Source organism: Papio anubis, chromosome 14 (assembly GCF_008728515.1).
Source record: "Papio anubis isolate 15944 chromosome 14, Panubis1.0, whole genome shotgun sequence".
Classification (NCBI taxonomy): Eukaryota; Metazoa; Chordata; class Mammalia; order Primates; family Cercopithecidae; genus Papio; species Papio anubis.
The window spans coordinates 79,227,110-79,299,198 of NC_044989.1; the positions used below are offsets into that span (position 1 = coordinate 79,227,110).

The 72,089-nt window shown below is 36.5% G+C and overlaps 2 non-coding genes across 2 annotated transcripts; both read left to right on the forward strand.

The window, feature by feature from the left end:
* The first annotated feature begins 41,178 nt into the window (after positions 1 to 41,178).
* LOC116270489 lies at positions 41,179 to 41,284 on the forward strand. Its single transcript, XR_004178516.1, has one exon. It is a non-coding gene; the product is annotated as a U6 spliceosomal RNA (small nuclear RNA).
* Positions 41,285 to 41,366: 82 nt separating this feature from the next.
* LOC116270478 lies at positions 41,367 to 41,473 on the forward strand. The gene has a single exon (XR_004178505.1). It is a non-coding gene; the product is annotated as a U6 spliceosomal RNA (small nuclear RNA).
* The last annotated feature ends 30,616 nt before the right edge of the window (positions 41,474 to 72,089 follow it).

Sequence of the window (72,089 nt, forward strand, 5' to 3'; positions counted from 1 at the left end):
CAATAACCACAATATTGTTCATCAGTATGAACAAATATATAACATAAATCCATCATGCAAATAAAAACTTGTTTGCTTGAAGAAAAAAACAGGACAAGTATTTTACCAAAAAAGAAATAAAGTTTTATTAATATATTGAAGAAAACTAACTAGGTGTTCAGCTATAGAAAGACATGCTATGTTGTAAATGTCAGTTATCTTGACATTGCTCTACAGATTCAACACAATTTTAGTTTTTTAGAGGCATTTTTTTCATGGAACTTAATATTTATTTAAATTATTTGTAAATAAATATAGAAATTCAAAGGGCCAGGAAAAATTATGATACCCCTGAAGAAGAAGAATAAATGGTACTTACTCTGTCAGACATGACAACATATTACACTGCTATAATACACTATAATAATCAAGACAGTGGCAGATTTAAGTAGACCAATGTAACTGAATGTTAAGCCAAAGCACCACTTGGTAAGTGAGACTGGTGTTATTTGCAGATCACATCATGCTCCTAGGACAAATGATTATTCATAAAAATCAGTTTCATTTCCATATTGGCCTTAACTATGTAAAGCAAAACTAAAAACTTTTATCTGGAAATATAGGAGCTATCATACAAGAATTTCAGGACTGTCATAATGATGCAAAGTAATTCTTCTATCCAATATAATAGCGATAGATATTCTGACTCAAATATAGAATATCCTGTATTTGGCTTTTAATGCTTATCCCAAAATTTTACAAATGGTATAGAAGAGCAACATAGGCTTTTCCAGGTAAATTAGAGTAAGCACATTCCCATTCTATCTCTTATATGAAATGCAACTATATTAAACGTGGAGAGAATTCAGGCAACAGCGATTTGAGGATTCTATAAAGTGAATAGGATCAGACAGAGGGAAAAAGACCAGAATTCAAATTACCACCAAATCAGTGGTGAGTTTACCATTGTTTTTTTCCTCTGGCATCCTTCAGCCTTGACATATACCAGCCTTAGATTAATGTTCAGCCAATGTTCTTGTATACAAACATTTTTAGAAAGGTCTGTGGGTCAGGGTTAGGATTATTTTTCTCTGTGTGGGTGTTTTGTTTTTTGTTTGTTTGGTTTGGTTTGGTTTTTTTGTCTTTGTTTTTGTTTTGTTTTTGTTTTTTTGTTGAGAGACAGTCTCGCTCTGTCACCCAGGCTAGAATGCAGTGGCGCGATCTCGGTTCACTGCACGCTCCGCCTCCTGGGTTCACACCATTCTCCTGCCTCAGCCTCCAGAGTAGCTGGGACTACAGGTGCCTGCCACCATGCCCGGCTACATTTTTGTGTTTTTAGTAGAGATGGGGTTTCACCGTGTTAGCCAGGATGGTCTTGATCTCCTGACCTCGTGATCTGCCCGCCTCAGCCTCCCACAGTGCTGGATTACAGGCGTGAGCCACCGCGCCTGGCTGTTTGTTTGTTTTTTGGAGACACGGTCTCACTCTGTTGCTCAGACTGCAGTGCAGTGGTGCAATCTCAGCTCACTGCAACCTTGACCTCCCAGGCTTAAAGCAATCCTACCACTCAGCCTCCTGAACGGCTGGGACTACAGATGTAGGCCACCACACCCAACTAATTTTTGTGGTTTTTTGTAGAGACAGAATTTTGCCATGTCCCCAAGATGGTCTGGAACTTCTGGGCTCAATGGAGCCTCCTGCCTCAGCTTCCTGAGTAGCTAGGACTATAGGCACATGCCACCACACCTGGCTAATTTTTTCCTATTTTGTAGAGATGGGGTTCACCATGTTGTCCAGGCTGATCTTGAACTCCTGAACTCAAATGATTCTCCTGCCTCAACCTCCCAAAGTGCTGAGATTACAGGTGTGATCTACCACTCTCAGCCTAAAATTCTTAGTTACATATTTCTCCATCAGGAAGCATCTTTCATCTGTATAGTAAAAACAGGACTTGGTGGAATTCTCAAAATAAAACATACTTGAGATCGAGGTATTAGAGATTTATAAAATCTTTGATTCCCCTATTGTGAAGGTCAGAAACTTATTAAATTTGATGCTTTTTATACGAGTATTTAAAAATACTTATGTAAGAACTTTGTGTATTTTCTAGTTACTATTGAAGTTATATAACATGACTTTCAATAAATATTATTTTTATTACCATGTAGTCCTAAGTAATTTCTTTTCCCTCTCAGGTTCTCTTCTGTGATGAATTGAGAAGACTGCTTTAAATATTTCTCCCAAAAATAATGTCCCCTTCACAGTTTTTGCTGCTCTTGTCCTTTAATTATGCTGTGATGAAACTGAACATTTGGTATTTAAGAATTGTTTTGCAACTTAGAGTGTGAACATTATTTTTAAGTGTTCCGTATGTGTTTGGGAAAAATGCATATTCTCTAATTGTTTGGTAAGGATTTCTAAATATCTATTAAATTAGTCCTAATTGTGCTGTGCAGATCTTCCGTGTGTGTGTGTGTGTGTGTGTGTGTGTGTGTGTTTTCTTCTGTCTAATCTCTCAATTATTGAGAAAGAAGTGTGGCTCATTGGTAGTTTTATAAATTTTTACATTATATGTTTTGAGGCTACTTTTTAAATCCCCTAATATGAAACTGTTAATTTCCTGGTGAATTAAATATTTTTCATTTTACAGTAACCCTCTTTCTTCTATGCATCATTTGATTCTAAAATCTAAATTGTCTGATATTAAAATAGCCACTCTGACTTCTGTTTGGCTTATATGAGATTTGTGACCTTTCCATTATTTGACTTCTAATCGGTCTGTGTCTGTTTTCCTTACAGAGAGCATAGAGTTAGATTTTTAAAAACCTAAACTTACAGCCTTTACTTTTATATGTATTATCATTGCTGATGTGTTTGTTTTATCTTTTGAGCTTTTGTCTTTTCTATTAATGTCTCCCCCACTTTTTAAATACTTCATTTTTATTTCTATTTAAATAAACTTCTGTTGGATTAACTGAGTCCCTATTTTCTTACTCTAAGTTTTACTTCTACAGTTTTGAAAGCTACATATATCAATATTTAGTCTTTTAGTGGATACTTTGGCATACTTAAATGTATAAAGTTTCAATTAAATGAATATTTTATGTCTTTCTCTTAGAAAATAAAAGATTATCATATTTTAACTCTACTCAACCCTTCTCAGGATATATTCTACAGACACCAATAGACATTTTCTTATGTTTACCGATTTCTTTATTTACTCTTGCATCTCAAAACTTCCTGTTAGTTAGGAATTGCATTTGGCTCCTAGAATTAGGTTGGTGCGAAAGTAATTGCAGTTTTTGCTATTACCTTTAAATTATTGCCATTATACTTTCAATTTTAAAAGTAAATTTGCAATTACTTTTCTAGTGACATAAAAATGTATATTATCATGTCACAGAAGATTGGTGATAAGCAGTTCAGAGATGTGCTATGACCTCACAAACTCATTAGGAATTGAAAAAGAAAAATCAGACAAGGCAAGATGAACAGATGAAAAGAAATTTTATTCCGATACTTTTGCCAGCCACAGGAGAGAAAGCACAGACCAAGTCTGGATTCTTACTCCACTGAAACAAAGAGCAGGGGAGTTTTTGAAGAGTAGGGTGGGGGTTGTCATAGGCCTCATGTGTTTGTTAATTAGCTTTTCTCAGAGGAAAAGTCGACTTTCTTCTGTCTTCATGACAAGGCTTGTAGCCAGGAAGAAGCCTGTCTAGAATTTAGTCAATTTGGGGGAAATATTAACGCCATCTTTTTCAAGATCCAGAATTTGTTCTCTTTTTGCCAACCTCTCTTTCGTGTGTTGTTTCCATTTTCAAAGTCACAAGAGAGCTGTAGTACTCAACCCACAGTGTTTGTTTTCCAGGCTGGAAAGAAAAGGGCAAAAAGAAAATGGCAGCCCCTATGACTGATCAGCCATCTTAAAAATAATTACCAAAAGCCCTACCCAGCAACTTCTCTTGACATGCCCTAGTCCACTTTAACCTTCAAAAGAGACGGAAAAATGTGTGCTTTTAGCTATGAATGAAATCAGACCAGAGTAACGTTAGAATTCTACGTTAAGGAGGAAAACGAAATAGAAATTTGGTGGTCAAGATAGTCTCCATGACAGCCCTATTTAACTACTCACATCTCTACATACCCTTCTTCCACTCGTGAAATAGACTTATTTCCATTTCGAAAGGTAAGAAGCAGTTTCTGCATCTGTACCCAGCTCAAAGTCCAGATAATGTACAGCCCTTTCAGTCATGTCTACAGGCAGCTTCTGTGGTCCACCTAACCATAAATTGAGGATATTTTGGGGATCCTCCACCCTGGGACACTTAATACAAGAGGAAAAAAGTATGAGAGCAAAACAAGTAGCTACAGTAAAAACTTCCATGTGGAAAAGAGAAAAATGGGAACCATACAACCATCAGTGTGCCAGAGCAATTAACCCAACCTGACTGGAAGGAATAGTGAGAACTCCTGTTCTTGGCAATGGAGTGCTTTCTATGATTAACCCATCTGACAATCTCTAGTTCCATTTTCCACTTCCCTCCATGGCCTCTGGCCCTTCCATCTGAGAGGTACGTCTGTCCGTTTTCTCTCATGCTCTCAAAAAGGTGGGCATTGGCAAAGTTGCCCTTCCTGGGGGCTGCAAAGCTTTACAGATTTATTCCTATTAGTGGAAATCTGGAGGCCTGGGATTGTTCAGGTAATGAGGCCGTGAGAAGATATTATACGCCTGGCTTGGAGAATCTTCAGAAATATTATTTTCTCAAAACTTGGTAAGTTCTCAGTGTATTTATTTCTGGTTGGGCCCATCTTCAAGTAAATATAGCCCACGGTCTTGACTAAACATGGCTTTTAAGTCTCAGAATTCATCTTTAACTCATTGGCCCTATGCTTGGCCAATTTCCTAAGCTCCTAAATTAATGGTGACTACTTCAAGATCATTGAAAATGAAAGGCTGCATAAGGAAGCAATACCGTTAATCTGACCATTGACCCTGTGCTGTGTGTGATTATGCTACCAGAAATTTTCCCACTTGATCTATTAGACTCTGAAGTATTTATATGTTAAGATTATTCCTGTTATATTGCCAATGTCCTTGAGAGGTGTTATGGAGCCCCAGGTTCTTCATCTGTGAAATGCAAATAATCCCCCAAATACTGCTGCATTTGCATGCTTTGAAGCAACACACAAACAAAAAAATTATTTATTAGAAGATGCTGGAAAGTCAAGAGAGCAGTGATGAAAGAAACAAACAAAAAAACCACAGAAAATAGTAACTTTCTTTTAGAAATTTCTCTTTTATTTGTACTTCTCAAGGTAAGTGAAAAAGTACAACATTGAATTTAGGCGTTTTTTTTTTCCCAAAAATTTATACTAATATAGTGATGATGACAATGACAATAATGATATCAATGGTAAATAAGTCTTATAGCTGGGCACCATGCTAAGATCTTCACATGAAATACATCAATTCATTTTTAGGAAAATCTGCTGTCTCATGTTTTGGAAGCTTGCTACCAGAGTCTCTGATGTAGTCTAGGAATAACATATTTAAATTATTTTATGTTTGAACAGTTCCTATGCATTTACATGGAAATGAGATCTATAGTAAAGAAACAAAAGGCATGTATATATAGTTGACACATACTGAAATGTGTACAATCTCTTTTTGTTTTTATTATTTTAATTTTGGGTGTTTATGCAGCACTTTGAGACCTCATGATTCTCCAAGCACTTTTTACAAAATCCATCTACTGTTGATCCTTTTATATATGGACGACTCTGCCTGTTCCAGCTGTCACTGTAGCAACGAGATGTGTATTAACCATGACTTTCAAGCCAGAAAGTTTCGCATTTGTTTTGACAGCCTACAGTGAATTCTCTACCAAAAGCAATTTCTTGCGAGAATATTACAAGCAAGTCCTTGCAAAGTGGAAAGTCTGGGGACCTTTGGATGTGAGAACTTGCATTCTCTGTAGGGAAAGGCATTGCATTGTCGACCAAGGCTGTGTCTACCAAATTTACCATTTTATAAATCCAGTTGGTTTTCAAGATGATGAGCTTAGCTTTCAAAATATCTTTTTCAAGTTGAGACAGTGAAAATGTAGAAAAGATGAACAGAATTCTGTCACTTGTAAAATGTAACCTGTGTCAATGATTTTCTTGTCACAGAATTTTTTTGCAATAGGAAATAAAATAGAGGCTGGTAAAAAAGAGGTATACATTACCCTCTTTATGTGGAGAAACATACTATGATGATGTCAAAGGTAGAAAGCACACAAAATAAAAAATGTAAGTAATTGGCTACATAAAAAGTAAAAGAGTGAACTCCTTTGTGAGTATGTGTATGTGTGTGTGAGAGATAAAGAGAAAATGCTGACAATAAACAGATAAAACTACATGTAACATTTGACATAAATACCAGGTACTTTTTACAGCAATGCTAAATATTGGACTAAATACTTTACACAAACTATTTTACTGAGTCTTCCTTCACAACAGTCCAATGATACAGTGTTATGGTTGCATTTGTGTCCCCTCAAAATGTATATGTTGAAGTACTAACCCTCAGTATATCAAAATCTGACCTTATTTGAAAATAAAGTCATTAAATATGTAATTAAACAAAAGTTAATATTAGTTAAGTTGAGGTCACACCTGAGTAGAATGGGCCCCTAATCCAATATGACTGTGTCCTTCTAAAAAAAAATTTTTGGAATCAGGGCTAGATAAACAAGGAGAACATCCTGTGAAGCTTAGAGATATGCTGCCAGGAGCCAAGGAATGCCAAAGGTTGGTGGAAAACCAGCAGAAGCTAGTACAGAGGAATGGAGCAGATTCTTCCTCATAGCCCATAGAAGGAACCAACCTGGCTGACATCTTGATTTTGGACTTCTAGCCCCTGGAACTGTGAGACAATACATTTCTATTGTTTAAGCCATCCAGCTTGTAGTAGTTTGTTATGGCAGCACTAGCAAAGCAATACTCTAGAAATCACCATTACTCCCACTTACAAAGATGAGGAAACACATGCTCAAGAAGTCTGAATAATTGTTTTATTGTCATGCAATTATTAAGTGGATATTATAACTAAGCCTTTCTAATGACAATCCAGGTGTTTTTTACAACTTTAGAATAGGGAAGAGAATATTCCAGGCAGAAGGAACAGCCAGTGAAAAACATATGGAGCCAAGAAATGCACATCACTGGGTGGAAATGAAGGATAATTTCATTATAGGTAAAGATTAAAGTCCAGGATTAGGGAGGTAAACAGAGAGCGGAAAGAGCAATAGATCTACTTGACATAACTCTTGTAAATAATATTGAAAGTTGGATTATGCACTATTTCTTTCCACGGCTGCATAGCTGGCAATGATTTCCTCCTCCTCCTCCTCCTCCTGCTCCTCCTCCTCCTCCTCCTTCATCTTTGTCTTCATCTTCAAGTTCTTCTTCTCCTTCTTTCTTCTTCTTCTTTTGTTTGTTTGTTTGTTTTGTTTTTGTTTTAGAAAGGGTTTTGCCCTGTTGCTCAGGCTGATCTTGAGATCCTGAGCTCAGGTGATCCTCCCACCTTGGCCTCTGAAATGTTAGGATTATAGGCATGAGCTACCATGCTCAACCCTAATTTTCTTCATATTACTTCATGTTTTCAGGAAAATTTCCCAAGTAATTTCCTTTGTGACACATTAACAAACTGATCTGAGTGCTGTTATGGACCTTGTTCAGAATGTCCCATGGCCAGTGACCTCCATTTACCCAGTAGGGAATCTAACTGTTCCATAGTGAAAACATCAAATGATGAGTGAGTGTAACTATTTATTCCCAATCCTTCATCCGTACTCTTCATGGAAACTCTCGCCTCAATTTTGTCTGCTGGAATTATTATACCACTGACTTCTAGGCATGGACACATCACTCTGGTATTCGGCCTTCAGTATGTGTTTGGTTAGCCCCATTCATTACATTTAAAAAGACATTTTTAATTTTTATAGTCAGTATAAAAGACATAACATTCTATTGTTTTGTTTAGAATGTTTCCAGCTTGTCTCGAATGTGAATTTGTATAATTTTATATTCTTTGAAGTTAACTACCCAAGATTTCTTTCTTTCTGAACACTATTCTAAATACAGCACAATATTTCATTTCTGATATAAGCAACTCTTTGTATGTTTACCCATTTTCATAAATTAAAATAAATTGTAACATTTATTTTGTGTATATATCATGTATCTGAAAGAGTGGACTGACAACAGGAAAAACCAGGAAGCCCCTCCTTCTACATAAATAAAGGCAAATATCACGTTACAGCTAAATTATTTATGGAAGAAAATATTAAATGGTCACTAAAAAGTTAAGAAAAGATCGAGGAGATAATCATGGTTTTTCAGAATCGACTTAATTGCCAAAACATTTAAAAAGTATAACTGATCATTACAACACAACTTAGAATAGTAGAATCTATGCTTCAATATACTTCAAATTATTCCGAAGTTTATTTATTTAATGTAGATATCAAATTACTGAAAGCAATGTTTATTCACTCAAATCAACAAATAAAGACGAGGTCTACTAGGCTGAGGGGTATAGCAAGAAAAATAAGATCCTTTCTGCAGAGATTTTAAAATCTACTCAGGGATAAATCAACAAATAATCTTCTTACAGATTGACATTGTGATAAGCACTATGCCCAAATAAAAAGAGTGATAAAATAGCGAGTAAGTGGAAGATATCTCTTTAATTGCATGGTCAGGAACTTAAGGAATGAAGCTGGCTCAGTCATCCAAAGAGGTGGGAAAAAAAAAAAAAGAATTTGTAATCGTTTTCTATCTCTGCCTAACAAATTAGCATAATCTTAGTGCCTTAAACAACAACTTCCATTAATTAACCTCAGTTCAGTTGGTCAGACAAGAGGCAAGCTCCACAGAGTTCTCTGCTTAAGTATCACAAGTTCTTAATTAAGGTGCTGGCTGACTGGGCTTTTATCTACAGATACTTGAAGAATCAGCTTCCAAGTTCATATTCAGACTGCTGGCAGAATCCAGTTCCTTATGACAATATGTTTAAGGTCCCAGGTTTCTTGCGGGAGCAGACTTTGGCTATTCTCAACTTCAGGGATACCCCTCTATCTTCAATCCATCAATAGTGCATGGAATCTTACTCATTTGTCAAACATCTTTGACCACTCCTTCTGCCTTTCTTATCTACTGCTATTAGAGAAAGTTCTCTGTTTTTACACACTTATGTGATTAGATCACATTTCCCAAGATAATCTTTCTTTTTTTAAAGTCAACCATACCATATAGCATAAAACAATAATGGGAGTGATATTTCATCACTTTCTTAAGATCTGTGAATTTAGAAGATTGAAAGCTTTGCAGGAATTTTTAGAATTATGCCTGCTACAGAATTCTAAACACTAACGGGCACACATAAAAACCTAGTTTGATTTGCAGTTATCTTTGCAGATAGAAGGTTGTAAATACAAAGCCCATGAATGGGTTAAGAGTTGCCATGTATAAGATCATAATTGTTCTCCCAGTACTGAGGATATCTGTAAACAGAGAGTTATGCTGTGTTGCAAAAGTTTGGTCTGATTAGGCACCTTGCCTTGGACTATAAACAAGGGTCAGATATTTCATTTGGTTTCATTGTATTCCAACTTGATCAGCATAGCAGGACTCTAGTCCATTGTCACAACTACTAAGCTTCTCTCCAAGAAAAGCAAATGGGAATTTGGCTCTGTAGATATTACAGCAGAGGAAGGAATGATCTTCTCTACAGGTACAATAAAATAAAATAAAATTGACTGGTTTATTTATGAAACTACTATTGAATATTACAGCATATGTAGAAATGACGATACTTTTGCTAATTATAGAAGAGAAAATATAGAGCTCCTGGGTGAACGAGAAGTTGGAACTTCTTTGTAAATAATATGAAAAGCCAAACATTATTTTTTCTGTATGTTGTCTATTTTTCCACTTTCTTATCTGTAGAACAAAATAATATCTACCTATTAAGATTCTAGAATCTAACCCATAAAACATGGGCTAATATACGTACCTCTGCATTGCATCATGCCTACCATATAGTTTTTACTCCAAATGCTAAGTCCTGATTTTTTCTCTCTGTATGAACCCAAGGCCTTCTTAACTATAGCAAAATAAAAATGAACTGCTGTCCCTTGTCCCTCTTTGTCAAGTATTGTATAAATCTGCATGATTTTAATGTCAAAATGTATTTAAAAATATGGCTTGACATTTACAGGTTGTGTTATATTTTTCTGCGTTGTGCTCTCCAATTAAAGCATTCTAGGTAGGAGTCTGTAATTGACTGCCTGGTTCTTTAAATACTTTCCAGCACCAAAAAAAGAAGTGCTGTAGGGAAAACTCATCGCGAAACCAGTTCTCTTAATGCTGAGTGGCAGCTAGAATGGCGGTTCATGTACAGTAGGGTAGAAAATGAGAAAAGCTGGCTTGTACATTGGTTTTCTGGAAGTAATGCTCAGATATTGAGCTTGAAATGATTAAAACGTGGCCACAACAAACAAGAGAGGCTTAATTGTATTCTACGTGAGGTGTCATCATTGGGTGTAGTTTCTACCCTGAATTCAAGCTGGAAGTGACTCTTCTCACAAGCATGGAGATAAGTGACTTTTCTACCACTGCAGTTAATCAGAGAACCTTAATAGCTGGCCAGGAAAACCAAAACCTCAGAGCGGCAGTTCCAACTTCAGTCTCCTCCTCAGCATGTCACAAAAAGGAAAACTATTCCAGAATGTGGCTCTTAACAATCGTAGGTATTATGAAACAGATACTATATGAATTAAAAGCTAATGTTAATATAAAAATTAAAATATTTATGCAAATTACATTTCTTTCTGTGTAATGATATATTTTATCAAATATTTTGATTTACTCATTGTAAATCTCTCCCCCTTTTTCACTTAATTGAAGACAGCGTATCTCACAGTCTATATAACTTGTAAACTATCTGGCAAGAGAATTGAGACAGGAAAAATAAAATATTGGGATTTATGAATCTATTATTGTGATATTATAAAGCAAAATTGCAAGTATTCCCAGATCTCCCTAACAAGGAACATTCTAACTGCCCCTGGATTCTGAAGAAATCAACAGCGAAGTAAAATTTGTTCCTTGGCCCATAGCACATCCTCGTTCATAAGAAAATTCTATCTTAGGTCTATTATAAAAATGACTTAATGATTTAGTCCAAAATAATGCATATTTTTGGAAGCCACAATAGAAGGAAAGTCAAAAGTGATGAGGAAAATAAAACAATTAACAAAGTGAAGAGACAATACACAGAATGGGTGAAAACATCTGCAAACCAAACATCTGATGAGGAGTTAATACACAAAATATATAAGGAACTCAAATAACTAAACAGCAAGAAAACAAATAACCCAATTAAAAATGAGCAAAGAAGCTGAACAGACATTTTTCAAATGAAGACATACAAATGGCACACAGATCTGTAAAAAATAAATGGCTCAACATCTCTAATCATTAGAGAAATGCAAACTAAAACCACAGTGAGATGTCCCCTCACATCTGTTAGAATGGCTACTATAAAAAAAAAGATGAACAATAACATGTATTGAGTGAGGGCGTGGAGAAAATAGAACCCTTGTATACTGTTGGTGGGAATGCAAATTTCCCCAAACTTTACATTGTATTCCCATATTTATTACAGCATGATTCACAATAGTCAACATATGGAATCAACCTAAGGATCCATTAATCGATGTATGAATAAAGAAAATGTAGCATATGTACAAAATGGAATATTATTCAGCCTCAAAAAGGAGAGAAATTATGTCATTTGTGATGACATGGCTGAGCCCTGGAGGACATTATGCTACATGAAATAAGCCAGGCACAGAGAGAGAAATACTGCACGATCTCACTTAGATGTGGAATCTAACAAAGTTGAACTCATAGAAGTAGTGAGTAGAACGGTGGTTACCAGGGGCTTGTTGTGGGAGGACGGACTGAGGAGTTGTTGGTCAAAGGGTACAAAATTTCAGTTAGAAAAGAGGGATACGTTTTTGAGAGCAACAGCACAGCAGAATGACCATAGTCAATAATTTCAAAGTAGATAAGAGTACAAGTTTCACAGGTTGCGCTACAAAAAATGATTTTAAAAAAGTGAGGTATGGATATGCTCATTAGCTTTATTTAATTATTTTGTATTGTCTACATGCATATGTAAAACATCAGATTGTACCTCATAAACTTATACAATTGTAATTTGTCTGTTAAAATAATATTAAGAATATAGAAAGAGGAAATTATTAAAATACAAACTAGAACTAATTCCAGAGATGATTAATTCTCTAACATTAGTCATAATATCCCTGATACCCAGAAATAAATCAGTGCAAGAAAGCATGAAGCAAAAATAGCCAGAAAAACATAAGAGTCTCAGCAGAAAGGAAAAAATTGAGACCCAGATCTCACCAGTGTAAGGATCATTGTCCAGTTATATTTGGCTTTGTTGGCTTTGGGTCTTGACTGAAGAACAATTGTTACTTCCAAAGGTTAAAATGTAGCCAATGTCTCTGCAAGTGCCTATCACTTGCTCCTTGATACACCACCCTCCACACACACCTTCCCAGTCTTATATTGTACTCTTTTCTCTCTCACACAGTCTCCTTCACTCTTACCTGGTGAGTTGTAACCGTAGGGGCTTTGCCTGCTTCACTTTTCTCCATAGCATTGATTATAATGTAATATAGTACATATTTCAATTGTGTTTTGCTGACTCTTTTTTTTTTTTTGAGATGGAGTCTTGCTCTTCTTGCTCAGGCTGGAGTGCAGTGGCAAGATCTCGGCTCACTGCAACCTTCACCTCCCGGGTTCAAGCAATTCTCCTGCCTCAGTCTCCTGAGTAGCTGGGATTACAGGTGACCACCACCATGCCTGGCTAATTTTTGTACTTTTAGTAGAGACAGGGTTTTGCCATGTTGGCCAGGCTGGTCTTGAACTCCCGACCTCAGGTGATCTACCCACCTCGGCATCCCAAAGTGTTGGGATTACAGGCGTGAACCACTATGCCCAGCCATTTTGTTGACTCTTTATCTCATCCAACTAGAATATGAACTCCATGGGAGCTGGGAGTTTTATCCTAGTCTGCAACACTAAGCACAGCGAACACAGGGGGCCCTTCGTAATCATTTTTCACATGAATGAATTAATCTTAAAACAACAGCGATGTAATCATTCTAAATTATTCTTTCTCCATCTTCTTCTATAAAGATACACAGTAAACAACAACCCCAGAAATTGTTCTAGATAGAAAGATAAGCCATATCAACTTTCAACAAACCTTTGAATCAAGACTGTGGTTTTCTCAGCAAGCGAACTGCACAGAAGTCACTCATTCCATGATACTTAACCAGCATTATTTCCCTCTGAGTTTCTTTCCAGTCAATCCTTATCCCACAGAACGATTTTAAATAAAAATTACATATGCTTGAAAAAGTTCTACAATTCTGTTCTATTATCTTTGTATTATCTTTCATAATAACATTGTCCTTGTCTTTATTTTCAATTAAGAAATAGAAAAATTATCACACAATTTTTAAATGTATAAATTTCCGGTTGTAAATAACCCTTCATGGGAACATCATGGAGTTGGGATGTGCCTGTGTATATAACCAGGAGATAAAAAGAGTGAAATTTATTTTTCTTTTCAGAGCTATTAAGCCTATTGTTCTTTTGTTCTGGTTCTCTGTTGCATCTTGCAATCTATCAGCCTACTTGACTATGAACCGTTTTTATGTCCCTCACAAAGCATGCCTTGGAGTTGATTATTGTGAGGAGGAAGTAATATACAGGGTTTTATGTGTAGATTCAAAAGTGTCCAGTGTTTTATTATTTAGTCCTTATAGTACAAAAACTAGAAAATTCCAGGTTAAACCTGGAAGGAAGGTAGAGAATATGAACAACATTGAACATCATTTACTCACAGTTTCACAATTACTCTAGCTCTGAAGTCCTGAAATCTAATGCATGCAACAATAATTCAGTATCGTTTGATACTTACTTAGGTTAGTTTAAATATCCAGATTTATTTAGTGTTTGTTTTTCCTACCAGAGAGAGTCTTAAATGGAGCACCTAAAGTTGGGCAGTTTCCCACTATACCTACTCAGAGACGCTTATGCCCCCTTGTGGTGGTTGGTTACATTACACTAAAACTCAACGTTATTAATTCAATGACCTATTGCCAGTGTAGCTGTATCGATTTCATCAATGGAATGTACCATTGCAATATAATCCAAAATTACTGCTTAGGTTTCCTTTTTTCAGAAATGCTTATGGGCTGAGCAGACAGTATTTCATTACATACCATCCATTTCAAGAAAGTCCTCAGTAACTTTTGGAAGTGAAAGTATATTTTCAAGGAATAGAGTAAATGTGACTATCATACACTTGTGAATGAGGGGAAGACAGAGAAAGAGGGACCATCATGAAGGAGCTAAATTGCCAAGGCAGTATTCCGCCAAAAGTTACTCCTAGTTGGGACTGGGCGCGGTGGCTCATGCCTGTAATCCCAGCACTTCCGGAGGCCGAGGCGGGTGGATCACGAAGTCAGGAGATAGAGATCATCCTGGCTAACACAGTGAAACCCTATCTCTACTAAGTATACAAAAAATTAGCCCGGCGTGGCGGCACGTGCCTGGAATCCCAGCCTCTCGGGAGGCTGAGGCAGAAGAATCGCTTGAACGCGGGAGGCAGAGGTTGCAATGAGCCGAGATCATGTTATTGCTCTCCAGCTTGGGCAAAAAGAGCGAAATTCCGACCCCCTCCCCCCCAAAAAAATTACTCCTAGCTGGGTTACTTGCAGAGAGAACCGTAATCAGCGTTCTATAGTTAGCTGACAGTCCATTTGGTCTTTTTAACTAGAACATTATGGGTGCTATTGTTTACCTTATGACACTATCAACAATGAAAAAGAGGGAGAAGAATTAATTCAGAAGGATTGAGCCCACACTTTGCTGTGATTCACGTATGCAATAAATATCTATTGAGGGCCTGCTATTTGCTTAGGTGAAGACATGTGTTTCTAGTTGTCACATAGAATAAGACACAATTCTCTGGCCTAGAGGTGTGAACTGCCAAACAGCGATGGACGTTAAATTTGGAGTTTGGAGGAATCTTTCTTTCTGAAAAGAAATGGCTTAACATGAACTTTTTCTGCATGTAAATGGAAATACTGGCGAAAAGAGTACTTGGAGCATCCTTTGCTAAAACCAGCAACCCTGAAAGCAGAGAGATAGTCATCCTCCTAGTTTTTCAAAGTAGCACTTCAGTATTTGCACAAATTTACATCCTGCTTTCTTCTAAGCTAGTATTGTGCAACTGAGAGTCCCTTACCAGGTTGTAGGGTGAATGAGCAAATGCACCACAGTATGCCTACAGTGAATCTTCTGGTTATAAGAATCTATAGGTTGTAATTCAGCATTAGATTTTTTCATAATAATAAGTAATGATAAAATCTAGACCAGCTTTTGGACAATCCTTAAGTAAAAAAGAAGATTATTGACATTGTCCCTTCCATGGTTGAATTGTTGGAAAACAGTCCACTTTTACTATGGCACCAAATTAGATAAAATTAATCAAAATTGCTTGCACCACAGTTATACCAGAGTTGCTTAACTAATAACAAATAAATTCACATATAATACAGCAATAAAATAAGCACTAATTAAAGTTTTAGAGAGACCTAGGAAAATAGGTTTAAAATTGTCGTATGGCTAGCAGCCCCCAGAACCATCATGATTTTGGGATGGTATCTCACAAAAGCACCATCAAAAATATATAATAAGAAGAAACCACAAAACATCACCAACAATAGCAAGATACGGCATGGCAAAATTTTGGAGTAATTGTAGAAAGTATATGACAGGCGGAATTGACATGTTTAAAACCTATTCAATCTTCAATCTAGCTCTGGCTAAAGTCTGTGAAACATGAATCTCTTTTAAAAAATCAGGCCTTGGCCAGGCGCGATGGCTCATGCCTGTAATCCCAGCACTTTGGAAGGCTGAGGCAGGTGGATCACAAGGTCAGGAGTTAAGACCAGCCTGGCCAAGATGGTGAAACCCTGTCTCTACTAAAAATACAAAAAAAGTTAGCTGGGCGTGGTGGCGGGTGCCTGTAATCTCAGCTACTCAGGAGACTGAGGCAGGAGAATGGCTTGAACCCGGGGGCACAGGTTGCAGTGAGCCAAGATCGCGCCACTGCACCCCAACCTGGTCGACAGAGCAAGACTCCCTCGGAAAAAAAAAAAAAAGTCAGTCCTTTCATTCAGGCCTGAATTCACTGTGGGCCCCTATGTTCTTCATCATTGCTATGCATGCCTCTACATGGTAAATACCTCCTTATTTGAACTAACTTGATGGAATTTCTGTATTTCACAACCCAAATACTAACAAAAGCACATTTTTATTGTCTTTTTATTTTCCTGTCTTTCATGGCTCTCACTTAATGTTATAAAAATTCTGATTTTCAAACTTTCAGCATGTTATTTGCGCACAATTACACACAACATTTACAGTAGTAAAGCTGCCAGCCTCGTTCTAAAGGCCTGTCCTACTGCCTCACCCAGGAATTAAACATTCAGAGACAAGACATTGTATAAATCCTACAGGTAGAAGTTGTGTGGGAGAATTGAACGCACCAGAATGCCTTATCTCCATCTTTTTCACTTGTCAGACAGCGCTTCATTCTTCAAATCACCTTGCATATTGTATTTTCTAGGAAGATTGCTTTGACAGCCTCTCTCCTACCGCAACAGATGTGTCACTCACTGAATCAGCTGCCGTGAGTTTGCACCGTGAAAACAGCAATGGCAGCAACAAGATCAATAGCGAACAATTTTGAGTGCTTAACATGTGCCAAGCAATGTACTAAGTGCTTACACACATTGCCTCACTCAGGCTTCACCAAAACCTCAAGAAATGACAGCATTTTACAGATGAAAAAAAAACACTATTATTTTACAGATTAGAAAACTCAGGTTTCAAGCACTGCGGTTAGTACTTTACATTTATTGCTTCATTTTATCACCACAGCGATAGTGTGGAGCTATTGTGAGCCCCACTCTACAGGTGAGAAAATAAATGCTCATAGCAGTTAATTGTCTAATCCCTTATTTTATCTCCACTGTATCTATTATGGCATTTATTTAAGTGGAAATGATCTGCTATGTGTCCACTTCCCCTGTGAAACAGTAAGTTCAAGGGAAAGACTCTTCTCTACTCATCTTTAAATATCAAATGATGTACTTAGTAAATATCCACTTGCCAATGCAGTATATATAAATTAACAGGTAATGCATTGATCTTTGCTCATTACTTCTTTGACAAATCTCTTTAGTAAGTTATCTGCATACCCATCCTGGAAAGACAGCCTTCCATGTCTGGAGTCTGGCTCTTTTCATAGTGAAGCAGTCAACATCATTGTGAAACGGATCATGATAGACCTTTCTGTCCTTGGAATAAAGAATCCTAAAATCTCTTCACACATTTGTCTCATTATTTCTAGGCCACTCCTCCCTGATGTGAGCTCTACAATTCTTAAGTTTTCAATATGTTTTCGTAAATGAGTAAACACACATGTACTCTTTCTGAAAAAGGCTCTAGCATTTTTATTTTACCACCACATTGCTGTCTCCCCTGAAAACGACCACCAAGGGATCATTCTTCTAGAGGACCCAGCCAAAGTCATGGTTGGCTATTGTTGATGACCCTGTCAGGCTTAAGGACAGAAATTCTGCTCTTCTGGAGCCTAAAGCATCAATCCTTGTTGCTCTTAAGCCTACTAAAAGACTCAAGAACTATGGCCACAAATGCTAGTTGTCCCCAACAATCCATGCGCAACTCTGCACTACTGCAGTGAAAGCTGCAGCAAATAGTAAAAGGCTTGTGTTACTGACCACTTCAAACCTGCCTCTCCGGGACTAGGGAACACTTAACCCTGGGTGCTGGACCTCCTCAGGTCTTTGCAAGCCTTACCCTGAGCTTCCTCTTCCAAGAATGCAAATGGAAAGAAAATAAATGCAAAGGTAAGCCTCATCGGTGTCCTCAGATAAGTTCCTTGAGAACATGAGGAGTCGGGGCACCCTTTCCCTCCAGGACAAAAAGATGCAACATCGCCCAATGATCTCCAAAAGGGAACTACAAAAATATCAACATAGTCTTCAATTCTTTCATTTTATCCCTGGTCGCCTTGATGGTAATATAACATTAGTGAAAATGAAGGTAAAACGGCTATGTGTTACCTAAAAAGCATATCATGAAAGTTAACATGAAGAACATGTCAACAGACATCTAACGACACTGCTGTAATGAAGAAAAGCCCTTTCCCTGTAAAGCACCAATGTGGCTGATAAACCGCAGAGGCTCTGCAGTGTGGCGGAGTGATTCAATTTCGCCACCGATGCCAGACAGCATTACTCCTACTGCTTTCATGGCAGAAAACACGTCATCAAACTGTCGGAACGTCACTGAATTTTCCCCAGGTGCTTTTCCGCTCATCTCGATTGAACATCTAAATCTTTTCTCTACGTGATAAACAAAAATGAATGGATGAAAAATGGCTTTAAATCTCTGCAGCAACAGTGAGCTTTATAATCTTATGAATGAAACCAGGCCTCTTCCATATTGTCTCAGGCTCTAGGGACTGGTTATAGGTAAACAGGTAATGCACTGATCTTTTGCTCATTACTTCTTTGACAAATCTCTTTAGTAAGTTATCCTGCATACCCATCCTGGAAGAGACAGGCTTGCATGTCTGGGGTCAGCTCTTTTTCATAGTGCAGCAGTCAACATCATTGTGGAACGGATCATGATAGACCTTTCTGTCCTTGGAATAAAGAATCCTAAAATCTCTTCACACATTTGTCTCATTATTTCTAGGCCATCAGTAGATGATTTCGTTGACATCAGAAAATAAGGTTTTAAGTAGATTTTATTCATGTATTGAAATATATTTTATAATAGATTTTTTATTTGAAGAACTGAGATGTGCTTAACTAACCACATCATTTCATTTCTGAAGTAAATTGTGTAGGGACTTAAACAGATATAAAATTAAAGATACTACTACTTGACAATTATGCAAATGGAAAATCCAGAGGGATAGATGTTCAGATTTAGGTTGAATATATTCCTTGAAGAAGTATATTTACACTTTATGGCACTACTAGAAAATTCTTCTGGAAAAGAACATTTTCTTCTTTCTTCTCTGGGAGAGTTAAGGGTTTTCTTCGTTTTTATTTTCTTTATTATTATTATTTGGCTTTGTGTTAAGATGCTTTGATCTGATGTTGGAAATGAATGCTAGATACTTTTGTTGACTTCCACAAAATAAGATTGAGGAAATACAGCAGTTCTTGGGAAAGTCCTTTATCATAATGGTAGGATGTTACCTTTTAAGCTATCAAAAGTGTAAAGACTTAATTTCTTTTAGTAAGTAACTTACCTAGTTGGAAAGAGATCAATTAAAGGATCTCTTACATTTTTTCCTATAAGGCCTAAATTGACACTGTTAACCAAGGAAACAGGGTCAGCCTTGAAAAATCAAGGAATTCATTATACCTGCTGAACTGAAGTCAAAATTACTAGTTGTTCAACATTAACTTTTCCTAAACTCAAATCTATTTTTATAAACTAATGTAAATAATGTTTATATTAGAATTTAACTGGTTTTCATTTTTATAACTGGTAGACGAAACTTTCCTTAAACTTTTAGAAATAAAATGAAGGCTTAACTGGATTTGTGAAGATAAAATACATTTCCTTTAACTATCCTAGAGCAAAGTAGATTAGTCACTCTGTGTTTTTTGTAACAATGCAAATTGTAATTTATCAAAGAAAAATACATACATTGCTTGGTCTTGCAGAAAAGTTCCATTGAAAGAACTTTTCCAATAAATAAAACTTCCTAAATTAAATAATAATAATAATAATGTTTTGATTTTTCTTCCTGTGGGAATCTTGTTTTGTTTTGTTTCTAATGCTTTTATTTTATTTTTCCTTTTTCCCTAGTTGTTTATCATTTGCTGTAGATGACTTATTTTGCATTTATGCAGACTAGGGTGCAAGTTTTGTTTCATTCAGTGAACTAAAAATTATTAATTGAAAAAATAAGGTTTGAAAGAAGCGCCCTAGTGGATACAGGTTACTCACTGTTGTTGTTTGCTGTGTTGTTTTTTAATTCAAAGACGCTAGCAGGATCAGTCTTACTACCAGGCCCAGTCTGGTTCATGGGGCTGCAAACCATTTTAGGCAGATGAATAAGGGAGGCCTCATGTTGACATCAGCACACAACATGGATACTTAGCAACACCTATAGGAAAAAGTGGCAGCTTGAACATTTATGTTTGTTTCTTCTTCTCCTTGCCTTATCTCCATTTTTCATCTTACAGATACAACTGAAATTATCTAGGAAGTGAAAAGGTGAAGGAAAAATGTAGAAATTAATTTTTTTTTAAAAAAAGAAACCAATCACAAAATTTAAAACAGGATGTAAACACTCTTGTTAAAAATTAGAGTCAGCTCAGGGTGATGTAAAATTGTAATGAAAGAAACCAAGAACCTTGGAATTTTTGCCTTACCTCTAAGGATGTGCATGTACACACTGTTATGTTCCGTCAAAATGAGAAACCCCTGGATGTGATTTGGAGGGTTTGCCAGGGTGGGGAAGGAGGGAAGAGGAACAGGGAGAGAGTTACTTAGTCATGATTTATTAACAATTACATAATTTTTTAGAGGTAAGAACTGGAATTTAGAGCAAAAATTCTACTTAATAATGTATATATATGCATTTGTGCCTTTCTTCTTGTGTACTTGTATCCATGATGACACTTACCAGGGAAAAGATAACCACGGCCTTGGATACGAACAAGGATATTGCCACCACTGCTTAGAGCTGACATGCCTAGGGGCCACATGAGCCTTTTCTAGGCACAGGAAAAGACAAATGAACTTATTATATTCATTCATTCAGCCCAGAATGACTTGTTGGGACTCACTGTGAATTAGGGACTGTTCTAGGCATTGAAGACACCTGGAGAACCAAAAGGAGACATGATCTCTGCCCAAGTGTGCTACTCTACTCCTACCTTCTACTCTGGGGACAGCTCCAATCACTACAAAATTAACTATGTCAACGTTGTCATTATTCCTCACCCTTAGACAGAATGCCAGGGTTGGAATAAAAAATAAGAGCAGACATGCAATGCACTTCCTCAGCACCCATTAGAACCCCACATTTCCAAAGCAGTAGGGAGAAAACAAGAAAAAGAGTGATGACAGAAAATAAGATGCTGCAAGGAACCAAGAATAGCATTAATGACAACAAATGCAAACAGGCCAAACTCTTTTCTAAATTTGCAAATTCATCCAAAATATGCAATTAAATCATATGGCATCTACAGAATGTATTATGAAGTAAGAGACAAAGATGGGAAGAGAAGTATTAAATAAAAGCCAAAGTGAAAATATTAATTTCAAATAGAGTTGAGTTCAAACAACTTTGCCTTACCTCAAAGAACGTGCATTTACATAATATTATTGCATGATTACTAGAGGACTATGAGAGGTATTTGCTCACATAGTTGGTAATGACACTAGTGAGAGGAGAGTTACTGGGATAAGCATGTTGGAGTTGGAGAATCAGGGATTCACTTTTGAACATCTTTTGAGATGTCTGCTATGATCTAAATGTCTGTGCTTCCCCACAAAATTCATATTTTGAAACTTAATCCCCATTAAGGGTCAGGGGCTGCTTTTAGGAAGTGATTAGGTCATGAGGGCAAAGCCCTCATGAGTGGGACTAATTCTCTTATAAAAGAGGCCTAAGAGAGCTTAATCACTCCTTCCACCACATGAAAATGCAGCAGGAAGGCACCATCTATGAAGCAAAGAATAAGTCCTCACCAGATACCAATTCTGCGGATGCTTTGATTTTGGACTTCCCAGCCTTTAGAACTATGGACAATGAATTCTTGTAATTTAAAAATTGCCAGTCTTAGGTATTTTGTTACAACAGCCAGAACAGACAAATATAATGCCTAATGAGTTGACAACTGAAATATGACTTAAATATAAGGAAGAGCTGTGCAGTGAAGATGAAAATGTCTATATCATCAGCATATATTTCATATTTACAGACATGAAAAGCAATCACCAAGGAGGGAAATGATACAAGAAGATATTCCAGAATGGAGACTGAGATGCCTGTTCCAACATTTAGAATTTAAGTAAAGATAGAAACGGAAAAAGAAATTGAGAAAGATAGCCAAGGAGGTTAAAAGAAAGCTGAGAGAGAAGAGTATTTTAAGGGGAAGAGATGGTCAACTCTGTAGAATGGATTGTGGGAAATCAAATGGATTCATGATAGAAAATTACTCACTTGCCACATGGAAGCTGATGATCATTCTGACAAGAGATGCTGCATATGAATACTGAAGATGAAGTTGCCATCTGTGGGCCAAAATTATAATAAATCTCTTAAAGAGAGAAACCATATAGAGTTAAGTTGAAAGAGAAAAAAAAAACTGAAGTCCAAAACTTGCATGGAAATGAATCAATACAAATGGTAGGTGAGTTTTCTGGAATTCTATAACCTTGAAGGTGATGGACAGCTGAAGCTAATCTTAGAGCAACCCAAAATCTAGCTATTAGTTTGGATATCGTATTAATATAGTTGGGTGAGGATCCATCTCCCCTTCCTCCCACTCCCCTTGTTCCAAGAAGCAGGAAGCAGAGGCATCTATCTCACAGAGCAATAATGACCATGGGTGCTCTGCTTTGGTCATTAGAAATTCTAAAAATGGCCCCAATGTTCCACACTCACCACCAGAACCTGTGATATGATAGGATATCACTCCTGTGATCGTGTTATGTTACACATCACGACTTTTTTAAAAAATTATTTTTTCATTTCAGTAGATTTTTGGAGAACAGGTGGTATTTGGTTACATGAATAAGTTATTTAGTGTTGATTTCTGAGAATGTGGTGCACCCATTACTCTAGCAGTGTGCACTGTACCTTATGTGTAGTCTTTTATCCCTTGCCACTCCCTTGTCCTTTCTCCCGAGTTCTCAAAGTCCAATGTATCATTCTTATATCTTTGCGTTCTCATAGCTTAGGTCCTACATATGAGTGAGAACATAATAATGTTTGGTTTTCCATTCCTAAGTTGCTTTGCTTAGAATAATAGCCTCCAGTTCCATCCAAGCTGCTGTGAATGCCATTATTTCATTCCTTTTTATGGCTGAGTAGTATTCCACGGTATACATATACCACATTTTCTTTATCCACTCATTGACTGATGGACATTTGGACTGGTTGCATTTTTGCAATTTAAACTGTGCGGCTGTACATATGGGTGACATAGCACAATTGACCTTAAAATTGGGAGATTATCCTAGATTATCCAGAGAAGGCTAAGTGTAATCACACTTCCCTGAATGGCAAGAGAAAGGCAAGCTAGAAAGATGTGAAAAAGACTCACACACACCCCCTTCTTAATTTGAAGGTAGAAAAGGCTTTGTGAGAAAGCATGTGAGAATCTCTGAAACAAAAACCTTAGACCTATAGTCACAGGAAGCAGATCCTACAACAACCTGAATTAGTTTGAAGCCAATGCTTCCCCTGAGCCTAAACATAAAAGTCAAACCCAGATGACTCGTTGAGTGTGGTCTTGTGAGACCTTGAGCAAAAAACCTGGTCGAGCTAATGTGGATTTCTGTCCTAAAGAACTGAGAAGTAATTATGGGTATTGTTTGAAGCCACTAAATTTGTGATAATTGATTACACAGCAATAGAAAAGTAATGTAACTGGGAAACCCCGACCTCATCTGCTGAGCAGATCTGCTCCCTCCTTATTGCATGCAGACTGCTGTAAACCAGACCAATAAGACAATCAGGCCAATTGGGAATACTAAATATAAAACGAGCACACACAGGAAATATCAACTATGTTACACAAGGCATCAGGAAAGAATGATACCACTCTTGAAAATTAATAGTAATAGCGGCTGAGAAGAAAGCTGACTGAAGAGAAAAAGCAAAAGGAGATTTAAAGATCAGTATAATTGAAAAAAGCTCAGAAGTGTAGGAGAGGACAGCACAGCCGTTACACAAGAAATTATCTTAGAAATACAGATTACACGTCTTGGCAATGAAAATATGAGACTTGGAAATAAATTCAACAGTTGGACTCAATGGGTGAATATGTACATTTGAGAACTCATTAATCAAATGGAGGAGAAGGCCAAGGAATTCTTCTGAATTCTGTGATGTAGGAAAAAGTCATGGGAAATAAGAAAGAAAAATTAAAAGACAGTGAAACTTACTTTAGAAGTTTTAATGAAGAAAATAGGGAATGAACAGAAAGAAAACACAGAAAGAAATTATGAATAAAATGTCCAAGCATTAAAGAAATATGTATGACCTACAAAATCAGCCACAAAATGTAAGAAACACACACACATATAATGCGTGTGTGTGTATATGTGTGTGTGTGTATATATATATACACACACACACACCCCTAGGTATACACACCTATATATGTTTTCTAGGTATATATACATATGTATGAAAGAATTGAAAACTCATTCATTCATTTGTAATGAAAAATATATATGTATATATACCTAGAAACATTATAACAAAACTTCAAAACTTCAAAATAACAAAGATGATGAAAAAGGCTAAAAAACTTTCATAAGCTCCAAATCAGACTAGAAACAGACGTTTCAGCCACAACACTGGTTGTAAGAAAATATTGAATGAAGTACATAATAATGTTTATGAAAGTAATTTTTGAAGCTACAATTATTCGATACCTACTTAATAAGTTGTTCAGATTGTTCAAGTAATTAGTCTAAGTAAAGACATGTCCAGGCCTGCAATCATTCAAACATTCCAGTCCAGGATATTCTATGCTGGATAGGAGTCACGTTGTTCACAGAAAGCTGCTGGATACAAGTTCCAGTAAAACACCTGGGCCCTGCAGCATAAATGCAGGCAAGGGGACCTTCCTTCCAGCAGGGCTAGTAAAATAAAAGTTAGAGGAAAAGAGACATTCCTTGTGGGTGGTGTGACCACTCTGGGTGGTATTCCCTCAGTTGTAGAATTACTAATTTATATGGCTGTCCCAATTAGAAATCGCATTCACTTGCTAGTAACAGATATCCCCAAGACAGTGGTTTATCCAAATTAGTCTCTGTCTCTCTCCTTCCTTTCCCTGTCTCCTGCTCCCTCCCTTCCTCTCCTCTCTTATTTTTTTCTTCTTTTTACATCTCCCCTCCCAAAGCATCTTTTTTTAAACTTCTCTTACACAAAAGAAATCTGGAAATACTTCTAGCTTCTCAATATGGTATCCTTAGGTTGTGACCCCTGTTCTTCTTATGCTATCAGATGCCAGCCAAAAGTCCAGTACCAAGAGATACACAGCAGCTGAATCAAACACTTTTTATAAAGACTTTTCCCAAAGCCCCCCAAGTAAATTTTGTCTTCCCCACTCCCATGAGCTAAAGTTGTTTCATGTATAACATCAAAGGAGACTGAAAGGGTAAGTTTAACCTGAAACATTGTCAACTCAAGTAAAATTGGGATTATCTTATTGAGGAACATGAGAGGATGGATGTAGGGTACCCCAGAATAATGGTAAAGTTTTTTGGTTACTGATGATTTTCAGAATAAAAACAGCAAGGAATTCAGGCTTTTTATGATCTTTCTCTCTGGAAAGCATTTCATTCCACGTGGGCTATTAAAGAGCACTGAACTTAGGAAAAGCCTGTGTGAAATATGAAAAAGAAAATGCGGTGCTGCATCTATCCACTTAGATTCTTGCCTTATTGGTATTCTTTGCACTTCTTGTTTGCTACTTCAGGGTAAAACACAGTTAAAACAAGCCTGAACTATCTAAGTCATCTTTTTCATTCAACCTTGAGCCTAAACTCCATTTTCTAACTGAGCGCTTCCTCTCTAACAGAATTACCTAAGGATGAAATCTAACTTAATGAAAATTAAAAAGTTTGGATATAAGAAGCATTAATACCAAAAAAAACTAGTAAAACTTAGAGTTTTGTCATTTAGACACATGCTCATTATTTAAAATCTAATGTTAAAAAAAACCACCTGGAGTTAAAATATGGACTGGAATGATGTACAGCAAATCTGTGACGTGTGGTTGTGTCTGGAGAGGAAAGTGGAGAAATAGGATTTAAGAGAACAAGGGAAACATGAGCTTTATATGTGAGATTTGATGTCATGTACACATATACACAAACAGATATGACTGCACAACTATAACCAAAATAACTGATAACTTTTCTGTTTTTATCACATAAATATTGTCATTCTAATCTCTATACATTTATAAACAATTTTATTTATATATGATTGACATAAAAAAGCAATACCTATTTGATGTATACTACCTGATGAGTTTGGAGATAAGTAAACACCTATGAAACCATCACCACAATGTATACATAATCCTATCCATCACCTTTAAAAGTTTTCTCCCGTCATCTTATCATTTGTGATAAAAACACTTAATATGAGATCTACCTTCATGGTAAATTTTTAAGTATGCAGTATAGTATTGCTAATTATAAGCTCTGTGCTTCACAGTAGATCTCTGGGACTTATCCATCTTTTATAACCAAAACTGCATAGGATTTGACTAATATATCTTCATTTCTCCTTTTCCCTAGATCCTGGCAACCATGATTTCATTCTCTTTTTATGGGTTTGACTATGTTACTTTCCTCGTATAAGTGGTACCATGTAGTATTAGTCCATCTGTGTTTGACTTATTTTACTTAGCATAATGTCTTCCAGATTCATCCACGTTTTTGCAAATGGCAGGATTTCCTTGTAAATTGTATTTCTTTGTGTTTATATATCACACTTTCTTTATTAATTCAACTACTGATGGACATTTAGAATGCTTCCATGTCTTGGTTAGTGTGAATAATGCTGAAATGAACATGATAGTGCAGGTATCTCTTCAAGATATTGATTTCATTTCCTTTGGATATGTATCCAGAAGTGGGATTGCTGGATCATATAGTATTTCTGTGTTTAAGTTTTTGAAGGCCCTCCATACTGTTTTCCATGTTGGTTGCATCAATTTACATTTCCACTAACAGTGTTCAAGGGTTTTAACTTCTCCACATCTTCACCAGCAGTTACCTTTTGAAAAAATATTTGTTAATAGGCATCAGAACAGGAATGAAGTGGTATCTCATTGTGGTTTTGATTTATATTTCTCTAATAATTGGTGATACATCCATTTTCTAATACACCTGCTGGCCCTTTGTAGTCTTCCTTAGAGAAAGGTCCATTCAGTTCCTGAGCCCAGGGGTCACCAGTCTCCAGGCTGCAGACAGGTACTGGTCCGAGACCTGTTAGAAACTGGGCCACACAGCAGGAGGTGAGCAGCAGGTGAAGGAACATTACTACCTGAACTCTGCCTCCTGTCAGATCAGCCCTGTTGTTAGATTCTCATAGAAATGTGGACCCTACTCTGAACTGCGCTTGCAAGGAAACTGGGTTGTACGTTCCTTATGAGAATCTAACTGATGTCTGATGATCTGAGATGGAACAGTTTCATCCTGAAACCATTCCTCTCTCCACCCCATTCATGAAAAAATTGTCCTCCACAAAACCAGTCCCTAGTGCCAAAAAGGTTAGGACCACTGCCTTAGACCATTTTAAAATCAGTTTGTTTTCTCTGCTATTCAGTTGTTGGAGTTCCTTATAGATTTTGAATACTAATCTCTAAATTTTGATTTTTCAATTTAAATATTAGTTTTAAATACTCTGCATTTTGAATTTTTAAAATATTTTAACAAAATATTTTAACAAAAAATATAAATTATGAGTAATTTAAAACAAAAAGTCAAACTTCATGGCTACCTTTTTTTCTATCACATCAGCAAAGATGTGAGCAGGTATTCAGAGTTTTAGGTCATGTAGAGGAAGAAAGCATCTTTGGTACATTTGATATAGTCTTTTTAGAGGGTAATATATAATGTTTATCCAATGATTTATTAATACAGAAAGCTTTTAATCTAAACAATCCAATTCTGGTAATCTATCCTAAGCAAATAATTAGAAGGGTGTGCAAATGAACAAGAATAAAAATGTTTATCAAAATTGTTAATACCAGTGAAAAACAGAAACATTCTAAATGCCCCAAAAGAAGAAAACATTTAACCATGGCTTGTTGATTCAATATAATACAACATAACTTTTAACAATGAAGTTTTGGAAGTTTATATTCTCACTGAAACTTTTATCCAGAAAAGATACACAAAAGTGTTTATGAAAATTATCTCTGGATAGTGGAATTGCAAGAACATTCTTTTTTAAATTTTAGTATATTTTTGTATTTTCTAAATTTCTAGCAAAAATTAACTATTTCTTTATTTTCAACTTTTATTTTAGAATCAGGGGTATGCATGCCATATTTTTACAAAGCTACATTGCATAATACTGAGGTTTGGAGTACGAATGAGTCCCTCACCTAGGTAGTAAGCATAGTACCCATTAGGTAGTTTTTTTAACAGTTACTTTTCCTTCATCTCTTCTCCCTCTTATATTCCTTAGTTTGTATTGTTTCCATCTTTATAGCCATGCGAATGCAATGAAATTAACTTTAAAGTCAAACTCACTTTGGAATAAAGCAGTCAGTTCCAGAAGTTTTAAACGTGCAAAAGTCCACAGCCTACAAAAGCTGATTTAAATCCAGATGCCTTATGTTAATAATTTATTTTAAACAATTCCATTTTACACATTTGCTGACCTTTCATTTAACTTTTGATTTTTAAAACTGTGAAGTCATAGAAATCGCCTTAACCCAATAATATGTTATTAGCTTTGCTATATTGTAAGAAAAAAAGTATAATATTATCCTGTATTTTTAGAATTATTACGTCAATTCCAAGGACCTGTCCATTATTAAAGCTCATGCAGCCCAAATTAAGTAAGGCTCACATATATCAGCTATCCATTCTTTTGCTAGCATATAACCAAGTATTTGCAGGCAGGTATTAAATTCTACCCCTTAAGGACTCAGAGAGCTCCATAAATGTGTGCAAATTCCCTATATGTATATTTTAAATGCAAATTTCTGTGACAATTTTATGAACAGCTGTAGAGTTCAAAAAAAGTGCATTTCCTAATTCATACTATCTATATGCAAACTCACGAAAAATATCAGATGTGATATGCTATAGCTTGTTTTAGTAGAATATAACCATTTATATTTATGGCACACAGCACCCCTCTTTCACAAGCACTTCCTAAACTCCAACAGAAAAGTTTGTTAGCCTGCCATTACAAAAGAACCATCTTCAGGATGAAATAGTGACTTCCTCTCAAACATGAAGCAATAAGCTGCTTCAAACTGAAGGAATAAAATTATGGCTGATCAACTGCAAGAATTTTGAAAAGACTGAAATAAGCTTAAATTTCACTTGGAAACCAGTGGCAGTGTAATCGAATGAGTATCAAACTGGAAATCAGAGCTATGTATATGTTCCAGCTGTGAAAATAGGAATCTAAGTGGCCATGAGCAAAGCCCTCAATTTTTAAGTTCTTTCTTAAAAAAAAAAAAAAAAACCATGAAGGGAGGAACCTAAGCAGTCTCTAAGATCCCATCCAGTTCTGCATTCTACAGTCATAAGCAAAACTCTTCTGGCAATTAAGCTGGCCTTAGCTACAAGGATGGACACATCTTGATCACAAGGGAAAAAACAAAGAAAGACCAATGATGGAGAGGGAACACTGTCTCTTCCGTCTTCCACATCAGTGGAGTGATAACAGAAAATTAGAAAGCAAAAAAAACCCCACTTTATTATAAAGAAAAACTTACTGATCACACACATCCTAGATCTTCTTTATCTACATAAGCTATATTATACAACAAATACATGTCCACCAGAAAGTACTTATTGAGAGAGTACTGTGCTGGGGGCTGAAGGTCATGGTAGGCTTTTACTGAAATACTACAGGCTACCAAGCAGAGTCTTATCAGAGCAGCCAGCCAGTGTGAACTCTGAATGATGCTACCGAACTGACCATGCTTCAGACACCGTTGTTCATGGTTAGCCTGCTGGACCTTTGGGAAAGAGACCAAAGCTAGACAAGTTTACACCAAAGAAAAAGGCATAAATGAGACTGTTAATGTAATGCAGATGTGCAGATATCCCCAATCTTTCTTGTTTCATGGTGCCCTTTAGTGCCTCATTAATTGCTTCATGTAAACCTTAGGTCAAAAGAAATACCTAACAGTTTTAGGTATTAAGAAGTTAGGAATGTTAACCTTAATAACAGAGACCGAGTCTCTAAAAGAAAAGAATATTTTTCCAAAATAGGTCATTGCAATGAGAATACATGTGCCATAATAAACTATGTGCATATTCAGGGAGATAAACAAAGACAAAAAATAGAAGAATTAAATAATTATTTTGAGATAAATATCCTTGGCTATAAGGGTCAATAACAAGAGTAATGCCAGTTTGAAGCTGTAAAGACAGTGGCTGAACAGATGTCCTCACAAAAGTTGTTAGTTTGTTTCTTTGGGTTTTTTGTTGTTGTTGTTGTTGTTGTTGTTGTTTTTTTTGAGACAGGTTCTCATTTTGTTGCTCAGGCTGGTCTCAAATTCCTGGGCTCAAGTGATCTTCTCACCTCAACTTCCCAAAGTCTACAGTATGAACAACCATGCCCAGCTTCCTTGCAGAAGTACTTTTTTTGTGTAAAGTTGCAGTTGTCTTTGTGCAACGTTGTGGTTTCAGTAGAGTTTTTTGTGATAGTTCCTGTTATTAGGTGCTTATGCATGAGAACCCTCTCTTCATGACCTTTTCTTACTCTATTTGTCAGGGCTGTTGTTGTTAACACAAGTGACTCCATTTTTATTCTGACAACTTTCACATTTCCCCCTTTTGATAAAAATCTTTCCCTGAAAGCATCATTGGCCAATGACCCTGTGGTAAGGTTTTCATTTCTTTAGTATCAGGATGGACCTGTCTCAGGTTTCTCCTCTGGTCCCGTGTTGGAGGGAGTAATTGGAGGCTATGAGTCAATGTCAAAACACTTTTATCCACATTTGAGCCACAATGAAAGTTTGAAGGAAGAAATGCACTGGCCATCAGTCCACTTCTCATCTGGATAGTTGGATGAAGAGAAAAAAAGCTTCATTACCTGACCAAGTTAGGACCAAACAGAATTATTAAAAATTGTCCTCTGATCCATGAGAGCAGTGAACAGAACACCCTGATTAATTTTATTCTTTAAATTTTGCGGATGGGGTGGGTAGGTGGCTGATTTGTTTTTGTGGAACAGAACACTCATATTTTCTTCCTTTAGTATCATTTCTCCAAGCAAGTTAGTACCTGAGAAGCCAACATTAGTCACATGATTGCTTGTGGAGCAAAGAAAACAAGTTGGTTGAAGAGTGAGGCTAGACCTAAGAGATTCATATAATCTAGGCCATGGACATTCTCTTTGACTCATTGCAAATTTTACCTCTATGGAAAGTTAGCAAAGACGTAGTTCATGTACAATCCCTCCCCTTACACTCTGGGAGTATCACTAATCAATCGGGGCATGCTTTCTCAGTGAGCCTGGGAGGAGCCTGACAATCATCTCCAATACCCTCTGCCAACTGAACACTGCTCCTCAACAGATTGTATTTAGAAACGAAATCTGTTTTCCAACTTAGGCCTACAATGACTGTATTGCTTACTTTTATGAGATTCAGCGTCTCTCCCTCAATACAATTTGACATATAAAATACTATTCGTTCCTTCCCAAAACCTTTTTTTTTTTTTTTTTTACATATTTGCTCTTTTTACTGTAACTGCAATCTCTATTTATATGAAATAATTCACTGATTATCATTAAATCAAGGTGGTATGCTAGTGGTTTATAATGGGTGCTAGAAACTTTTACCCATTAAGTGTTGACTTAATAATAACTCTGAAAAAGTGATCTTCATTTTACATTCTGGAATGACAACACATTTTTCCCCTATGCACTGACTACATCTTAATGATCATGAACACTTTAGACTGTGATTAACTTCAGCCCCAGGGATTGATCCTCCCCTCCTCAATTCTCAAACTCAATACCCTCAGAAAAACGAAATCACTCTCAAAACTCACATGAGATTATTGCAATCTGCCTACCATTGTTCATAATGCGGAATATAATAACCGTATGGAACATTAGGCTGTCAGTCCATCTTCTTACCATTGGAGAGCTTCCCTTAGGAATTTAAGAAACGACAGCATGACCACTTAGGAAAGGATTTGGAACAAGAGTAATTGATGTAACTAACAAGCATAATCTAGCCCAAATCAACCAGATGCTATTCTTGGCTAGTATCTATTTTCTCTTGCCAGGCAATGCTATAATATAAAACTCTTCAAGTTGCCATCTCAGATCTTTTGGTGTCTGCATAAAATTCAGATCTCTTCAAAAGAAAATCTTCTATAGATAGCAACCTCAAAAACATCTTGACCTCAGAGGCAACTCTCTATCACAAGCATTAAGACAATCCGATATTTTGAAAACAAAAATATTTTTAAATAAAACTGAGATAATATATGTTCTGTTCCTCAAAAACACATCATCTCCATGAATTTTTTGCAAATGGTACTTCTATTAAACACATGAAGCTAGAACTACAAAGTTTTGTTGTTGCTGCTGCAGCTGTTTACATGACACATATGGTTATAAAACTCCAAAACACATTTTCATTGTGAATTAGTACATGCATAAAACCAAGTAGAAATTTTTTCAATTTTGTAAAAATTAAATTATAGCAGTCTTTCTCATTCTAAATGAATGATAGTTAGCTAGTTATTATTCATTTTTAAAAGTTATTATCCAAGAAAATTATCTACATATAAATTGTGTTATACATAAGAAAAAAGAAAAGAATTTAATCATTTGAAATCTCATCACCATAGTCACAACATTCTGGTTTTATAATACAGGTTGGCATTTTCTGTTTGCCAAAGGTCCAGATAGTAAATATTTTACTGTTTTGCAGGCATGCAATCTCTGTCTCAACAACTTAACTTTGCCACTGTAGCATGAAAGCAACTGAAGATAATACATAAACAAATGAATATGACTGTGTTCCAATATTTGCAAAATCAGGTAGTGGGCTGGATTTGGACTAAAAGAAGTAGTTTACCAACCCCTGGTATATGCTTTTACAAAATTATTCTCTATGTAAATACACATAATGTACAAACACTCACATACCCACATATATGTATGTATATGTAGATATGTTATGTATATGTTTAAATATATATTTGATAGTCATATGTATGCATGTGTATTCATTTATGTGTCCGTGTGTGTTTGCACATATGTATTCACAGACAATTTAGAGAAATCTATTTTTCATAGGGTCTTCTAAGATCAGGTTTGCCTTTGAAAGTATACTAAATTATTTACAAATCAGAGTCTCATATTTAAAGCTGCAAAATATTCACAGAATACATCACAATTTTTTAATTCAATGGTTTTAAATATTCGATTTGTTGTTTTACTTTATAAATGATACTGTAGGGACTATTCTCGTTTAGCCTCTTCTGAGCATCTTATTTCTCTGGAGTGATTCCTCAAAAGTGGAATTATCTGGTGAGAAAACGCTACATGCGCAGGCTAATTTCCCTATCCCCTAATCAACATAAGTGTTAGTCTGTAGATTGTTTTCCAATTTGATATTTAAAAAGTAAGATGGCATTTTTATTTCTCATTGCTTTCATTAAATATTATTAACCTGTATCTATATTGTCCTCCTTTTGCTAAGTATGTACATTTGGGGTGGGCAGAGGGCTCATCTTTTTAAAATTGATTTGTAAAAATTACCAGCTTTCTCCAATGCAAGAAATAGAAATTCTATTCAATTTGGCTCAAAGAAGCTTTCTGTAGATGGTAGAAAAAGAAGAAGTTGTTATTATAGTGATACATTCAATGCATTATCCTATTTCTTCACTGGCCACATAGCAGAACTTACAAGACTTCAAGAAACCTCTCTCTCACAGTGTAAGAATCCCTTTTTGTGTATGTTTTTCCACGTTTTCTCTCTGAAGATTAATTTTCTTGGCAAGTCTTTGTTCCTCCACCTACAATGGTAATAATAACAACATTATAGTAGGAATACTTATATCATGGTTAAAAGTGTTGCTAGGCACATTTACATTCTTTTCATAAAGCAATTTATTTAATCCACACAACTGTCCTATGAGGTAGGGACTATTAGGATCCCCAAAGATGAGGAAACAAGTTTTTTATTTAAGGTTATACCAGTCATAAGTAGTAGAGATGCGATTCAGAACTAGGCAGTCTGGATCCAGAATATTGCACTTTCTTCACAAACCAAATCTTCATCTCTTGTACGGTTGGGGTTGCCAAGATATAAATTTTGGCTTCAACTCTGAATAGTCCTATAGCTTGTGAGTCCTTGAAGTTTGTTGCTTGGATTAATCTCTAATTCTCAATTCCAAATTTCCACAAAAAGATAATATGATGTTGGCTCAGTTTGATTCAAAAGTTGACACAAACCCAGTCATCTGTGATCAAGGGAACAAAATCAGATGTTTTTTAGAGCTATAAATGTCAGGCTGTGAGCAGTATTTTCTTTTCTTTTCTTTTCTTTCTTTTTTTTTTTTTTTTTAAAGACAGAGTCTCGCTCTGTCACCCAGGCTGGAGCGCAGGGGCGCGATCTCGGCTCACTGCAAGCTCCGCCTCCCGGGTTCACGCCATTCTCCTGTCTCAGCCTCCCGCCTAGCTGGGACTACAGGCGCCCGCCACCGCGCCCGGCTAATTTTTTTGTAATGTTAGTAGGGACCGGGTTTCACCATGTTAGCCAGGATGGTCTCGATCTTCTGACCTTGTGATCCGCCCGCCTCGGCCTCTCCAAAGTGCTGGGATTACAGGAGTGAGCCACCGCGCCCGGCCGTTGAGCAGGATTTTCTAATCCTGCAGTATTCCTTACTCTTTTTCACATAATGGCACACAAAGAAATCATAATACTCCTACAAACTATGAGGTAAAATATGAAACTCTTTGCAGTTGGCTACTTCAGACCCTGCTCAGTGTCCTGGGAAATCAATATCACAGTCTACTGGTAAACCCATCATGACACATCAGAGCTCCAGAGAACACTGAGTAGGAAGATTTGCTCCAAGGATGTGGGGAGGATTAGGGGAAGAATTATTGCAATTATTAGAATAAAATATGAATCCTCTATTAAATATGTAGCAAATATGTGTTCTGGGATTGTTACGTTTTGAATTTACTTTGTATATTTATACTTCACGTGGAAATTTTTATTTTATGTTACAAAATCTATTAGTTTTTCCCCATATAGATTAGAAGCTAAAGATCTTTCATTAGTTATCTAACTATTTTCTAATATGCTTAAGTTTTGATGATATATTTAATCTATTTCAATTTCAAATATATTTTGTAGAGATACACAAAATAATAATTTAATGTATTTACCCCCCAAAATACTAGGCTGACAGTCTTGTCACCATTTCTTTAACCACAAATTTTAAATGTTATCTATTTTATATGGCAAAGTTGACAGAAACAGAAATTTAAGTATCTGTATTTTCATTTTCAATTCTGATTCATTGATTCACCTATTTATTATGTCATCAAAAGCATACCTTTACATTTATTGTGGTTTTATAATATATTTTGATCTTTTAAAGTCAATCTCTAACCATTACTATTCTTCTCTTCTAATATTTTCTGACAATTCTCATCCCTTTGTAGTTATAAGTAGTCACACAGTAATTTGGGGTAATTTTCTAAAATTACTCTACTTTATAATAAAATATAAGTTCATTTCACAAGGACCAACTTCTTTAATGTAGTGAGGATTCCCATAGAAAGATATGATTTGTCTCTCCATTTACTCAATTCTTATTTTGTATCCTTCAATAAAGTGTGGTGATTTGGATAATATATTATGGTTGGACTCATCTTTTACGTGTATTTATTACTTTGTTTTGTTTTGTTTTGATGGATTATCTGGCTATAGGCACAGATGATTTTGCTCTGGTTTTTTTATTGTCAAGGTTGGGAATAAGTGCCACACTATCTCCTGTAAAAGAATTTTTGCACGTTCTTTCTGAATATTTGTGAATTATTTTGAATAGAATATGACATTTTTTTCCATGAAATTATATGGGCTTGGAACTTTGGGAACTAGAAGATTCATTACTTAGCAACTTTCTTAATTACTTCCATAATTACTGGCTGCTTCAGGATTTTTATCAAAGAAAACTTCTACAGTGCTTAGAAAATCATCCATGTCATCCAGATTTTGAAAAATATTAGCTTAGGTATAAAGTACATGTCTAAATAGTTATTAAATTCATAAATATTTGTTATTGTAATCCTTTTTCAGTTACAATTTTGTAAATTTTTGTGTATTTTCACGCGCACACACACACACCCTTCATTATTTATTTTATTTTACTGTTTTTTTTAGTCAGGCTATTTGGTGATGTATGAGCTTCAGTATGTGCTTCATTTGTCTGCTAAACAATTTACTATGGGATCTTGGGTTTTGTTTTTGAATAATATTTTTTATTTATAAAACTTCTTTCTCTTTTTTCTTTGTCTTATTTTAAATAGGTTTTATTTTGTCTTTGAATATAATGCCTTGATTCAATATTTTAACATTTATTTTTGTTGCCTTTTAGTAGGAAAACTTTTATACTTATTCTTTTACTTACTATTTGGCCAAAGTCTTAGTTATAATAAGTGTTGTGAACATTATTATCCTTTTGTAAATCACTGAGACGATTTCAGATTCGATTTAATAATTATTTAGATGTGTTTTTATCTAGTTGAAGTTTTTATTTTTACTTTTACATTTTGATAGGATTCTTCTTAGAATGCATTGGGAATTTCTCTGTGAATGGATCCTTAGCAAATTTTTATAAGTATCCCATAGCAGGTGATAGGCAGAATTTATTTTCCATTGTACAGTACAAAGCAGTCCTTCCCATTGATGAGGGACTTGGTTGAAATGTTTCCTAGCCTTTCCACAGCATACACTGGCAAGTTGTGCACTCATCAAAACAGCAACAATAGCAAGAAAGACTCAAAATTTTTAAATTAAAATAAAAATCCCAGCAAAGTGCTATATTCCCATACACGTTAGCAGTTTGGTTCTCAGCTTGAGAAACTAGGTAAGAGCAGAGTCATTTTGTACACTCAATTAATTTGTTTCAAAACGAAGTCTGTCAGTTTTAAAAATCCTTTATTTAAGTCATACTAATTAGGTGATTTTTATCACCTTAAAAAGAGAACCATAATGAGAAACAGCCACCGTCATACTTTCTTGACTTGGAAGCCAGCTGAGGCATTTGAATCTCTCTTGTCATTTTAGAAACCCCAGTCGAACTGGTCACCGTGAGCTGAAAATGAACTGATGCCTTTATGCTTATTTCATATTAAGCCTGATTGACTTAATTGGCCCACGGGCAAATTTTTCTTTAGAATTTCTTTTTTCCCCTGGCAAACAGTACTCATTTTAAATTAACTTAAGTTCTCACTATCTCTTTCTTGGATTAATAAAACTACCTCTTAACTGATTTCCCTGGTTCCACTCACCCTTTCCCACAGTCTCCTCTCAACAAACAACTACAATGACACTTTTGACCAGAAGATAAACACTTTTTAAAGATACAAGCCTGTTTTTCAGTTTTTAAATTATTTATTATGTCTGCCTAAAATGTTTTTCTCCTCCGGTGTTCACATGCCTAATTTCCTTATACCTCTGACGTCTTTGCTCAAATCTACCCTTTGCAATGAGGCCCACTCTGACCTTTTAATACTATACCCTGCTCCCTGATGCTAACTTTTCCAATATCCTCTGCTTTATGTCATCGCTTTTCTACAGCATATAGTACCTTCTAATGTATTATATATATTCATGATGTATTGACTCAGCCTCCTTGCTTAAACGTAAGCAGCAGATCAGGGATGTTTATCATTTGTGTTCACTGAGGAATCCCAAGCACTAGACCAGTTTCCTCCACATAGTATGCATTCAACACATATTAGTTGAGTAACTAAACAATGGTAAGATTTTCAATTCATCTGAAAAAACACATTCTTAAAATGCAACACTAGGAAAAGAATCAATCAAAACTCAGTATCATAACCTAAAAGTCCGAGCACAAACATTTAAGCATGTAAAAAAAAAAAAGTGTTAAACAAACTTTGGTCTTATGAGACATGAGTAAACATGTTATACATTTATGTGCTGTCTCATGAGGGTGATGGCATGAGTCTCAAGCATGCTCCTCAGCCCTATCTGGGATTGAGCTGAGCACAGAGAAGTCATAATACAGAAGTGCACTCAACTGTACAGTTTTACATAAGTAGACATTCATGAGCCTGCATTTAAAACAAACAAATATAAACACAGCAGAGCTACACATTTCCTAATCAAGGGAACATTTTCACCTATTCAGGTTTAGACATGGAGATTGCAGGTAAGTTTTTCTTCTGAGGTCTTCACAAAACCAAATTCACTCTGGTATACTGATACACAGATTATGTAACTCCAATGTGTTAAAATATGGCAAATGATGTATTTGAGAGTGTTTATTCTAAAATTACAGACTGTCAAAAATATGAAAACGAAATGTGACTCAAATAATTTCAAAACAGTTTTTTTAATTGCCAGAAATAATAATTATATAATTATCTTTGCTGTCATGACAATAAGATGCGACTTTTAAGAACACTTTCCATATCGATATCCTCAAAAGCTGGTTGTAAATTCAAGCAGTTATGCTTAACACTGTAACTGGTGCATTTGTACTTGTGGCATATTGGCCAGAAGTATAGACACCAGCAATGTCCTTCCCTTACCCTTCAGATCTTCCTTTTGCTTTGGCCAACATCCAATGGCCAGTATCTACATTTAGCTGCCTTCAGTCTTTTTTTTCTAGATCCTAGGAAGGTCCTTTGCCTATAGGGGCAGATCACACCCAGTGGTTCAGGAAGCTAAGTGTCCTAGCTCCCTCATTCTTGGAGTAATTCTAACTCATATGGTGTACGTTTCCCAGAGTTTCCCTCACAGGATTAAGCTTTCTATTGGCTTAAAATAACATACCATTTATCTTCTGCCAGTACCTTGCAGGCATCACTTGCCCATTGCCCTTCAGATGTTTCCTTAACTTCTCGCTTTCTCAACAACAACAAAAAAAGTACTTTCACTCAAATCTTCCAGTTAATCAGCTAAAGTGCACCTGGCATAAAACACCACCAATAGTTGACTATGACATTGATTATTTTGTGATTATTTTTCTGTGCAATTTTGACACATTATAATGACATTGTACATATTGTATTAATGTCAATGTATTAGATATCTTCATTTTGCTCCTCTAGATAGAGTTCCACCCTTTTATACCTTGTTCTATCCTGCTCCCTGGACATATTTGCGTGGAGTGCATTGATTGATAGGCTCCTTTGACCTCTGGCTTCTAAGCTGTCAGTCATGGGAGGAACCTGCAAAACATGAAAAGTGAAAGGAGAATGGAGTCAGGGTAATTATTCCACTGGTGTCTTTCCTCTCTTCCATGTCACTATAGACTAGCTGTATTTCTCTTGCACATGCCACCTTCTTGTCAGGCTGCTCTATCCATGTAGCTTTTATAATAATTCCCAGTTCTGGTGACCACTCCCTCCGATTCTTTAGACCTAGGAGGTGTAATAGCCCCTACTGTTACTAAGCCAGGATAGAACACTATCTACTGTTTGTAGAGATGGAGAAACCAAAATTATAATAAATAATCCCTTAATTAAATGCTCCATGGGTTACTCAATTTGAATACACCTTCACTTCATGACAGGACCCTGACTTTTACAGTAAATAATAAATGCACATGATTAAAAAAAAAAAAGAAAAACAAACTCAAATTAAACAGATGGTACAAAATTATTATGTTCTTTCCAATTATCATTCCCTAGAGGTAAACATCTTCAACTGTTTCTCTCCAAATACTATATATTTTTTCCGTATGTGTTTTGGGTTAGCTAAAACCTAATAATAACTATGGATTCCTTGCTTTGAAATACAAAAATCTAGCTCACCTACATTTCTAATACCTCTCTTCCCTATGCTCCAGTAGTCTTGGCAACTGATATTAGAATGTTCGGATCGCCTTCTATCTTTAGGATAGGTAATACAATGCAACTTCTTTTTCTTAATCGGTCAACTTCTACAAAATGTGTCTTCAATTCCCGCCATAGAAAATTAAAAAAAAAAATTTCAGTGGCACCACATTCCCTTACCTCTCTTTATTTTCCTCTCCACTTCCCAATTGTTTGCTAGCTCTAGCATGGATTGAATACTACCAGGTTAAAAAATTGACTTCCCCCCCCCGCCCCGCCAGAAATCAGACCTCCAATTACTCAAACAACTTTTCGGTTTTCCTGAAATTTCAATGCCTTGTTTACATTTTTCCACTTTAAAAAAAAAGATACTATGCCTGCACCATAGCACTAAGTTCATTCAGCTTTCAAATATATAATTTGTTAATGTGAACACAATTTCACTTTGTGTTTTTAATGAATTGCTGTCTAAGCCAACTGCACACCTTGTATTCTAAGCTTCCTTTCATTTCTCTCCTCTCATAATTATACATAATTGTTTTTATCTTTTTGATTATATATTTGGATTATATTTTCCTATTCCTAGGACATATTCTCAATTATTTTTTTCTTGGTAAATAAGTGCATTAAAGGTAAATTTTATGATATCCTGCATGTAGAAAATTCTTAATTTTGTCCTTGGGGTTAATTGTTACTCAGTTTAAATACAGAACGCTAGTTAAAATAATTTACTTTAAAAACCTTGAAGACAATACATTTCATTCTACTGTTTTGATTGAAATTTTGCTAGAGTGAATATATTGCATTTTCTTTTTGTTCTGACAGATTTTTATTTTATTAATGCTTTAGTGTTCTTTTGATTTTTCTTTGATAATCACATACTTTTAATTTCTAAGAATTTTTTCTTATTCTCCCATTGCCCCTTTTAATTTATCATTCTACTTTTCTTTAAAACTGCAATATGTGTGCTCACTTCAGCTGCACATATACTAAAATTGGAATGATACAGAGAAGATCAGCATGACCCCTGCACAAGGTGGCATGTAAATTCTTGATGCATTCCATTTTATTTTTTTTTTAAAAAGGCAATATCTTCTTGTGTAGCTGTGAAGAGACTAAGTAGATTATTTTTTAAAAAAAAAACACATCTTTTGTGCTCACTTTGGCAGCACATATACTAAAATTGGAATGATACAGAGAAGATTAGCACGACCCCTGCGCAAGGATGACACATAAATTCACGAAGCATTCCATATTTAAAATAATAATAATAAAACACATCTTTTAATGTGTGATTTATTCATTTTTTTCAAGGTCTGTGTTCTGCTTCCTTGTCTTGGGCCTTTTCTGTTTTGCTGTTTCTGTTCCTTGCATACCTATTGCTCATTAGATATGAGTTCATGATTGTGAAGGAAGGATTAGATTGATTACATTCTAGCAGGATTTCTCTTTCCCTATTAAAGTGCTTTCCCAACAGTCTTATCATGAAAATGAGACTATTGACCTAAATTTATGTGTCTAATTGGGCATGTTATATGGATGGTATACTGTTGGGCATGCCACGTGGAAGGTCCTATGTACACTTGTTGGGTATGTCATAGAGTAGAATTCTCTGTATACTGCCCGGATATATCACACGGAAGAATCTATGTTCTCTGATTGGCAATGTCATATGGAAGTTTCTATGTATGCTGATCAGGCATATCATATGGAAGTTTCCAAGTACACTGTTTGGGCATATCATATGTAGATTTTATTTATCAACATGGGGAAGAAGTAGGTAGGCTGTGTTCTATAAAGCCAAAAACAAGGAAGGGTTTATTCTGTTGGACTGAGGCCAAAACCAGAAGTCCTAATCCTTCACAGACATATCATTAAATTTCTGCAAAACAGCAGTGGGACTTTCAGCTTCCAGTCTCATATGTAAAAAAACTGGAAGTCACCATTTCATCCTAATAACAAATAAAAAGCTGAACACACTAAAACTGAATATATTGTCTTAGATTCATCAGAGACATGAGGTCATAGGACAAATCCCTGTCTCCCAAATTAGAGAGACCAACAGGTAAACAGAGACAATGAAAACTTACTGAAGCAGAAACCTTAGTGGGGACTTAAAAATGATGCCCCAAAACATGCATCTTTGGACTTCAAAGCACTTGAGGAATAGCAAATAAAGGAAGGGCTTTCTCTGAAGTTACCCTACCTGCCTAAAGACTGAATCTTTCAGGAAATATCCAATTGTTGTGATACCCTTCCTTAGATATTTCATTAATTAGAGGAAATCAATATATATTCCAGGAAGGAAGACTGATGTGGACACCACACTCAGAACCCAGATGAACTTTGTCTCAAACTTCTGTTTGTTCTTTAGGCCCATTCATCTCCCCTAAAAATAATTTATTCTTCTTCTAAAAATTGCCTATATCCTCCACTTTCCTCTGCTTTATGAAGATGATGTTTAAGCTTCAATCATCTGGTCCCTTGTTGAGTCTCATATTTTGTGTTACTCCTGTGCACTTGCACATAGGAAATTTCTATGCCTTTTCTAATATTAATCTGTCTATTGTCAGTTTATTTCAGCAGACTAAATTATCAGAATTTCAGGTGAAAATCTGAGCTTCCCTTTACTCATGAGCTGAAAATCTGTGGAAACTAGTGCCAGGCAGGAAGTCCTGAACTGTAATTGACACACAGTTGGAGGCTCAGTGTAGACAAGTCTGAGACATAAAAACTCCAGGGGTGGTCAGTCATTTTGGAGTCCCAGTCATTTGGGAGCTCCAGTGTTTTTTTGAGTTTTACCTCCTGGAACTCTACTAGGTTCTTACAGAATAACTGATCTTTGACGAAGCATACAAAAACATAAATTGGGGAATGGGCATTCTATTTAATAAATGGTACTGGGAAAACTGGCAAACCTCATGTAGAAGAATGAAATTGGACCCCTATCTCTTACTTGTATAAAAATCAACTCAAGATGGATCAAATACTTTAATATACAACCCGAAACCATGAAAATTCTAGAAGACAAAGTTTGGAAAACTCTTTCGGACATTGGCCTATGTAAATACTTCATGACTTAGACCCCAAAAGCAAAAGCAATGAAAACAAAACTAAATAAATGGGACCTAATTAAACTATAAGGCTTCTGCCCAGCCAAAGGAATAATCAGCAGAGTAAACAGATATCCCACAGAATGGAGAAACTATTTGCATACTACACATCCAACAAAGGACTATATCCAAAATCTACAAGGAACTCAGACAAATCAGCAAGAAAAAAACAAATAATCCCATGAAAAAGTGGGCAAAGAACACGAACAGACATCTCTCAAAAGAAGCTATACAAATGGTCAACAAACATATGAAAAAATGATCAATATCATTAATCATCAGGAAAATGCAAATTAAAAGTACACTAAGATAGCACTATACTCCTTCAAGAATGGCCTTTACTAAAAAGTCAAAAAACAATAGATGTTGGTGTGGATGAGGGGGAATCGCTCATACATGGCTAGCGGGAATGTAAATTAGTACAACCTCTAAGGAAAACAGTATGAAGATTCTCTGAAGATCTAAATGTAGATTCACCATTTGATCCAGCAATCCCACTACTGGGTATCTACCCTACCAAAAGGAAATCACTATATTAAAAAGACATTTGCACATGTATGTTTATAGCAGCACAATTCACAATTGCAAAGATGTGGAACCAATCTAAGTGCTGATTGTCTAATGAATGGATAAAGAAAACATTATACACACACACACACACACACACACCATGGAACACTACTCAGCATAAAAAGGAACCAAATAATGTATTTTGCAGTATGTGGATGGAGCTGGAGGCCATTATTCTATGTAAAGTAACACAGGAGTAGAAAACCAAAAATTCTATTTTCTCACTTACAAGTGGGAGCTAAGCTATAAGTATGCAAAGGCATACAGAGTGATATAATGAACTTTAGAGACTCAGAAGGGGGAGGGTGAAAGGAAACGTACAGATAAAAAAATACATATTATGTACAATGAACACTATGGCTGATGGGCACACTAAAATCTCAGAGTTTCCCACTATATAATTCATCCATATAACAAGAAACCACTTGTACCTCAAAGCTATTGAAATAAAAAATAAATATGCATATGCATATATATATATTTATACACACACACAATAAAAAGATAGAGTCAGAAGATAAACAAAAGAACACCAAACTATATATTGTCTAAAACAAATCCATTTTAAATATAAAACACACATAGATTAAATGTAAATGGATAAAGAAAATTATACCAAGCTAAAAACAAGAATTGAAAGAAAATAGGTATAGCAATATTAATTTTAGTTACAGCAGACTTCAGAGCATGGAAATTTATCAGGGATAATAAAGAACACTACATAATTATAAAGAGGTTAATTCTTCAAGAAGACATAACAATTCTTAACATGTATGTGCCTAACAACAGAGTACTAAAATATGTGAAAGAAAACTAATAGATCTGTGAAGATATATATATATATAAATACAGTATTATAGTTGGAGACTTCAATACACTCCTATTAGAAAAGAACAGATCCAACAGACACAAAATTAATAAAGACACAGTGAAATTCAACAACACCATTCATCAGCTGGATGAATGTCTATAGACATCTATAGACAACTTTATCCAACAATAGGAGAATGCACATTATTCATAGGTTCACAGGGATATTCACCAACATAGACCACATTCTGGGTCATAAAAAACACCTGAAAAACTTGAAAGAACAGAAATCATACAATGTCTGCTCTCAGATCACAATGGAATTAAGCTGGAAATCAGTAACAGAAAGATAGCTGGAAAATCCCAAATTCCTTAGAGATTAAACAACACTTCTAAATAACACGTGGGTTCTCATTCTTATGAGATTAAGGGTTCACTTGTTACCCAGTTCTGATAATGAGACTTAAAGTTGAGATTCGGAGATAGCTCAGAATAAAGGGCTCTAACACTGCTTCTTTCTTATTTACATTAAATTGGTTAAAATGCTGCATTTGATTACAACTTTTTAGTTCTCTTTATGTATATAACTCAACTCTTAGCATATAACGAGATTTTGTTATTGCAATCCCTACAACCTCACAATATTACATTGATGTCTTTCTTTTCTGAAATATTAATAAAGGTATAAATTTTATTTTTCCTATTGAATATGCTTATATGTAATTAGACCACAGAAGAAAAAATACTGGCATATGTTCTCATTATTTTTTAACAAATATATATTTAAATATTTGTATCATCTCAATATACTCAAAATGTTGGCATTTCAAATAGATGTCAGTTTTCAAGTAACATACACTTGTAATTATATTATTTTAAATAATGGTGATTATTTTTTCTAATTGGCTAATGTTTTAATTCAACAAACCTGTAGAAAACATTGTCCTTCTTCAAAGAGCTTCATTCCTAACTAGAAAATATTTTGCCCTGAGGAATGAGAAAATAGCACAGAAAAAAAATATAATCTTTCTCAGTAGCTGGTATTCAGACAAAAAATGTCCTACATGTTTATATCATTTAGTTTACATCCAAGATTTTGACACTACAATGAAAATTACAATATTGGGAAAATCAAGAGCAACTACATTTGAATAAAATCAAAGAGAAGGGAGGAAAGAAAAAAAAATAAGCAAACACACTCAGATCCTTAGCTTAGGATTTTTCACTGATACTTCATAGTATCAGTTCCTTCCACTCTAAACAGCAGCAGTGGCAGCAATGCAGACATTCAACTATGAAATGAGCATGATTTCCAGGTGGCCTTCTTCAATAAGGATAGCATTAAATGACTATTTAAATTTGCCAGGAAGTGAAACATTTCTCAAATAAGAAGCCTATACAATTGAAATTCTGCACAGCACAACTAAGGGAATATTTGAGGCTGATACCTACCTACTACTACCACCATCAAGCATTCCAACATTTTTTAAATGAGCAAACTAATGATAATGAAACTAATTTTACCACATCACCCTGGGAGAGGAAGATTTTCTATAAACTTTTGCTATTAACAGCTAGGATATTCTGAAACTATTTACCATTAAGAGATAAGCACAATGAGAAAGGTAGCTTTTAATATACAGCAGAGAATGTGCAAATAAAACCACTGATATAACAGAATCCCGGTATAATAGCGTTTGCAACAGTCAACTTTATAGTTAAGGTTACAACTCAATTTCATATCCCTGCTTTACTTACTCATAAAAACTTGGTGGAAAGTTCTTCAACATTAAAACTTTTCATACTTGATCTCCAAGTAAATATGAATGACAAACATGAAGGTTTTTCAATTTTAATAAAAGATTCTTTCTTTCCCTTTCTCCCAGGACAGTTCCTTCACACAAGTACTCCGACAAATAGCATGAACAAGGAGGAATTTAAAATGCAGGAATTTCCTAATTAAACTTCAAACATTTACTATGGACCCTTTTCTCTTAAACAACACCTGAAGTTCAGGGAACTTAAAAACCTTCTGACAAAGCACTAGCCCTCAGGGAGGAAAAATACTGTCTAGGCTCCGAAAACCCATCCAGTAACCTGGAACTTATTTAGATCTTCACCAGAGAAAAGCTGAATGTGGTTATGGAAATTTTAGTGGCCTCAGATTACAGTAATACTCTATTAAATTTACATACAATTACATTTTTGCTAATAGATCTGCCCTGGAATTTTCCCCATTATATTGTGGGTATGTTTTTAATTTACTGCATATTATAATTTTATTTAAAAAATTCTATGGATATATAATAGTTGTACAAAACACATGTAATATTTTAATACCTGTATATAACGTGTAATGATCAAAGCAGGGTAATAGGACTCTCCATCACCCCCAACATTTATCTTTTCTTCGTATTGGGAACATTACAATTCTTCTCTTCTAGCTATTTTGAAATATACAATAAATTATTGTTAACTATGATTTCCCTGCTGTACTGTGGAATACTAGTACTTATTCCTTTCTATCAAGCTGTGTTTTTATACCCTTTATCCAATTTTTCTTCCTCTCTCCTTCCCTTCCCATCTCATGTTATCATGTGCAATTGACACATAATAATTGTGTATATTTATTGGGCACAGGGTGATATTTTGATGCATAAATACAATATGATGTTTTAACACATTAAAAAACCTTCCTAGCTGGGGAGAGACTGCCTCTCCCTGGGTTAAGCCAATTCTAAGAGATAGTAAAGGACCCAGCAGAAGCATGCCTTTGATATACAAAGTAACCACCAGAGCCATACCTTCTCTACCTGGCCCATCACGCCAAGAGGTAACAGTCTTCTGCCTTAATCATCCCAGGGCCAAGTAGCAGGCAACTAGGGACCACCCTATAGCCCAAAGCCTACCAGTTATTCAAACTAGCCAATCCTAAGTTATTCAGTCTGCCCTGCCTTGCCTTTCCTGCTGACCCCAATAAATGCAATGGCTGAAACCATCCTCTCACTCCTGTCTTCTGCCCTTTGACCACCCTGGTGTCTTGCCTGTGTGACCCTGTGTGGCATGTTGTGCCTCCCATCTTCTAGAAACTGTGGGTATAATAAACTTCATTTTTTTCTCGAGCCTGTCCATTGTCTCCTCTTGTGGCCACACCTCACTGAAAATCACGTAAAAGAATACAAAGCACCCTTCTTCCCAGATGTCACCTAATACTTTATTGGCAAGAATGCATTGCTAAGTCTAACCAATAAATCAGACCTGTAATATTTGACGATAAGATTTTTTCCCATTCCTTTTCATCGCACAACCTCCTTCAAAATCTTTCTGATATCTCAGGCAAATATCTAGCTCTGTTCCCATCAATTATATCAGACTCACTTTTAGAAACTGACCTTCCCCTTCCTTGAATGATTGCTTAACCTGTCCAGTGGCACTAACCAATATTTGCAGCACACCTACCCAGAGGTGGTAGGAAATGTATGGAAATAGTATCTTGGGGAATAAGGTAGGGAAAGCATTGTTTGACCTTTGTGTGTAGGAGCTAAAGATGCTTATTAATTATCTTGCAACGTTCTGCAATGATACAAAATGAATTATATGGTCCAAAATGTCAGCAGCACCTTGTTGAGAAATAATAGTGTACATGATCTCTCACTTCAAGAAACTGGTCATCTAGGATATCATTCATGTTAGGCCTGCCAGTCCTAGATGTCCTAGCAAACTAGAGTTATAGAAACATATTACATAATTCACATCAGAAAATGGATGCAATTGTTTCAATTCTTGAATAGATCTTGAGAAAATAACCTCTCCCTCCACATGAGTATGGAACCCAGAAATGGTCATTTGAGATTTAAATATTCTGCTTCTAAAGGACTTTGGACATTCACAGATAATATGAAGCCAGAAATACAAATCCCCACACTCCAGGTCTTTATTATCTAGACTGACAGAGCATAACAGTGGTGGTTGTTGGGGGGTGATCTGGGGAAGGTGGTATAGGCACCACAGCAATCTAGAAAAAGATGACTCAATACTATTCAAACACCAAAACCACAGGAAAGGTAAAGAGAATGTCCTTTAAGACTATAGACTTTCATATCTGACATTCCCATGTCCAAGTCCTCTGTTTTGTGCTTAATATGAATGATATTAGGTAATTGCTTCTAGAGGTTGGGACTTCTAATAGATAGAGTGCAAGTAAAAATGTGGAAAGAAAGAACTAAAGACCAGTTTAGAATCTGTCATCCTGAGAAAAGCAGCAGCATTAGGAAACAATAATAGGTAATATTTATTGAATGCTCATTCTGCATGAGGTGCTGATACATGTATTCACTTCATCCTTACAACTCTAAGAGGTTTTATGACCCATTTTGGCACAAAGATTATGAAGGTTAGACAGGTGACATCACTTGAACAAGGTCACAGTAGCTGGTACATGGAAGAGTTAGGGCTTGAACCTAGGACTTCTTTACTTGAAATCAAAAACTGTTAGACATTACTCTAACCTTCTTTCTCAGAGACCTTCATGAAAGCTGCAGTATTATAGTGGTAAAGACACAAAAGCAGCCCCAGGACATCAAGACAGCCCTTCTTGGACTTCCACTTTGCTGGGGAGAATAAGCAGCATTTGAAAGGAATGGTGCTGCCAAGATTGGCCTGAAAGTTATGCCAGGCAGAAAGCCAGTGGAAAGGTGCCAATCTTATCACTGGCACAGCACAAGGAAGGAGCTTGAACGAAGTCTCTGTGACAGGCATGGAAATGTGCCACTCAGCTCTCCCAAGTGGAAGCATCACTGACAGGACACCCCAGCAGCTGCCTTTCTGACTTTACTATTGCATTCACACCCATGAGCTGTTCCCAGCTAATGCCTAAGAGCTTCAGGAACACCAGTGCAGAGGAGATACAGGACTCCTCTGGCAAGCCACCTTGGCCTGTGGAATTCCAGTTGGCCTGGCTGACACTTACTGAGAACTGTGCCACAGTCTGAGACTTTTCCTGCCCAAGCCTCCTTCCTTCTGTCTCTCCTTCAATGGGATCAGACTTGCATTAAGAATGTGGCTTGAAGGTTTTCTCCATCCTCTTCAGCACCTTCCCATTTCTTCTTCACAGATGTTTTCTCTAACAAATTTCTTTCATGTTTAACTCCATATTGGGGTCCGCTTCTTCTCAGAGGATACAAACTAACAGTCACAGATTATTCATGATCCCTAGTTAGAAGGCTTCTTCATCTCAAAAAGCAACAGAAAAGATGTGATTTCCTTTGCCGCGATGGTCAATGGTTATGTCTCCCCAAAAACTTACTAACCTCAGGCATCTGGGGTTACTAAAGCAACCGGAAAATTATGAAAAGGAAAGAAAATGGAGATAAGTAAGGTAAGAGTTGCAGCATAAGTCAAAGGACAATTATAGAATTAAATTAATATTTTTATCAGCAAAAAGCATTACTGATTCCACAGAAGAGACTTGATGATATGGAAGATCCATTGAAGAGCTCTCTCCAAGAGAGTCAAAATCCATGAAAGAGCATATCACAAACATGAAGGACAGAGACCCCAGAGCCAACATGTTTAGTGATATGTGATCCAGAAGAAAAGACCAGAACTAATGAATAACAAAGATAAAACAGAGCAAAGTAGTACTGAGCTGAGGAAAGAACCAGTTGTACAGAAGAAAATGTTTCCCAAGCTACACGATACATTGATAAAAGAGCAGCCCAGTTGCTCTAATTTTTCACTCTAGTCCTTATTTTTCAAACAACAGAAGCTTTTTACATTTCTGGAGACTTTTCTCTGCTTGATCCTCCTTAAATCCTGAAAGTGGGGTTCAGACAGTTTTTGTCAAATATGATATGAGTTACAGGAAAAGCAGCATCACAGCTCTGTCGATTCATTCTTTACCCACCTTCAGAGAGGCAAAATGATGTTAGCTACCAAAGTGCTCTCTCCTGCCCATCAACTATCTCAAATGCTGTCCTTTCAACCTGCTAACAGTCTGTTTTACCCATTAGACCTGTTGTGAACGGAACAGAAACACTGAAGTCAGACAATATACGAACATGAGTTATTACGAAGGTTCTCCCTAGGATTTATATTTGTTCTCTACTGATTACCTCTGACAAACAGCCCCCACAGTTAGGACTGTGGTGTGCTTGGAACATTTGCATCAGTTCAGGTTTCAGTCATAAGAGTAGGTGAGGAGATAAAGGGGAGGGAGGCACTAGAAGGACTAGTAAGGCACCGCTGTCTTGAGAGAGCTCTCTATTTGCTCCTCTTTTTCTTTTTTCTTATTTATGCAAACTAAAGGTACCTACAGCACTTCTCTACCGGGCACAATTGATATTTTGTTGTTGTTTTGTTTTGTTTATGATACAGAGCCTCGCTCTGTTGCCCAGGCTGGAGTGCAGTGGCATGGTCTCAGCTCACTGCAACCTCTGCCTCCCAGGCTCAAGCGATTCTCCCATCTCAGCCTCCCGAGTAGCTGGGATTACAGGCACCCGCCACTGCGCCCAGCTAATTTTTGTATTTTTATTAGAGACAGGGTTTCACCATGTTGGCCAGGCTGATCTCAAACTCTTGACTTCAGGTGATCTGCCTGCCTCAGCCTCCCAAAGTGCTGGGATTATAGGCATGCACCACTGCACAATTGATATTTTAAAGAGCTTGCTATGACAAAGATTTCATTTCATGTAGCATGCCTTACCTTTGACGGATACAATGGAGTGATTGCTTTGCTCAGCCACTGTTTGTATGCAATTTAATGAGGTTTTCCTTTCTTCTTTTAAATATATAGGGATGGGGTCTTGCTGTACTGCCCAGGCTTGTCTTGAACTCCTGGCCTCAATTGTTCCTCCTACTTCAGCCTCCATATATGAGTGTATCAAGCAAGTGTCTTAGCTGCAAACTAATAGAAGCTAGCTAATTAAGCATAAATGAAGTTGAGAAGTTTAAGTTGACATAATTATGGGAAGGGCTAGAGAACCAAGTTTAAGAATAGTCTTCCATTTGTCAACTCTCACCTCGCCAAAAGACCACTAGGAAAACCTGCGGATAATGGAAAGCTAAACCAATTAAACCTACCAAGGATAACACAACCTTGAAAAACACTTATTTCAGAAGGGGGAAATCAGGGCAGATAGTTGTAGGGTATTTCAAACCCAGGCTGAATGATTTTAATGCCATTGTTTCAGGAGTGGAATTTCTTGGAATTGGGTATGGCTCAGGGTATAATAGCTTTGGATTGATAGTCACAGTGAGGTGAGAAGGTTCTTGAAGAAGGAAAATATGATATATCCATACAATGGAAAATTATTCAGTCTTTAAAAAGTAAGAAATCCTGCTCTGCTTAGGTTATAGGTACACCAAAATCTCAGAAATTACCGCTAAAGAACTCATTCATGTAACCAAACACCACCTCTTCCCCCAAACCCTATTGAAATAAGAAAAAAAAAGAAATTAAGAAATCATATTAGGGCTATGTAAATTAAGATTAAAAATTGGCAACTACAAAATATGCATTGTGATATAGAATAAATAAGCCAAAAAACATTTAAATAAAAGAAATCCTGGCTGGGCCCGGTGGCTCACGTCTGTAATCCCAGAACTCTGGGAGGCCAAGGAGGATGGATCACCTGAGGTCAGGAGTTCAAGACCAGCCTAGCCAACATGGTGAAACCCTGTCTCTACTAAAAAAACAAAAAACAAAAAAACAAAAAAAAAATTCAGCCAAGCATGGTGGCAGGTGCCTGTAATCCCAGCTACTCAGGAGGCTGAAACAGGAGAATCACTTGAACCTGGGAGGGGGAGGTTGCAGCGAACCAAGATCGTGCCATTGCACTCCAGCCTGGGCAACAAGAGTGAAACTCTGCCTCAAAAAATAAATAAATAAATAAATAAATAAATAAATAAATAAATAAATCCTGCCATTTACAACAAAATGGATGGAAATGGTGGACATTATACTAAGTGAAATAAGCCAGTCACAGAAGGATAAATATTGTATTATATTACTTACATGTATAATTAAAATAGTCAGACATATAGAAGCAGAGAGAACAATGGTGGTTACTAAGGGTTAGTGGAGAAGGATAAATGGCGGGGATGATGGTTAAAGGGTATAAAGCTTCTGTTTTGCAACATAAACATCAGGAAGGTAGATCCTATTATCTGTGTGTATGTGTGTTTTTAACAGACAATAATAATAACAATAGTTGTTATAATTATTATTATAATAAAGGAGACAGAAGGAAACTTTAGGAAGCGATGGGTGTGTTTATGGCCTTGATGGTAGTGATGGTTTCACAGGTGTATACTTCTCTGCAAACTCATTGACTTGTGAACATTCATTAAGTAAAGTTTTTCACGTCTCAATCAAATCTCAATAAAAGGAGGCCGAGGTGGGCAGATCATGAGGTCAGGAGATCGAGACCATCCTGGTTAACAAGGTGAAACCCTGTCTCTACTAAAAATACAAAAAACTAGCTGGGTGTGGTGGCATGCACTGTAGTCTCAGCTACTCGGGAGGCTGAGGCAGAAGAATCGCTTGAACCTGGGAGGCGGAAGTTGCAGTGAGCCAAGATCGCGCCACTGCACTCCAAGCTGGGTGACAGAGCGAGACACCCTCTCAAAAAAAAAAAAAAAAAAAAAAAAAAGAAGGATATTGAAAAGACATTACATTGATAAGAATTGTGGCTGAAAAATAATGTGTCTAGCAGAGCAATCACGCATCCAAGATGCAAGGGAAAATGGTTTTGGGAGGATAAATTATTTCCACCACATGAAGTGACTCAAAACTTTATTCCTGGATGGTGTGAGCCCTTAGTGATTCTGGTATTTGAGGAATTTTTCATTACTTTTGACCACTGAACACAACTAAGCTAGAAGGTTTCCTTAGGAGTGCCCTTAGGGTCAAGACGTACTATTTTCTGCCTTCACTGTGTGTCATTAACGTGTTCTGTCCACTGACAACCAGGTGCAATCAAACATACCAGTCCATTTTCTAAACCATTTTTTTACCCTATGAATTATGTAAAATAAGAAACTCAAAGAATTCAGGTGGTAACCTCCATCTCCCAATTACATTTTTTAAATAATGAAAATCTTCCTGTCTCAGGGACCAGATAAGCCAGCAGAGCTGAGTAGCTGGAATTATAAATCAAAATTTTATAACTGAGTTACTTAATATGATAGTGAAGGAAACATGTCCATTTTCATTGTGTGTTACAATGGACTGCCTCTTTTGTACTCTTGATTTCTATATAAAAATATTAAATAAACACATATTAAAATATTAAACAAACAAAATAATCACACACTTAGCCTCTAGTCTCACCTGATAAATCCTCCCACAAAATGGAGTGAATGGGTTTGTAATCTATTTCTTTTCTCCTTCCTCACTCTCCTCAAGCCAGTGAGCAAAGGCAACCTAGCTAAATATTTTTCTATAAAAATTCAAATCTTACTCTGAGAGGCTGGCTTAACTCCTAGGCCAGTAAGTACGAAGTTAAAATGCCTATATGTTTGTCTTTCACTATAAGATGTGTCCTCCAAGCTGAGTTTATTAGTCATAGGAATTACATGTTCCACTTGATCTGCAAATAGCATCTCCACTCTTCCACTTACCCTTTCGGTGGGTTCTACCATAGACTGTACCCACTTAGTCAAAGCCACCCTCATCTCTTATCTCGATTATCATGAAGTCCTCCCCTGGCCACGTACCCCCCCAACCACTACTTGCCTCCGCGAATCTCTTCTTCACATTCAGCCAGAGAGAACCTTTAAAAACATAAGTTAGATCATAAATTCCCCTGTTCAAAAGTTTCCAGTGACCTCAGAGCACTACATCATCAAGGTCTGATCCCCACCGACATGTCTTTCATATCTTACCTACTTTCTTGGGCTCTGTGCATCAGCCATACTAGCTTCTTTGCTGTTTCTGGAACACCCTAAACATTCCATTAAGTCTCCTTCATTTGCTGTTTCTTTTGCCTGGAGTTTCTTTCCTACACATAGCCACGTGGCTATCTGTCCTGTTTCCTTCAAGTCACTCCTTGCATGTCACCTTAACAGTGAGTCTTACTCTGACAGAGCTGTATTAGCTAACACCTTCCTTATCTCATCTAAGCATTTTTTCAACCTTTGAAACAGTCAATTTCCATGTGTTAAAATTCTGGTTTCTCCCATTAAAATTTAAACTTGCTAAGAACAAGAGTGAATTGGTTCACTCTTATATTCCTAGAACAGGAAAAATGCCTGGCATGTTTGTAAATGCTCAATGAACATCATTTGAAGAAATGAAAACCAATCTATGTCAGATTGAAAAACTGTCAAGGGTGACAGGAACATTGAGGAATTTCTGCAAGATAGAGCCTGTATGGTGACCAGCACACAAGAATTGCCTGGCAGGTCACACGTCATTACAAATAAAGGGAAAGCCCTGATTCCCCAGGACTGTTCCTATGAATAACCCACTACAGAATGGGAGGTGCTTGCAATTTAACTGGCTTTCTGTCAAGGAAGCATTTGCCACATTCTCTCTCAATTGGCACAGGACTCAGGCAGGGAGGAGGGTAGCTGTTTACTGATTCCTTTGACTCTCAACACCCTATAACACAGACTCCAACTTTACAAAGGGTTGTCTTCTATCTGGCACTGTAACTGAGTCTTCTGTATGCCTTTCTACCCATATGTTAGGGTCATTTTGATTAGCTACAGTAAATAAATAATGAGATACAGATAAACTAAGACCAATGAATCTAATGAAGATCAGTTCATTGTCCCACTTTTTTCACTGTCTGAAAAATGTCTTGGCCAGAAGTAATAATAGGGTGATACCGCAGCAATAAGTAAAGCATGCAAATAGGTCTATCATGGCAGTGTTGCAGGTAAATAGGTTTTGTATGTAGAACAAAGGGATGCTTGTCTTCCGGCATGACACTTTGAGATGTATTGCTAAATCTGCGATTCAGTGCTTGAAAACTGAAGTTTGGCAGTTGGGCCATAACCCATTCAGCTGGGTCATTAATAAGCTCCATGATTACTTTATTATGTATGAAACCACTGAGCAAGCACTGGGATAGCTGAGGAAAGAGGCTAAGTGACATTTGGGGAACAAATAATCTTATCCACGTAACTGAGCACTTCCCATGCAGTGGGAATATTTCCATGTATTCACACATATCCTCACACTCTAGGCCTATTCTGAAAGATTGAATCACACGACTCTTCCCTAAATGTCCTTGTCACCACTTATGTCATCCTGCTTTATTCAAATCTTTGACCATCCAAGGAAATTATTAACCATTGTTCATTAATCATCATATCTTTGAACTTCAAGCTACCTCTCTATTCCAGGCATGGTGGAAAACTAGATGTGCTACTTGTCTGGAATGACTTCCATTTCCCATTGTCTTTCTGCTGCTAATGTGCCTCTTGCACTCATATTCTGAATGAGGCTATACTGCTGCAGTATTCCATTTCTGTGCATTACTAGGATGTGAGGGGTTGTCTATAACATGGGCTCATTTTCTGCTCCTTGACAAATGATCCTGAGTGTTGAGCAAAAGCAGGTCCATCTGGCCTCGCAGCTACCCATGGATTCGAATTTTGAGTCTGTGTTTCAGCTATCTCAGCCCTGTGGCTGGACTTGATATAAGATTCTTATCACTTAGACACAGAAATACCATGATTTTCTATCTTTGCCTTGAATGTAAGAGTTTGTGCTTGTCATCATTTCTAATTTAAGTTGCCCAGTACAGTTAGAAGAAACCAGCTCACATGAGAGTCCTTTAATTTCTCATGTCATTCATGTCAGAATGTGTTGTACTTAAGAGCATGCCCTCTGGAGCTAGACTGCCAGAGTTTGAATCCTATCTCTGTCACCAACCAGGTGTAGGCAAGCTGCTAGATATCTGTGCCTCAGTTGTCTGGTTTTAAAGAAGAGAATCGTAATGAAGACCAATTAAATAAATTTCTATGAAGTGCTGAAAGTTGGGTATGACCCTGAGTTAACACTACATAAATGTTTAATCTTAACTTTTTTTCTACGGATTGGCCACTAGTCATGTCATCATTAGTAACGTTGTTCAATCATTGTCTAGCTATAATTTATTCGGTTGTTTTGCCTTGTGCCTCAAACACTAACAAAGTTTCATCTCTTGATACTCATTGCATTTTCAGAGCCATCATCCTGAAGCAAGAGAGATAATCTCTCAAATAAACAATTCAAGAATTAATTTCATGAATAGTCAATAGTTTTCTTGTAAGAAAAGAAACTGACTTGAGTGGATTAATCACAAAAGATGACTTTTTAAATTTGTTTATTTTGTAAGACAGTGGGTAGCTCACAGAACTGTTGAAGTGACTGCCAAACTAATCTTGCCAAAATATAATGTTATCCTCAGTGTTTCTGGCACACTCAGTAGTTTTCCTGTCTAGTACTGATTTTTTTCATTTATTCAAAATGTATTAATTGAGCATTTACAAAGTGCCAGGCACTTCTGTTCCAGGACTACAACAGTGATCAAATCTGTCTCTATTCATAAGGAGCTTAGAGTTTAATGGGAAGTGGCAGATCATAGGCACATAGGAATAGACTAAAACTTGCAAGATGTTTGATGAAATGAAGAAGGAAGATGCTGTCATATATTTTGGTCAGAGACGGCCTCTCTCTGTGTGACTTGAAGGAAGCCAGGAAAATAGTCATGAGTTTATCTGTGAGAAAAGAACTCCTGGCAGAAGGAACAGCAGATGGAAAGAACCTTAGGGAAGATCATGTTTAGTCTATTCCAAAAACAGCAATAAGGTCAGTGTGGCTGGGAGAGAGGCGGCAAGAAAGAGCCACGGTAGGATGTGGCATCAGAGATATAGTGGGGGAGTCAGAACTTTAGATTGTGTTCTGAAGTCCCTGGGAGATTTTTAACAGAGAAATATAAGATCTAACTTGTTTTTAAAGAATCACTCTTGCTTCTTGTGAAGAATGGACTCAAAGAGATGGTTAGTGGCAGTGGCAAGAGAAGGCTATTATGATAGTTGAGTCAACTAGATTAGTACCGTCTGAGGTAGAGCCCACTGAATGAATCAGTGGAAGAATGGAGATCCTGTTTGCTAAAATGAGAATGAGTAGAGGAAGAAAAAGTTCATGGAAAAGGTAAGTTTGCAAAATTCAAGTGTTTTGGAGGGGGTCATATTAAATTGGATATGTCATTTATATAACTGTTGAAATATCAAGTAGAATGGTAATAGGTGTTTGGAAATAAGGGGAGAACCTCCTTTTTTATTATGTATGCATGTGTGTTTGTGTGTACACATATACATATATATAATATATTTGTGTCATTTCAATAGGAATTTGAGATAAAGCATAGTTAAATTATTTTTAAATGATTCCATCTTGAAATTGAAACTGAAATTGTATCAGGTACCAAGAAACAAAGTTAAGCAGAAATCATGGAAGGTCATTTTCATATAAAAAAATTTGTAAAGATTTGCTTTCTTGTATTTGATTTCTTGAAACAGCCTGGCTATTTGTTTCTAATTTTCTTGATGAAAGTCATGATTTTGTATCACAGATACAGATACACAGAACCTTTTTTTTTTCCTCCAGACTCATCTTATTTCAGTAGTTACTTTCAAATAAATAGGACTTGTGTTTGTGCTTGCGTCTCACTATGCATATACCTCCTCCTAGGAGAACAATTTTAATTTTACAAAGAATGTGTCTTAGCAGAGGGTTAGATGACATCTCCCTGCCAAAGTTAGTGGTATAATTAAAATGTGTATGAGGCAGATAGATGGCAATTGACTCCCTGTGGTTCCCTCTAATATAGATTCCCTAAATCACAGGCCTCGGTTATGACTTCAGCAGTATGTTGCCTTCTCCCTAACTACTTTCTTTACAATTGCCTGCACCATGTAGGGTGCCTTACCAGCTGCAGAAAAGTGAGACGCAGCACAAAGCCTGAGTACAATTTTGCCCATTTTCTTTAATTGAGGATATACAACAACATGAAAACTTCAAATTCACAGAAGAGAAAAATGGTTTCCCATTTCCTGTGAGGTAAGCTTTAGAGAATAAAATGACAGAATCTTCCAAACAAGCTAAGTGTACTCATTTAGCAAAGACAAGTTGCTTTGGGTATCACAGTTTAATAGAACATTGCCCATACTGAGGTGTGTCTTTTAGAGCTGTACATACTTAGTAGAAGACAGAATTGAATGTTGGTAACTGACCATGAGAATCGTGAAGACAGAATCACACAGGCAGAACATGAAGCTTAGGTCTGCAGAGAAAAAGAAAACTTGGAGTAAGTAATCAGGAAAAAAAAAGTATCACTATTTACTACAGTTGTGTAAATGCATAATTGAAGGCTGACAATATCTACTCCCAAATATATATAAACCCAGAGTAACCTTACTCATAATAGCCAAAATACTGAAAACAACTTAACTATACATGCTCAAAAAAAAGAGAAATCATGGTTTATTCACACAACAAAATTATACATAGATGTTAAGAGTCACGAATTAGCACTGTCTACAACAATATGAATGAATCTTGCAAACATGATAGTAAAGAACGGAAATAAGACAGAGGAATCTATACTGTATGGTAAATGCACACAAAATTGCAAATCAGACAAACCTGTAGTGTTGGAAGTTTGGACAGTGATTTTTAAAATATATTTTATTTTTTTAATTTTTAGGTTGCATATAATGTGGTGTAATTGAGAGAAGTTATGGGGTGTGTAGGAAGAAAACAAACCCAAATTGTTTTTTCTATTGCCTCGCTCAACAACAATCAATAGAGAAAACATCTGTGACCAAATGTGTGGAGATTTCTTCTCACCAATAAGTAGGCAATCAATTCTGCAGTGGGCACCAGCTAGGTAGGTGTCCTCCAATTTAATCCAGACACTATCTACCTGGAGACAGCATCAGATCCCAGGTAGGGGTCTCAGTCCCACAAGACTGCCCCCTACATCTTAGGCTGATAGTAGGCCTAGGTTGTTTTACCTGTGCTTCTGACCAACTGGTTGCAGATTGAGGTTCCAACAGCCCCCTCCTTGTGTTTGATTAATTTACTAGAGCATCTTACAGAACCCAGGGAATCACTTATTTACATTTGCCAGTTTATTATAAAGGACGATACAAAGGATAGAGATGAAGAGATGCATATGGCAAAGCATGGCAAAAGGGGCGAAGAGCTTCCATGTGTGCCAGAAACTTCCAGTTATTCAGAAGCTGTTTGAACCCAGTCTTTCTGTGTTTTTATGGAAACTTCCTTCTGTAGGCGTGATGGATTAAACCATTGGCCATTGGTGATCAACTTAACTTTCAGCTCCTCTCCCCTCCCCAGAGGATGGGGGTGGGAATGAAAGTCCCAACCCTCTAATTCTGCTTTGGTCTTTCTAGTGATCAGACACCATCATGAAGCTACCTAGGAACTAGTAGCCATCAGTTAGCCATCAGTTAGCTCATTAGCTTACCAAAAGACATCACTTTAGAGATTCCAAGGATTGGGATGAAGACCAAATAAATACATTTCACAATATCACAAGGTAAACCTTCAGGGTTGATGCCAGTGTCTATTTCTTGACCTGGTTGATGGGTACAAGGGTGTTTGCTTCAGCATAATTCAAACAGCTGTATGTTTTTGTTTTATTTACTATTATTTATGTGTGTTACACTTCAGGAAGGAAAAGTTTTAAAAGTTGAATGCAGAAATCTACCTGAAAGGATGAGTTAGTAAAGTTCTAGCTATTAGAAATTTTATAGGAGCCCTATTTAACTTTGATTGCTACTAAACACAAGACATAGTGAAAGAAAAAAAAATTCTCCTTAAGCTACATTAATATAAAATCACAGAGGGGAGAAAAACTACTTTGTGACTGCTGTGAATTTTGCCTACCAGAGGAATGGAAATTCCTCTCTAGGAAAGAGATCTTGTAATTGAGAAAAAAATAGCTATTTTGAATGTAGAAAGTGAAGCCAGCAGTGGGCAGAGTATGAAAGGAGACAGCAAGAATGAGCTGAATTGCTCTGCCTAGAAAAATACCAAGAATGAAATTGGGAGAGATTAAAAACTGGCAGGTGGGATAGGAAGGTGGGCTTGAGAGATGCATCTGGGTCCCTATCTTTTCTGTAAAGTTTAATGTGCACAACTTGAGCTGTGTTTCCATTTATTTCTGCATAAAAATCACAGAAAAGGCAACAGCAGCAAGAGGTGTGAATGCTCAATACTGAAAAAAGTTTAAAAAGCACAAACAGGAAATGCAAGGAGTGCAAGAAGTAACTAAGAATAATCATAACCTTTTCAAAACAACAACAGATAAACCCCAGCAACACGAAGACAGACGTGAGCAGTCCTTCATATGTGAGATGGGGTTCGGGCTGTTTAATTTAAATTTTATAAGACAAGGTTGTTCCAGAAAGCTGAAATATTTAGGTACATCTGGGTAACAAACGTTTGCATAGTGTCTCTGTTAACATAGCAGTTTTCACATTTCCTCTTCACCAAAATCCTTTTCGGTATTATCATTAACTCTATGTTACATTTAAGGGTGCTGAGAATCAGGGCAGTTCATGCTGCTGGTATATGATGGAGCCAGAGAGATCAAAATAATTCTATATTCTTTCCACCGAATCCCATTAGGTCAAGAAAACCAATAGTTTTCTAAAACTAAGTCAATGTGAACTAAGTTAACTGTCATCTGTGAGTACTTTATCCTGTAATTGGGTCCAGGTATGGTACAAATTTTGTTTCATCCTTTTTAAGAAAAATTTTTTGGAGAACATATTAAGTTTGATGTTTGGAAAGCCCAGAAAATAATAAAGGAAAAATTCATTCATTATTCTCATTATTCAGAGATATTTTATAAAATACAGAAAGAGACAGACTAGACTATCTATCACTCTAGGTCCAAGATTCCATAGCAGAGCTCTCAGAGAGCAAACAACAAAAATATTCATACTACTACTGGAACTGTAAATTAGTGAGAAAATTAGTCCTTTAAACGCTCAGTTGTTTAAGCAATCAAATCCCATTGGGAGTGGTAACAAATTTAGTGAACTGTCACCTTAGAAATGAGCGAGTCAAGCCATTTTTAGGAACACAGAGACTGTTCCAGGCTTTGGAATTTCACAGACTTTGGTTAGAAAACTGGTTAGAATATCAAGTCTGTCATGTACTGAGTAACATTTTTTAAAATTTTAACTTTTATTTTAAGTTCAAGGGTACATGTGCAGGTTTGTTATGTATGTAAACTTGTTGAACATATTATTTTGTCACCCAGGTATTAAGGGCGGGGTTTGTTGTACAGATTATTTTGTCACTCAGGTAGTAAGCCTATACCCATTAGTTATTTTTCCTGATCCTCTCCCTCCTCCCAACCTCCACCGTCCAATAGGCCCCAGTGTGTGTTGTTCCCCTCTATGTGTTCACGTGTTCTCATTGTTTAGCTCACACTTGTAAGTGAAAAAATGTAGTATTTTGTTTTCTGCTCCGCTTTAGTTTGCTAAGGATAATGGTCTCCACCTCTATTCATGTTCCTGAAAAGGGATATGATCTTGTTCTTTTTATGGCTGCATAGTATTCTATGGTATATATGTACCACATTTTCTTCATCCAGTCTATCATTGACGGGCATTTAGATTGATTAAATGTCTTTGCTATAGTGACTAGTGCTGCAATGAACACGCACAAACTATACACATGTGAACTATAGCTTGCAGGACAAATCCGGCCTACCACTGCTTTTGTAAATAAAGCTTGATTAGAACACATCCAAGTTCATTTGCTTACATCTTGTCTATGGCTGCTTTCACGCTACAACAGCAGAGTTCAGTAGCTGTGATAGAGACCATATGGCCCACAAGGCTGAAAATAATTACCAGCTGGCTTCTTACAGAACAAGTTCTTTTTTTTTTTTTTTTTTTTTTTTTTTTAAGAGGAAGTTTTACTGTTGTTGTCCAGGCTGGAGTGCACTGGTACAATCTTGGCTCACTACAACCTCCGCCTCCTGGGTTCACGTGATTCTCTGGCCTCAGCCTCCCGAGTAGCTGGGATTACAGGTGCCCTCCACCACACCCAGCTAATTTTTGTATTTTTAGTAGAGATGGGGTTTCATCATTTTGGCCAGGCTGGTCGTGAACTCCTGACCTCAAGTGATCCACTTACTCGGCCTCGCAAAGTGCTGGGATTACAGGCATGAGTCACCATGCCCATCCAGAAAGAAGTTCATTTATAGGGTATAAGGAAAGGACCTTGGCAGCTGGACTCTGCAAATATTAGCTTTTGATATTAGAATATTGTATATAAAAGAGCATTGCCAAATCAAGGAACAATTTCTGTTGCCTTGGCTTTTTAAAAGGCTTATTAAAGTTAGAAATAATCATAATCATTCTATCTTGCTATACTTCTTGCAAATTTTAGTCACTAGCATAAGAGCAATCAGACATTAGTTTGAAAAAATTATGCAAAGTTATTATTATTACTGCAAAAGCCCAAATGTACTGAGCATATAGAGTAATAACAGGATTTCCTTTCTATAAACATCATGACCTTTGTGATTACGCAATGTGATCCTTATTGGCAAAAGATGCATCATGAAAATAAAGACTATCATTTTTTGTTTACATAAAGACATTGTAAAATACAGAAGTTTGCAGGCATTATTTTGTCGTCACTCTTTAACTGCAACAATAACAGTAACACTAAGCATTCATTAAATGCTTACTGTTTGCCTGATTCAGAGTTATGTAGGCAGTCTATGATTTAATAGGTTCTAAGAGTTGGAATATGATCTGATATTTATTTTCTTCAGGTCTCTTTATATTTTCTAAAATTTTACAATAGTGTTCTGTGTTTTATAATTAAGAATAAATCAAAGCACTTTTTTTTTTATTATACTTTAAGTTCTAGGGTACATGTGCATAACGTGCAGGTTTGTTACATATGTATACTTGTGCCATGTTGGTGTGCTGCACCCATCAACTCGTCAGCACCCATCAACTCGTCATTTACATCAGGTATAACTTCCAATGCAATCCCTCCCCCCACCCACCCCGTGATAGGCCCCGGTGTGTGATGTTCCCCTTCCCGAGTCCAAGTGATCTCATTGTTCAGTTCCCACCTATGAGTGAGAACATGCGGTGTTTGGTTTTCTGTAAGTGGAAAGAAAAGCAAATCTAGCTACTTAAACTCACCGAACTTATACCTGCCTCAGCTTTCATCATTGAAAAATTTGGGGGAGAAAGCTAAAGACAGCCAAAGACAAAAATAAAGGAGAAAGGAGACCAATGGTGGAGTTACAGGTTAAAAAAAAAGGGGGGGCAAGAGATAGGAATAAAAATAGCGGCCTAAGGAAACCGAAAATAATAAGCTAAATAATTATGATAATGACAATGATAATAAGCAGACCCCAAGTGAGAAAAAGAAAAGATTTGAAGTCATACACTATTTCAAGGGCAATAATCAAGCAAAAATGGAAAGGAAATAGAATTCCTAAAAATCACAGAGTTTGAAGAGAGCCATGAAAACATATTTGGCTTCATCAAAAGGTGCAGCAAGAAGCTAAATGAAGGTAGAATAAAAGATTGTCAGAAATCAGTTTAGTAAGAACATGATTGATTCAAGCAATCTGAAGTTGGAAGGGAAATATATTATTTTGCATGTTTGTATTCTAAAGAGAACTGCCATATGGCTAGATGAATGGAATACAAGATGTGTACTATATAATTGAGAATAACTTTTATATTCCTCACATTTGAGAGGGGAATGAAAGGAAGGTGGACAAGTTCCATAAGCTATCATCAAAAGAAAGAAATCTCATGTGGTTTCTTCGAAGTTGATGAGAAGAAAAAACAGGTTTCCACTGGCCACGAACTAAAGAAAAACCCCCACCAAATATACACTGACGAACCAAAACTGTGAAGGCAGATCTAATGTGTGGGACTGTCCTAGTGTCAGGGCTGAAAATCCCACTAAACCCTTCAGACTAGGGCAAACCCTTAGTAGTCAGGTCCTACTGCTAATACTCATACCCAGTCTTAGCAAAGAGACCCACTAAGCAAATCACCTGCTCATTAACAGGGAGTATCATACCCACAATGCTCACTACCTTAATGCCCAAACATACACCTAGTCAAAGGTGGCACAGATAAGGACACAGTGGTCATGAGCTTTTGCCCACAGTAAACTGGATGATTACTGAAACAAAGGGAGGTTGACAAGGAGAGCCTGTGATTAAGGTAGAAAAGATTTTCAGCCAGGGCCCTTTCAAGCAGCACTAAGGATATTTCAGCTTCTTCCTTCCAGCCTTGGAGAGGAAAGTACACATACACGCGCGCACACATGTGCACACACACACACCCCTATCTTTTTTTGTTTTCGTTTAACCAAAGAAAGAGAGATGATGATATGGTTGACTAGTATTCACACACACTCAAAGAAGTTAGATGCTTTTTAGCTGAGATTTTCTCCAGTCATCTCAAATCCTTTTAGGAAACAACACAAAATACTTCATGTGATTTGCTGGTCTCTCCACTTTTTAGCCCTTATAAAATCATGAACCAAAGTTGTCTCATATTTTCATCTTTCTTTACCTAGAAAGTAAAGTTCTCAAGTTGATCCACTCCCACCTATGATCAGGCAGAACCAGTAATAACTGAACAAGTATTTATTACCTTAACAGGAGTATGCCATATACTACTTTCATTTCTTCATTAATGCATGCAAACATACACATGCAAGAAAATATATTTATTATAATTAATTGCACTTTACAGAGAAAGAGACTGTGACTTAGGTTAAATCACTTGACCTCCTTTCATAGCTAATATAATTAGAGACAGAATTTGTGTCAGGTCAGCCTGGTTACTGAAGTATATGTCCTTAATTACTCTGCCATACTGTTAAAAAAAATAAGGAAAATATGTTTGCTTGAAAAAGAGGAATTCTTGAATTTCTGACTGAGTTTCAAGAAGAAGAAAGTGAAGAAAGAATTTCCCTGTAAGATGCCTTAGACTTCATTATATAGCATTATGTTAATTGTACTTAGTAATTTATTTTCTAAAGGCTAAAATGAGGGGAATTTGAATGTTTTTACTTTGTGAGAGGTGAAACTCATTACCTATCACAGTATATAAAAACCATTATTGTTCCAAAAAAAAGTTAGAGACATTCAGGAAAGTAATGAATTCTAATTCAACAGGTTATGCCAGGCAAAACTAAGAGAGTCCATTCTTACACTCATGAATGATTGACAATATAATCTATGTTATATAAAGTTTTAATTTTTCAGTGAAGTACTTTTGACTCACAATCTTCAGCACTTTATATATGACAGTAGGGAGATTGTTTTAAAGAATTATTTTTTGCCTCAGAAAAATTCAAAACCTTGTTAGGAATAAAATATACTTGAGAAAAAATCTGAAGAGCAATTTTAAATCAAAAATATGTGCAAATTAAGACAATCAGAACACATAGCCATTATACCAGTTGAAAAAAATCTCTTTGTAAAAGTAACAACAGCATAATAGGCAGTATAATATGAAATACTACAAATACAATATTCTACTGATACCAAATTAATGACCTGCCACAAAACGAATGGGGAAAACCTGACCAGTTCATGTTTTTGTTCAAGCACAATGAATCCTAGAACTGAAAAAATATTAATTAGCAATTTAAGTCATAAAAAGCAAATCAGTTTTATTTGTCATGTTTGTAAAGCTTAATCTCTGACTTCACCATGTCCTGTAATGTATTCATCTTATCTAACCTCCAACTCTTTTGATGACCACATTATATTTTTGCAACACTCACGTTAGCATATTTGCGTCAATGGCTAAGTTATTTCCCCTAGAAAGCATGACTCCCTAATGCTCATTCTAACATTTCCCGTACTAGAACTTTTGAGAGGTGTAATGAGAATCTGAGTAGAATCAATTGTGTGCTGGATGTGCAATTATTGGGATCTTTAGCATATAGGCAGTAAGTAAATAAGCACTGAAGTGTCTTGCTGTGAAGGAATAAAAGTAAAATAAATGATGGAACCACAATTGAGGAAACAGATTATTTCTCATCAGGTGTTGTGGGAATATGGAAACACACTGTAATTTTTTTTTTTTTTACTGCTTACTCTTTGAAACAATTGGAAAATGCCCCAGGAATGGCATTAAGACAAATAATTTATGCCACACAAATCATTAAACTATAAGCAACTTCATTAAGTAACTTCCCATTGGTAGCCTGAAATAAAACAGCTGGTATGACTGTTGGATATTGAAGAAAATACAAAATTCTTTTGCAATAAAAAACCCCTTCTCCCAGATTTATAATGAGTTACTTTATTTCAAGTGACCTGAGGAAAACAAACCAGTCAAATTGATGCTGACAATTGGGGTCTGAGAAAAATCCAATGAGATATTTGCTCTAAGAAGGCCCTGGATGTTTTATGGTAACAATGATAGTTTACATTTACTGAATGCTTACTATGTGCCAAATACTATTCTTAATGTTTTACTTCTATTAACTCATTTGATGTTCATAGCAACCCTCTAAGTATTATTAGGATGGGCTACATCATTCAAGAGGCCCAGTGAAAAATGGGAATGCACAGTCCTTCGTTCAAAAAGGATGCGTCTTTTTTTTCAGCATTTCTTCTAAGCTATTCTGTCATTTTTATTTGCAATTTAATGTTTTGCTCCTTTGTAGCTGGAAAGCCAACTCTGAGTCTTGTCTTCCTTCTGAAGATGAAGTAACTGGGGACAAGGAATCTAAAACATTCATGTGGGCAAAGTCCAGGGAGGGCACATGATGCAATCCGAGCCAATGACACATGAGGAGGCATCACTGGGAATCCTGGGGCGGAGACAGACTTTTCTCTTTGGACTGAAACATGGGAGGATATGATATGAGTTCTGGAGCTGCTGCCACCATTACCTTTTGATATGAGGCTGATCCTCAAATCAGTAAAGCAGAAGACAGAACCAAACTGAATCTCTAATATGGTTTTAAATTATTGTCAAGATATATTTCATTTGGTTTTCTCAATTACATTAGCCCCAACATACCATCTGTGATTGATTCCAGCTTGAGTTGAGTTTTAGGTTTATTACAGACAGTAAAATGCTCCCCCATTCCACCCCACCCCACAAAGATGTCCAGGTCCTAACTGCCAGAACCTGAGACTATGTTACCTTGCATGGTAAAAGGGATTTTGCAGATGTGATTAAACTAAGGATCTTGAGATCAGGAGATTATCCTAGATTATCCAAGTGGACCCAAAGTAATGACAATAATCCTTATAAGAGGGAGGTACAAAGGTCAGGATTAGAGAAGAAGATATAATGACAGAAATAGAGGTCAGAGTGATTTTGGTATTATGACCCAAAGAACAGGGAGAGCCTCTAGAAGCTGGAAAAGGCAAGGAAAGTATTTTCCCCCATATGCTCTAGAAGGAACCCTCTTGATTCAATTCAGATCTTTGACCTCCAGAGCTATAAGATATAAACTTGTGTTCTTTCACGTAACTTAATGTGTGGTAATTTGTTATAGCAGCAATAGGAAACTAATATACCATGTATACCAACCAACATGTATTTATACCAGGATACCAGGTAGAAGATCATCATTTATTTAAATATAAAAGAAAAGAAGAGCTTTCTGTTGGCAACGCAGACACAAATATGTTTTCCACAACCTATGTCTTTCTATCAAAATAAGCTTGTAAGAAAGTGGTTACCTTAATAGCCATTTCACTATTAGTATTTTATTATAATTTTGCCCATTACTCAAGGTTTTTCTGTTTGTTTGTTCTCAAGAATTTATGGCCTGTACTACTCTCAGAACAAGCTGTGATGTCTAGTGATGAAGTCACTACGGGAGCTTCTAAAGTTTCAGAAACAGACTCATTAGAACAGGTATTCTCAACCTTTGTTCAGCTCCCTACACCCCGGAGGGATACTACACACATCAGAAACAGTAAATTTCAAGTATGTGAGCCTGCTCCCATTGTGAATCTCATCATTAGCAATAAGTGCCTTATTGTAGTCTTCGCATCAACATGAGAGCAGAGAGCTGTAGCGTTCCATCTTTGCTAACTTGGCTGCAGAAGAAAAGTGCAGCATATTTATGTGTTGGAAACTTATCTTAAGTGTTAACCATATTCCCTGCTGGGAATATCTGGAGGATTGTTCTTGGAATCTCTGCTAAGAATATATTTGTATGAAGGATGCATAAGATTGCTAATAAAAACGTCATCTTCAGAGAAGAGCTCCCTATGAGTTGTGAGAGGAGAGAAGCAATTCTGATTATAGCATGGAATATGTCACTCAGATTTGTGCTCTGGCCCATCCCCATGGGCTAGGATCTGGTTCTGGAGATGAAGAGGCTACAACTCCAAAAAGATTGAAATGGCAAGAAGTATCTTTAGAGGAAATAAACATGAGAAAGTACTAAGATAAACCGGGGCATTGGGACTGGCAATGAGGATTCAGTCTTCAGCAGAGAGCCTTGTGATACTGTTTTCCTACACTGATGGCTGAAGTGCCTCAGCTCCAGCAAGGATGGAACCCAGCTTCCAGGGGTACAAAAAACAGACACGTCCAGAGGGGTGGTGGCCCTACTGGAGTGCCCAGCGCACACAGCTAGCTCCAACATTGGCAGGATCCAAGATAAGACAGGGCAGGCAGAGAAGACAAGGCCATTCTTGAAGAGAACTGGGGGAAATGGAAGATTTCAGCAATATTTGATGGGAAAAAGAGCCAGGAAAATACAGCTTCCTATGGTTTATGTATCTCAATGTTTACTTCCAAGGACAATTTAGGTTAAATAAAACACAATGATTGATGTGTTTATTTTTACTTTATTCTAATTAACCTTTTCCATATTTATACAAGTAGCTGAAACCTGCTGCATTTTCAATACCCGCACATGTCACACACACACACACACACACACACACACACACACACACACACACTTTTATTTGAGTCCTTGGTTTAGCTTTTGGCCAATCTTGTTTTCAAGGAGAACTGGCATAAATTGTGAGGGGCAAGGAGGAGAACTTTTCTGTCTGCTCCAAGGGTGGGAATGGATAAAGGTTGTTGATAATGAGGCAGGAGAATTTGTCCAAATTCAATCAGAGACACCTTATACATTTTAAGGCAGAGGGAGAAACTGGCAATGAGTAGTTGTGTGTTGTTAAAAGTTGGTTGATGGTAGGGAACAAAAAAGGATGGAAAAAGACATACAATATAGTTTTCCATGTATAAAATACGTTTATTATTTTAGTAATAATGAGGTAACACCCTTGCTTGATCACAGTCTAGTAGTACAACACGAGGCCCCTAAGACTATGTCTATAGGAAACAAAAAGATCTTATCAGGCAATGAAAAAGAAGAGAAAGCCAAGAGTAAATGCTGCCTGAGGACCCAAAATGGTGTCCATTCCTCTCTGATTTATTAGTAAACTTTTATTTTCCTACATCTTGAGTACTTAAAGATAGTTTTCCAACTGGAAAAAAAAGAGAGAGAGAGAGAGGGAAGGGGATTAAGATGGCCTTAACATTCCATTCAACTTGACTAACCTTTAGATAAGCCTCTTCCTGTCTATAGGCCCCAGATCTCCCTTTTCTTACAGAATTTACTTTAGAAAACTTGCAGTTGTGAATTATTTCTCTGCGCCTTTGAGATGTAAATTTTTTACAACCCAGGAATGACTTCACAAGAACCTGGGAGCCATCCCTTTGATATATAACTATTAAGAAAGATAGGGCCCTTATCCTTTAGTCTCTGTTGTAAGGTAAGAGCCTAACTTTGATGAGAGACAACTGGCAAACACAGACAGTTTAATCACACTAACCAACCTCCTTACTAACTGTCTTGTAGCACTTTTCCATTAGATTGCCCCAGCACTGAAACATCCTTCTGCCTTTTCTTTGAGCAGAGTTGAGTTGAATTTTTCTCTTCTATTTATTAGTTTTGACCCCTATTGCAATAGTTTTAAAGTCTTCCTTGCCTTGACTGCTCCGGTGCAGACTTTCCTTTATTAAAGGAAGGATCCTAATTCATAATTTAAAGGTCTGGGTTACATATTCCATAACTTTTGCTCTGTCCTTAGCTCTCTGCATTCAGACTGCTCTTATCTAATTGCAAAGTTGTCTGGGTTTAGTCCTACCTGTTTTTCTTAAATGCTAAGTGAGCTGCATCTTTAGAGTGAGCATAAGAAATAGAATTAGACCTAGGCAACATTTCAACCAAGCAGAGCCCTCAGGCTCTCCTTTGTTTCACCTTTTCTCTGGGTATCAGCCTTGTCATCAGCCCCCTTTCATTCATTTCTTTAACAAGCATTTATTGATCAGATGTTTTATGCCATTCACTATAATAAACCTCAGATATCCTCCACCAAAACCTAAACATATTTACATTAAGATACATACTTTTGGGGATCAGGATATTACATAATCTCTTATGAGTATATGTGTTTCTATAAAAATAACACATTCTTAACCTAAGGAAACGACAACCTGTTATTAAATCAGTCAAGGGATAGTGAATATTTGAGAAGCAGTTTGCATAAAATACCTGTGTAAAAAACACTGTGTACACAGTCATGTGTTTGACCCTTTCATCAAAGGGTGACACTATTACCCGTTATTAAAGATGTCTACATTAGTGACAAAAGGTCTGGAGCCTTTTGCCTATAATGCCCTACTCTTTAGAATTTATTCCTCTTATTTTCTATGGCAAAGAAATGAGAGTGGTTATCAGTTTGGCATTTTGTTGATTAAATCAAGTTTCCACAGCACTGTAAGTCAAAAATATTTCCCCCCAAAGAACACCTTTAATAGCCTATCATTCATGTTTAAGGAAAGAAATAAAGAAAAGAAAAAATGAAGCTACATTTTGTAAGAGGAAGATAAAATTCCATTGTGTTCAAGTATTTCAAGCATAAAACCTTCTGAAATCCACTGTCATCTAATCGCCCTGCTCTATAGGAGTAAACTATTCCCTGTTTGACCTCAAAGGAGAGAACAGTGTTGTTTATCACTCAGTTTATGGATGAGGCTTGAGGTGTTTGGGACTATAATACATCCAATTATCTCTCTTTGGAGTTATTTTCTATCTTTAGGAGGGCATTTTGATGTTTTATGATAGCATTTTATCCAAGGAAGAGAAGAAAATGTATTGTAAATATTTGGGTATTTCACACTGATAGTATCTCTGTGGTTTCAGCAAATGGCTTTGAGAAGCTTTGCCACATAATGACTGTTCTCAATACAAATACTAAACCCACAGTACCAAGGGCAGTAGAGCAGGAACCCACTCCTTCTATAATGAACCCTAAGTATTGTTGAAACTCTTTCAAAGACTAAATAAA